Genomic DNA, 72,089 nt, shown 5'->3' on the forward strand with positions numbered 1-72,089 from the left:
TTGGTCTGATGATGTAATTTTGTGTAATATTGGATGACTGCTATGCAAAATCTGTTTATCTGGTTATTACCCATTGGGAAAAAAAGTTTTAATAACCCTAATCTCTTTGTCGTAGTCTACCTGTCAAGAGGCACTTCCTCCTGTGCCCTTTCTGCAAGAAGACCCACTTCAGTCTCCCTGTCCACCTGAGGAGAGTGTGCATGCAGAAGGCATCGGAGCAGGAGATTTCGGCGGTTGTGGAAGCAGCAAAGATGGAGGCGATGGAGTTGCTGCGACACGGCCGGGTGTGGGAGTACGACTTCCTCAAGGCACTCGTGGGGGACGCTGATCCCATCAGCAGGTATGTGCTTCACTTCATTTTATTCCATTGACTTCACAATTACTTAATTATCATTGATAAAATTTGTTACATTTATTCCAATTAATTAATTCATTTTGTTTCACAGGGTGAATAGGATGGTCCAGGAGCTACAGGCTAGAGGCAATTCTGTGCTGAACATTCCCCCTGCTGTGGCGGCACCTGCTGTTCCCTCAACAGCTGGATCATCTACAGCAAGTGATCCGGAGCCTGTGACCAGTTCTGAGGGAGATCTATACCAGTGGTAAGGGCCTGCTTTTAAATAACAACTGACAATATAAATTGTACAAATTGATGTTTCTGATATGATAGAGGTACATACATATAACTGTATCTAGTGTGTACGAAACAAACTTGCTCATTCTGATCGTCTCTCGCTGCCCTTCAATTCAGCCCCTCTGTGAAGGTGAAGATGTCCACGGTGAGGCGGAACATGGAGAGGAAAGGTCTCTACAAGAAACATTTGTTGGACCATCATCTGCTTAAGTCATTTGCCAATTATTTGGAAAATGATTTGGCAAACGAAAATTTCAAACAGGAGGTGAGGAGAATAATGATGCATTCATTTATATACACATGTGCATTGTGTGAGTTGTTGTTTATTATTTCTCTTGGCTTATAACAATACCATATAACAATTCCAGGTGGAGAACATGGCACGGTTTATGTATTTCATAAACCCATCCAAGCCCAGCTTGGAATTTGAACTGTCTGCAGCGGGCCTGTCGAAGCAGACACATCAGAATTACTTAAAGAGCATCAAAAGGTCAGTGGTGGTTCACAGCAATTGATAAAAAAATATGCATGCATCAAATTTCAACTCACTGAATTTGTTATTCTTTTTAAACAGGTTCCTGAAGTTTCATACGGGAGGGACCGACCTGTGCTTTCAGGACGAGGAGCTGCACAGGCACTGTGTGAATTTCATACAGTTTCTTTCGACAGTGCAAGCTGGCTTTTCCAAACAAGTCAGCAGGGAAACCACAAAGAAGAGGTTAGCACTTTCTTCTCTGCTGCTTATTGTGTCAATGTATCCATGTATATTGTTGAATTATGTCCTAACCTCTTCCGTTCTTTCATCAGATTTGAAATCCTGACCCGGGGCTGTGTGACACCAAGGCAGTGCCTAGCTGTCCTTGTTGCTGCCAAGCCCGACTTCCTCAGGATCATCGGCAAGGTGACAGGACCGGAGGCCATTCCTGGCTGCGATCTCTCCAGACAAGAAAGACAGTTGATGTTGTACTTCTTGGAGGCTGTTTTGGTCCTGAAGCACCAGCAGCATCCTGGGGTGGTGGAGAATATGACCGTAAGTATACTTTCAGCAGAGTCGATTTTAAATTTTATTTTCATGCTTTTATCTCAAACATCTTGTCCCTTATTTGATTCTGTTTTTTGTAGGTGAATGAATGGGTGAGACGGACACATGACGCAGCCTACGGTGGACACGTTGTGGTTGGGATGACCAAGCACAAGACTGCGGCGGTCTTTGCATTGTCGCAGGAGGAGGAGATGGTAAGATAGCAACTGCTTTCAATTTATCCTAAGCTCGGGGAATTTTAAATGTGATTGAAATTGTAATTTTATTTGGTTGTTTGTTTACTTGCTTGCTATTTTATTTACAGTGGTTCGACTTGTATTATACTGAGGTCCGACCTGCCATGTTGATTGGAAGACAGAGTGATCTTAGTAGTGAAGACAAGTTCTTCATCTCTTCCTCTGGCAACAGCATTTACAACTGCTCAAATGACCTGCGTCACCTGCATGAGAAGTAAGGACAGTTTACATACAGCTTTGTTTGCAAAAGTTTTCTTACATTCTTGTGGTGAAAGGTGATATGTCAACATCTGATATGTTTTGTTGCAGGTACAACCTCCCGAACATCACAAGTCAGATGGCCAGACGGGCATTTGAGACTGCCACCAAGGATATGTCAGATATGGCGGACTACCTCTCCCATAGCATGTCCACGGCAGAGAGACATTACCGGATGAGGGAGTCCAGAAATGTGATCCGGGCCCGCATGCTTCTCAGACACATTGCTGGTGAATCTGAGTAAGTAAAGTCCTTTCTTGTAACTTTCTGAACAATCTTGATGGATTAACAATTACTAATTCCGTCTACATACTTACGTTATTAAATTTCTTTTAGTTGTTTTAGTTCTAGTCCGGATGAGCGAGCAGCTCAGACCTCAGGTTCCAGATTTCCAAAGATGGACAAGGTGGCTGCCTATGACCTATTCATGAGGCCATTTCCAGTGACCATCGATGGAACCTGCCCAGGGAAGTCGGCACGCACTGACCCATGAATGTCCGTGCTATGACCACTGGTGCGCTGAGCAGAAGGCGCTTCGGATGCAGCATGTCATAGGTGAGTAAAGTTTCTATAACTTATTGCAAGCATCTAGATGCATCTAGACTAATGCATGTTGACTAATAATTTGGCTTTCTTCACAGAGCACTTCGGTCGACGTCTGCCAAAGGAGAGCAAGGTCCATGCCTGGATGGAGAAGCAGGGGTGGACTGTCAACCACCCAGATGTTCAGCTGCTGCTGAAGCAGTGGAAGCCTCCTGGTTCGGTGGACACGGCGATGGACTGCAGAGTGATCAGGAAGCTTGTCAGAAGTCAGAAGTGGAAGGGACTGACCATTGTGGAGACTGAAGAAAATGGCAGAAGTGTGAAGACAAGAAGGAAGTTTGTCGCTGGTGAGGTAGTCTGTGACTACCATGGCAGGCAAGTCACGCGGCAGGAGGGTCTTCGCATCCTCAGTCACACCACGGAAGGACAGAGTGGACTTGTGTTCTTTTATCAGGACACAAAGGGGCTGGCCAAATGTATCGATGCCCGTGATGAGCGATGTCAGTGCCATCCGGGCAGAGATACATTTGGGAGGCTGATTGGTCACTCGGGTAAGCGGGCAAACCTCCGGTCAAGGCTTTACTCTTTGGACAACCGGGACATCCTGCTCTTCCTGGCATCGAGGGACATTGCCGTGGACGAGGAGCTTCGATTTGACTACGGGGTCAAGAAGAGATCCTTTGCTGGCGAGGGACTGGACCTGGACTGGATATGACAAATGCTATGATGCATGCGCAGAATCACGTAGTACAAGGCACAGGACTTCAGGTGATGTATTTCTAAAATAACATGATATTTAAAATGACTGGAGTATGTGTTCATAGTCTAATCTCTCTCTCTCCCCCTTTTTCTCTCATGCGCCAAATTTGGCTGGATCTTCAAGAACACTATTGCTGCAGCAACTGAACTTAGCGTGGGACTAAAGAAAATTCATAAAGAAAATTCATAGTCCATTAAAATGTAATTATGTAATTCCATGTGAGTGATTTACTTTCTTGTATAAATTTCCATTGTTTTCCCTGTAAATTTTCCTACAATAAAGCAAGTGTACTATGCAAACAAACAAACAAAAAGCTCCCTGTTGCTTTTCTTGCTAGGCTCTGCCCCCTTCCCGGACCAGGGGCCTGGCAGCCGCTGGCCGGATCTGGGACTTTGGGCGAAGCTCCCCTCTGAAATATATATATATATGAGAACCACACAACACACTTTGATTCTTACCAAACTAGCTGTTCCAGTATTGGAGGGATAGGGATGGAGACGTTGTCAGTCAGATCATCAGTGGCAGTGGGATCATGTGGAACGTCGGGTACATTATGCAACGGTGTCCCTGTTTTTATATATATACAAATGACCCACTCCTGACATGGGGAGATGGTGATGAAAAATAAATATAGCTAAGGGAAAATATATAGATCGTATGAACCGAGATCTATATATATATACAAATTACCCACTCCTGACATGGACTTTTTTATACTGTTAATATATATCTATATATAAATATATATCAGTGTTTATATCAGTATAAATGTTGTATATAACATGTATAAATAAAATTTTTGTTTTAATTTCAGAATTAAAGGGCACAGTTAAGAGATGTGTTAATGCTTGTATGGGTCAGGCCAAAGCTACACCTTCTAAAGAGAAACACTAAAACGTCAATTAGTCTGTAAAGATGGCCGAAATCCAAAATGGAGCATGTCAGGCACTCATATTCGTCTCGATAGTGATGAAAAATAGCCATGCAGGACTCTTCCGAGGCCTGTGTTAAATTATGATCTTCCATATTAATCTAGGGATTGAAAATATGATTTCAGCTCATATTCAGTCTCCAGCAGATATCACTGCAAGAACAGAGTTATAGATATTTAGTCATTACACACATCTCAATCTCTTACCCTCAGTTTCAGTGCATTCTTGTCCCCCAACAGACTGTGACGGCACCTATCAGGCAGCTCCAGCAGAAGTGTTAATTGGGCACTCAGTCAAACAATAGAAATGGCCAGCCCTCCCACATAGCCATAGCTGACAGGAATCATGCAGAGAGACAACAGAAAACTGTATGAGACTTGGGGAAGAAATTGGGATGTACAATGACTGCATTTCAGGAGCCATGATGTTTTTAATTGATGAGTGTGTTTTTGTTGTGATTTTGATACATTAAATGGTCGTTCATTGAATGTCTGCCCTATCAACTTTCGATGGTATTATAAGTGCCTACCATGGTGACCACGGGTAACGGGGAATCAGGGTTCGATTCCGGAGAGGGAGCCTGAGAAACGGCTCCCACATCCAAGGAAGGCAGCAGGCGCGCAGATTACCCACTCCTGACACGGGGAGGTAGTGACGAAAAATAACCACACAGGACTCTTTCGAGGCCCTGTAATGTGTGATTATCCGTTTTATGTTTCTGTTTTATGTTAAATAGATGTGCAATAAAATTACAGTTTTCTATTAAAAAGCCGGTATACTCGTTTTTGGATATTGTTTAATGCCTTGTAATATCTTTGAATCCTTTGAATCACTTTGCCTTTCCAATGGTTTGCGGCCCGTGGCGGTAGGAAACGTGCAAAAATATTCCTAGAGACATGGGATCTGAGGGAATAATTAATAAAATAAAGGGAATGATTCTATAAGACTGTAACTAATCAAAACAAGAACTGACTGGCGCGCCGGCAAGGCAAGGCTACCTATTCGGAACAGATAGGGAGGGCGACAGAGAATATCAGCGGCCCCTACTTATCTTTTAGCCTTCCAGAAGGACAACTACGAGCCGGCTGGTGTCACATATGTGGTTGTCACGTAGACGGAAGGTACTGAGAAAGGGGGGGGGTTGATGCCCAAAGGGCTTTAAAAGGGGTACAGCTGATACATATGGCAGAGCCTCCTCCTGTACATGCTGAATGTATGTCAGACGGCCGCTCCCTGATTATAATCAGTCAAGACAATAAACCGGTGATTTGCAACTTCTCCCCGTGTCAGCTGTGAATCTCTTCTCATCCACGGACCCGGTGGAGACGCCGTTGCTCCAACAATTTGGGGGCTCGTCCGGGATCCCCAGGAGATTCGCAAGATTCGGCTAAGGGTTGACGCGGCCTACTTGGACATAGAGAACTGCGAGGCGCCGACTAGAAGAGGTGAGCAGAGCCTGTTGCATCAAAATCTGCACATTGGATATGTCAAATTGAGCAGTTTGAAGTGTCCAGGGGCCCGTCAGTAAATTAAGACGGAGGAGAGGTTGCACGCACTGTGTTTATACAGTATATTGTGTTGTCTATGTATTGTGTATGCATTGTGTCCAGGTATCGTGCGCAGAGAAATAGAATTTTAAGGAGCGGAGGGTATGGGACCCACGCAGGGAAGTAGGACCTTAGGGAGCGGAGGGTACGAGACCCCCGCATTGTCTTTGGTGTGGCAACCCCACTATTTGCTGACGAGCGGTAGAAAAGCTGGGTTAGAGTCCCGGGGAATTCAAGACCCCCGAATGCTAGATTGGCCAGAGGGAATAAGGTCCCCCTCTCTAAAACAGGTTGGAGTCTCGAGACGAGGAGTCTCAAAGCTATTTGTGTGTTGTTGTGCTGAGTTGTGTGTGAGCAGGGTTGTGGGTTCTTCCTGTTCAGGGTGCTCGCCACTCGCTCTCTGTTGGTCGAGCTGCCCGTGGCTCTGCTGTCACTGCTTGCGGTCTTACAGTTTGTCAGAACCGAAGGGGAGTTCTCAGCAATTGGATGCCCAAAAGCGTGCCAGCCCGGCCGCACCCGATGACTCAGTATGGGCAGGGCCGACGGGTACCTTGGGCGTTCATTACAACTGCCGAGCAGGACCTCGCCTAGGGTGAGTTCTAAGAACACCCCTAGCTTGGACTCTCGGGAGGGTGGGTGACGCCTGAAGGCTATTTTGCTGGCCTTGGTCGAGTCAGAACACCGGTAGTGCGGTCGATAAGCTGACTCCCACCTGGGTTGTCTCAGTTGTGCGTACAGAACACCCCCTTCCAAGTTGACATTGCTGGAGATCGGGGGGGTTTCGGCTGGGAGCGGGCCTGTTTGACTGGGATTGAGCTTGTGGGACGTGCCCTGTTCAGGGGGGACACAACAGTAAGCTGCTCTGAATATAGTCTTATTATTTTAGAAGTTGTTGATTTATGTATTGGTGGTGTTTGTTGGTAGGACATTCGACTAGGATAAGGAGGTGTACTAAGTGTGGGTGGCTGAACCCACATCCGGAGGCAGAAGGGCTGTTAGACAAGGGATCAAAACAGTCAGGACTGATTAAAAATGGACCGCGAGTTTAATCGGGAGCTAGATGATGGGGGATGGGCGCCCCCGGAAAATGCAGTGTGGAAGCCACTAGTAAAGCAGATCCAGGTGGTGAAGGAAGCCATAGAAGGGGCAAGCGGTGAAGGAGATAAAGAGAAGGAGGTAGCTGATGCCGGGGAGCGTATGTGTGGGGCGGTTCGAAGCGCCGGGTGTCGAGTAGAGGATAAGCGCTCACTGGGAGAATTACTGTGGAAAAAGGAGAGAGAGCATGCTAGCCAAAGGGACGAAGCAGCAAGGCAGAGGGCGACAGCCAGTATAGTGCAGAAAGGGAAGTGGAAAAAAGAGGAAGAGAGGCATGAGAAGGAAAGGAGAGTGTGGGCGAGATTAGCCATATTTTGGCAAGGGACAGACCACCTCCATAGTGAGGAAAAAGGGGAGGGTAAGTCACTCCCTCCCGTACAAGAAAAACAAGTAAAACATGGGGATCGTCCCTCAGTGTATAAGGGTAGGGAGGCGCTCTCAACAGCGCCCCCGGCCCATATGTGCCCCATGATCAATGTGACAGGAGGAACCCTCCACATTCGAACACAGGATACTCAGGAAGTCTCAGACTGTGTCCGGTCTGGGAAGACAGAGGAGGAGTCAGACAGGGACTCAAACATAGGATCTGAGTGCTCTAGTCAAGTGAAAAGAGACAGGTCAGATGTCCGTGAAAATACAAGGGCACAAGAGCAGCCAGCATTTAGCAACAGAGTATTGAGGGAACAGGCAGAAAACCTAGGGGGAGGTGGATGTGCTAAACCCGTCACACCAGGGAGAGAGCTAGGCCTCAGCGGCCGGACACAGAAGAAAGTAGAGGTGCTGGGCCAGTTGTTAGGGTTACTTGAGGAGGAGGAGACAGAAGTGGCCCTACAGATAGACGGACTCAGCGAGGAATACATAGAGGGACTGCCAGGCCCGTCTGGAAATAGATACGGTCTGCGCTCCACAGGCAAGCAGCTCCCCCTATTGAGGGGAGCAGGCAATGGAAGGGAAAGGTATAAACCTTTCTCTATAGGAGATGTGCAGGCCTTGGCAGATAAAATGCCCCCCCCCCAGCAGAGGGGGGAGGACAGTGGATGGAGAAGTTAGACCAACTCACTCAGGGCATGACGCTTGCACTGGGAGATTTCCGGGCGGTGGCAGCCCGCTGCTTGACTAAACATTCCCTACAGGGCGTAGAAGACAGAGCAGGGACTATTACATATGCAGACAATATGTGTCTGACGATGGTGGTGATGCGCTTGGGTGACGCCATGCGGGAGATGTTCCCCGCCCCTAGTGGAGCAGCCGTCCCAAAGTTTACATGGGACCCTAAGGTTCACCCTAGAGAATATTTGGATAAATGTAAAGAGGATTGGACCCGTCGAACCGGGTGCCACCCGGGGCAGGAAGAGGTGCAGCGGGAGTGGTTTAGGCGGGCAGTAATGGAGGGGGTCCCAGAGGCAGTTAGGTCAGCTATACTGGGCAACCCGGAACTCCCGGGAGCAGACTTCCATGTGTGGGACCAGCATGTAGTACACCATCTGCAGAGGGCACAAGATGAAGCTAAAAGGAAAGAGCAGGGAAAGCAGATGGTGGCGGGGGTGTCCCCAGGGGGACCACCCATATACCCGCCCGGCCCTTGGAACGGGCCACCCACCTCCCAACAGGGAGGATGGGGCCAGCAATGGGGAAGGGGCCGAGGCGGTTGGCGCCGGGGATACAGGGGCCGGGGCTGGGGAAGGGGTGCTCCGCAAAGGGGACCGCCGTCAGGTGTCTGTTACAGGTGCGGGGTGGAAGGACACTGGGCCAGGACTTGCCCAGCAGCGGTCCCAGCCAATGTCCACGGCAGGGGAGGCCCTCTTGGAAATCAGGTGATGGCCCCCAACCCCCAAGCGGCTCCCACAGCAGGACAATATCCAGCAGTGGAGGCAGGGGAGTGGGACTGGTACCCCTCCTCACCATGACGGTTCCCGCGAGCGGCCCGGGACGCAGGGGAGGCAGACCCTATGCTGTCCCTTATGGTCATGGACAAAGAACTGCCATTTCTGGTAGACACGGGAGCCACGTATTCCACTCTTAACGTGGTTCCACAACAACATCATCTGTCTACCTCAACAGTGACCGTTGTGGGCTTCTCGGGGGGCCTACTAGAACCCAGCCTGACTGGCATCCTGGCGGCCTACTCAGCGTGGCGGCCCTGGATCTCGCTCCTAGAGCCCTATGTGCCCCCACCTGTCCATCTGCATTAATTGATTAAACAATTAATTATTGTATCTATGTGACTGATTCACATCAGTATGGGATACAGGTGTTTTGGGTTGCACCTCAACAGATGTTACACTTTGTGCGGATATTACATCAAATATTCATATTACAAACAGCACATCTTATCCATAGATAGGCGTGGCCGTTAGTTTGTGGTAATATCAATATAAGTTGCACATCTGGAAAGAACATATTTTGTTTGGTGTGGCTTATGCCAATTCATCTTCTCCAGAATGGATAAAATACACCTTAATTCAGTTCTTTTAACATAGCATGGTAGAAACAAAGAAACTTGGTGAGGTCCACCAAGATCAGATAAGGACCGCAAAGGAATGTTGGAAGAGAAGGGGGGGTTTTAACACAGAAGACTCTCTAAAAGTTAGGACACATACAAACATAACGTATCTGTATATTGAGACTAGTAGTCGTGAGTAAATCAATATACAGGATATACAAAAGCCAAACTTAAATGAAATTTCCTTTAGGGTGTTTGTCTGTTGGGTGAGTGAAATGTAAGGCAGAATGTATGGGGAGGGGGTTGTGTGCCAAGTCGAGGGACCCCTGTCCGTGAAGTCCACTCTGCTTGTCTGTAGGTCCCTAAAGTTGGAGTGCTAGCCTCCCTGGTTATCTGTGTGTGTGTGTTTGTGTGTGTAACCCCCCTTTGGTGCCTCTCGTACCAGGCTCGGCCTTGTCTCAGGCCACCTGGAATTTAGGCCCTGTGATATGTGCATGTGTGATCCTACATACTCAAGCCGTTAACATCAGCTTCTGACATGAGGGGACAGATACCTGGATTGGGCTTGCCAGCCTAGGGCTATTGTTTCCTTGATTGCTGTTTTGCACTTCTCTGCGATGCACATGCAGGGCTACCCATCCCCCAACAATCTTCCAACGCAGCAATTAGGCTGAGATCACGTAAACATCAGGTCACGTAAACAAACAGAGTGACTCAAATAAATGTATTAAAGAACCAGTAATGCCGAGCAATATACCAAAATATTCGAAACATTATACATTGAGCCTATTCTGCTAATATTAGTAGTCACTGTATGTCATGTCTGTGTCACAACAGTACGGATTAGAACAATATGTGGTACCATCAGTAATGCGATCTGGGCCCTTTAAGGCTGGCTCGCTCCAATTAGTGAGTGGGTTAGAGCAAGACGGCGGCGGGGAGGTGGGGGCCGCAATTTCCGGCAGAAATTTCAGGGTTAAAACGGCGAAATCGAAATTGGATCATACTGCCAATATTGCTCAGAATCGCTGTAGCTGTCCGATGGTATGCGGGGCGTTGCGGTTGCTTACCGTGACCGACACATAAGAAAGCAAACATTCTTTATTATCATCCTATGTATTTTAAATTACGATCTTCCACATTAATCAAGAGAGTGTAAAACGGACAATATTGCAGCTCCAATAGCTTATATTAAAGTCACCCAAGAGTCACAACATGGTTTTGAAATGGCAAAGACAGACAGAAATTAAATGTATATGAGCAAGCAACATAAGGGATCTGTTGTTTGGGTAAATAATATTATAGTATACTATATACACTCACCTAAAGGATTATTAGGAACACCATATAATACGGTGTTTGACCCCCTTTTGCCTTCAGAACTGCCTTAATTCTACGTGGCATTGATTCAACAAGGTGCTAAAAGCATTCTTTAGAAATGTTGGCCCATTTTGATAGGATAGCATCTTGCAGTTGATGGAGATTTGTGGGATGCACATCCAGGGCACGAAGCTCCCGTTCCACCACATCCCAAAGATGCTCTATTGGGTTGAGATCTGGTGACTGTGGGGGCCATTTTAGTACAGTGAACTCATTGTCATGTTCAAGAAACCAATTTGAAATGATTCGAGATTTGTGACATGGTGCATTATCCTGCTGGGAGTAGCCATCAGAGGATGGGTACATGGTGGTCATAAAGGGATGGACATGGTCAGAAACAATGCTCAGGTAGGCCGTGGCATTTAAACGATGCCCAATTGGCACTAAGGGGCCTAAAGTGTGCCAAGAAAACATCCCCCACACCATTACACCACCACCACCAGCCTGCACAGTGGTAACAAGGCATGATGGATCCATGTTCTCATTCTGTTTACGCCAAATTCTGACTCTACCATTTGAATGTCTCAACAGAAATCGAGACTCATCAGACCAGGCAACATTTTTCCAGTCTTCAACTGTCCAATTTTGGTGAGCTTGTGCAAATTGTAGCCTCTTTTTCCTATTTGTAGTGGAGATGAGTGATACCCGGTGGGGTCTTGTGCTGTTGTAGCCCATCCGCCTCAAGGTTGTGCGTGTTGTGGCTTCATACCTCGATTGTAACGAGTGGTTATTTCAGTCAAAGTTGCTCTTCTATCAGCTTGAATCAGTCGGCCCATTCTCCTCTGACCTCTAGCATCAACAAGGCATTTTCGCCCACAGGACTGCCGCATACTGGATGTTTTTCCCTTTGCACACCAGTCTTTGTAAACCCTAGAAATGGTTGTGCGTGAAAATCCCAGTAACTGAGCAGATTGTGAAATTCTCAGACCGGCCCGTCTGGCACCAACAACCATGCCACGCTCAAAATTGCTAAAATCACCTTTCTTTCCCATTCTGACATTCAGTTTGGAGTTCAGGAGATTGTCTTGGCCAGGACCACACCCCTAAATGCATTGAAGCAACTGCCATGTGATTGGTTGATTAGATAATTGCATTAATGAGAAATTGAACAGGTGTTCCTAATAATCCTTTAGGTGAGTGTATATGTCACTTGTATATTTATATTCACCCGGTGCATCTGTATGTGTGTCATTCATCTGTGCAGTTACCCTCGTGCAATTCCCCTACTGACTGTCCACTATGTTCGTACACTGCACAATATCCACTGTATCTATGCAGCTTGTATATTTATATCCACTCAGTGCATTATCTGTATATGTATCTTAAATGCAACTACCCATGTCATGTGTACAATATGAGTAACTGTGTGCTTGAGTTTTTCATTGTTTTTTTTCTTATTTATTTCTATTTCGTTATAGTAGCTTTCGGTTTGTTTTTTTCTATTGCTGTTTTATTTCTTAGGCTGTAGTATCAAGTAAATTTCCCCGGTCTGGGATCAATAAAGTCTTATCTTATCTTATCTTATCTTTTCTTTTCTTTCCAACTATCCTTCTGTCCGTCCATCCACTGAACTGTTCTACCCTCCTTTCACTTTCATGTGTTCTGAAACACACAATACCCCCCCCCCCCCCAATACTACAAAAGAGGAAGTTACAACATCTTTAGCATCTTTTGCAATTTCTCTCTCCAAAGCCAGTATTTCAGGGTTTTGTCTGCCTTCCTCTTCAGTTCTCAAGGTAAGACGGAGAATATTTTAGCAAAATGATATCAGTTACTTTAGTAGAAGTTCACGATTCTTAATTTCAGGACTAGAAGTGTGACATGTTGAAAACCCAAGAAAAACTATTTTGTTAAAAAATATATATTTTAAATCACTATTATCAGCCAAATAAGAATGTCACTATGTCTTTGCGTGGGTGTCTCAGTGATCCTCAGTGAGCTGTTTTGTGCAGTAATTCTTACTTACACAGTACTTTGTTACATTAGTTACTGAATAGACCAATGTGATAATAGTAATAAACATAGGGCTTGTTTTCTGCGTGATCTATGTGTTACACATACTTCCTGCTCCTGGAGAATTTGCTGGGTCTGTCTGACCAGCCTCAGCACAGAGTAGAAAATGGAAACTTACCATTTATTTTAAGAGTGACTGAGCTCTATAATAAAAAAAATAATAATTTAAAATTTAATTTTGCATCATATGTTTATACTGTAATTTCCCTAAAACAACATAGGGCCTCAAAAGTTTCACTTCTCCATTTTTTACACTTAGCCATCTCTCAATCACCTGTGACATAAAAGTGAAGAAAATGTATGGCAGGGGTCCCCAACTCCAGTCCTGGGGGGCCGGAGCCCTGTGTAGCTTAGTTCTTTCCCTGTTCCACCACAAATGATTCAGCTCAAGAGCTGTGTGGTAATTAGCACAAGGAGTTGAATCAGGTGCTTTAAATGAGGGGAAACCCAAAAATGTGCAGGGCTCCGGCCCTCCAGGACTGGAGTTGGGGACCCCTGATGTATGGTTTGGGGGAAAATGATAAAACAGTGAAAATTTACTGTTAAACAGGCTGCATTCATTGTTTTTTTTCTTATTTATTTCTATTTCGTTATAGTAGCTTTCGGTTTGTTTTTTTCTATTGCTGTTTTATTTCTTAGGCTGTAGTATCAAGTAAATTTCCCCGGTCTGGGATCAATAAAGTCTTATCTTATCTTATCTTATCTTATCTTTTCTTTCCAACTATCCTTCTGTCCGTCCATCCACTGAACTGTTCTACCCTCCTTTCACTTTCATGTGTTCTGAAACACACAATACCCCCTCCCCCCAATACTACAAAAGAGGAAGTTACAACATCTTTAGCATCTTTTGCAATTTCTCTCTCCAAAGCCAGTATTTCAGGGTTTTGTCTGCCTTCCTCTTCAGTTCTCAAGGTAAGACGGAGAATATTTTAGCAAAATGATATCAGTTACTTTAGTAGAAGTTCACGATTCTTAATTTCAGGACTAGAAGTGTGACATGTTGAAAACCCAAGAAAAACTATTTTGTTAAAAAATATATATTTTAAATCACTATTATCAGCCAAATAAGAATGTCACTATGTATTTGCGTGGGTGTCTCAGTGATCCTCAGTGAGCTGTTTTGTGCAGGAATTCTTACTTACACAGTACTTTGTTACATTAGTTACTGAATAGACCAATGTGATAATAGTAATAAACATAGGGCTTGTTTTCTGCGTGATCTATGTGTTACACATACTTCCTGCTCCTGGAGAATTTGCTGGGTCTGTCTGACCAGCCTCAGCACAGAGTAGAAAATGGAAACTTACCATTTATTTTAAGAGTGACTGAGCTCTATAATAAAAAAAATAATAATTTAAAATTTAATTTTGCATCATATGTTTATACTGTAATTTCCCTAAAACAACATAGGGCCTCAAAAGTTTCACTTCTCCATTTTTTACACTTTAGCCATCTCTCAATCACCTGTGACATAAAAGTGAAGAAAATGTATGGCAGGGGTCCCCAACTCCAGTCCTGGGGGGCCGGAGCCCTGTGTAGCTTAGTTCTTTCCCTGTTCCACCACAAATGATTCAGCTCAAGAGCTGTGTGGTAATTAGCACAAGGAGTTGAATCAGGTGCTTTAAATGAGGGGAAACCCAAAAATGTGCAGGGCTCCGGCCCTCCAGGACTGGAGTTGGGGACCCCTGATGTATGGTTTGGGGGAAAATGATAAAACAGTGAAAATTTACTGTTAAACAGGCTGCATCTTGCATCTTTTATAATGTACAGCCTGTTACTGTAACCTTATTGATGGCAATAGAAATAACCCTCACTGCCTTTTTAAGGCAATAGCTTATCTAACAGCTAAGGCTGAACCTCTGCTGCCAAGTGATACTGATAGTGAACATTTTATGGACTTCTTTAATAATAAAATTACAAACATATTCAAATGGTTCACAAGTAACTGATGCACACACCCTTAATGTTTTAGAATTAAACAATGAAGAGAAGTTAAAAACGACAATAATCACCAAAACCAAACTGACCACTTGTCCTCTGGACCTAATCCCCACTCCACTTCTTAAAGAATCCCAGGGAGTTCTGGCAAGACCCATAACTGCCACAATGAATGTGTCCCTGTCTTCAGGCGATGTCCCTGACCAATTTAAAGTAGCAGTAATCAGACCACTACTGAAGGAACCAAGTTTGGACCCATAGAAGCTCAGCAATTTCAGATCTGTCTCTAATGTACCATTTCTGTCCAGAGTTCTGAAAAAGATAGTTACTGCTCAGTTACAGCAGTCATACTTTTAGACACACAAAATACTGGATAGATTCCAGACAGGATTCTGTCAGGGACTCAGAACTGAAACTTCCTTAACTATAGTCATATAATTCATAACACTGGCAATTGTTCCTGACAGCGTGACAATCGACCAATTTAATCTATTACATAGAATTGAATTTAATGATGGGATGTGTGGAAAGCCGTTGAATTGGAATAAATTCTCTTTGACTAATTGACATCAGTATGGTCTGGCAAATAACTGTACTCTGTTGTCAAAGTCACCGGTCCAATAAGGAGTACCACAGGGATCAGTCATTGGGCCTTTATTGTTTTCTCCCTACATGCCGTCATTAGGTAACATGATGAGAAAACATACTGTCAAGTGAACAAGAAAGTTTTGCATATAAGGACATAATAATTTTTTAAAAATTACCTGGACCTTACCAGGTTCTAAATGTATTTAAATGACTGACTTCAGGTGTGGGGGGCAGCATGTGGTTCAGTGGGCTAAGCCTCTGTGTCTGTGATCAGAAGGTCACTGGTCTGAGCCCAGTCTTAGCACATCTGCAGGTTCTTCAGCAAGGCCCTTAACTCCCAGCTCCCTGAATGCTGATATGGGTGGCTGCCCTTCATAACCAACTTGATCTCACTTACAGTGAGCAAGTTGGGGGAAGCATGAAGAGAATTTCCCCACACAGATCAATATAAAAAACAAACAACAGTTCAGCATGTTATTATTTATTTATGTTATTTATAACAATAATGAAACCAAACTGAAGAAGCCGTGTGTGAAAAACTAAGTACAATTATTCAATAGCTTGTAGCACCACCTTTAGCAGCAATAACTCTAAGTAATCATTTCCTGTATGACTTTATCAGTCACTCATATCATTATGGAGGAGTTTTGACCCACTCTTCTGTACAAAGCAACTTCAGCATTTCAGTCGGCTTGAGGTCTGGATTTTGACTGTGCCATTGCAAAACTTCTTTTCTTTTTTAGCCATTTTGTTGTAGATTTGCTGGTGTGCTTGGGATTATCGTCCTGTTGCTTGACCCAATTTTGGCCAAGCATTATCTGTCAGACGGATGACCTCATATTTAACTCTACAATACTTACAGTTGCAAGAAAAAGTATGTGAACCCTTTGGAATTATATGGATTTCTACACAAATTGGTCATAAAATGTCATCTGATCTTCCTCTAAGTCACAACAATAGACAAACACAATCTGCTTAAACTAATACCACGCAAATAATTATATGTTTTCATGTTTTTATTGAACACACCATGTGAACATTAACAGTGCAGGTGGAAAAAGTATGTGAACCCTTGAAGTTAATAACTGGTTGACCCTCCTTTGGCAGCAATAACCTCAACCAAACGTTTCCTGTAGTTGCAGATCAGACCTGCACAACGGTCAGGAGTAATTCTTGACCATTCCTCTTTACAGAACTGTAAACACCTGCACTGTTAATGTTTACATGGTGTTTACATGGTGTGTTCAAGAAATCATAATCAGATGACATTTTATGACCAATTTGTGCAGAAATCCATATAATTCCAAAGGGTTCACATACTTTTTCTTGCAACTGTATGTATGCAGAGGAGTTCATGCTTGACTCAATGACTGCAAGGTGCCCAGGTCCTGTGACTACAAAACAAGCCCAAATCATCACCCCTCCACCACCATGCTTGACATTTGGTACGAGGTGTTTGTGTTTTTCTCCTGCGTATGAAAACATTTTGTTGTAACTTCTGACCATTTACTCTTAAAAAAATTATGAGATGCTACTTTTATACTAAAACTGTACCATAAATAAACACATAGTTCTGTGACAAAAGGTGACCATACTGCCTCCAAGATTTTTGGTGGTACTGCATCTCGCACATGCATAGCGTTAATTCCGTGTGTAGGTGCACTAAAGACGCATGGAATGAATAAAGAGTACATGTGATGGCCATGATGCATAAGTGAACTCGTTGTGAGTGTTGAGTATAAACCGTTGACAGCCTTTGATGAGCAGCTCCTTGAATCACCCACTCTCCTGTAGACCAGTGATCCTAAGTACTAGGTGCCAGTACTCCCCTTGTTATTCAGTACCAGATTCCAGTACTCCCCTTATGATTCAGTGCCAGGTGCCAGTACTCCCCTTGTTATTCAGAATCAGGTGCCAGTACTCCCCTTGTTATTCAGAATGAGGTGCCAGTGCTTCCCTTGTTATTCAGAATGAGGTGCCAGTGCTTCCCTTGTTATTCAGTGCCAGGTGCCAGTACTCCCCTTGTTATTCAGTGCCAGGTGCCAGTACTCCCCTTGTTATTCAGAATCAGGTGTCAGTACTCCCCTTATTATTCAGTGCCAGGTGCCAGTACTCCCCTTGTTATTCAGTGCCAGGTGCCAATACTCCCCTTGTTATTCAGTGCCAGGTGCCAGTACTCCCCTTGTGATTCAGTGCCAGGTGCCAGTGCTCCCCTTGTTATTCAGTGCCAGGTGCCAGTGCTCCCCTTGTTATTCAGTGCCAGTACTCCCCTTGTTAATCAGTGCCAGGTGCCAGTACTCCCCTTCTTATTCAGTGCCAGGTGCCAGTGCTCTCCTTATTATTCCGTGCCAGGTGCCAGTACTCCCCTTCTTATTCAGGGCCAGGTACCAGTAAACCCCTTGTTATTCAATGCCAAGTGCCAGTACTCCCCTTGTTATTCAGTACCAGGTGCCAGTACTCCCCTTGTTATTCAGTATCAGGTGCCAGTACTCCCCTTATTATTAAGTACCAGGTGCCAATACTCCCCTTATGATTAAGTGCCAGGTGCCAGTGCTACCCTTGTGATTCAGTCCCAGGTGCCAGTACTCCCCTTGTGATTCAGTGCCAGGTGCCAGTGCTACCCTTGTGATTCAGTGCCAAGTGCCAGTACTCCCCTTGTTATTCAGTACCAGGTGCCAGTACTCCTCTTATTATTAAGTACCAGGTGCCAATACTCCCCTTGTGATTCAGTGCCAAGTGCCAGTACTCCCCTTGTTATTCAGTACCAGGTGCCAGTACTCCTCTTATTATTAAGTACCAGGTGCCAATACTCCCCTTGTGATTCAGTGCCAGGTGCCAGTACTCCCCTTGTGATTCAGTGCCAGGTGCCAGTGCTCCCCTTGTTATTCAGTGCCAGCGCTCCCCTTGTAATTCAGTGCCAGTACTCCCTTTGTCGCCATTCAGTTTTCACACAGCCAAACCACAGACAGTCACTGTTCTCCCCAAATTCACTCAATACATGAACTCTGCCACCAGGGGGCAAAACATACTTGACAATGTTTATTGTAATATCTAGCAAGGCTACAGAACTGTGCCTTTACCACATTTAGGCCAGTCAGACCACCTTCTCCTCATACCAGCCTATATCCCCCTCAGGAAGAAAGTAAGACTTGGCCAGGGGGCGCTATTTCCCAGCTACACACAATGAGTGGAGTCTATTTGAATATCAGGATTTAGAGCAGGACACACAAACTCTGCTGTTCTAAATTGCAAACTGTGCTGACAATGTCAGTGTCAACAAACCCGCCCAGGTTTTACAAACCAGAAACCCTGGATGATGAGAGATGTTCAGCCTGCGGAACAGGCAGTTTGCGGGGTGTGAGGAGTCCTTAATTATCTTAGTACCTCTGGACCTGCAGAGTTTATTGTAGGTGTCTCTTCCAGAGAGGGCAGAGGAGATCTGACACAACGCTCGGCTGCCCTGATCACCCTCTGCAGGGCTATGTGCTCCTTTAGAGAACAGTTCCCAAACCATACCGTAATGTTCATGGTCAAGATGCTCTCCACAGCAGCTGAGTAGAAGGTTTTTAGGATCACTAAAAGTGACCCTAAATCTCCTCAGCTGCCTCAGGTGATACAGCCGCTTCCTCGCTCTGGTGACCAGAGTATAAACAGCTTCTATGCTCGCTTTGAGCCACACAGGTCAGACACAGTCACACTGCCCCCCCCCAGCCTCCAGCACTCACACACTCACTCTGCAGAAACACCAAGTGAGATGAGCACTCAGGCAAGTCAACCGGAGGAAAGCAGCTGGTCCTGAGAGGATCAGGCAAAATACTCAAAGCATGTCCTTCCCAGCTCTCTGGCATCCTCACCAAGATCTACAATCGCTCCTTATCCCAACCCACCATCCCTCGCTGCTTGAAGTCATCCACCATCATCCCTGTCCCATAAAAGTCTGATATAACCTGCCTCAGTGGTTACAGGCCAATCGCTCTCACCTCAGTGGTGATGAAGTACTTTGAGGGGCTGGTTGCACATCACATCAAGGCCAGCCTCCCTCCTTATAGTTTAATATCCAAAGTACCCATTGAATAATGAAGGAACATGCAGTGTAATGGCTATACCCTTTTTTGACTAAAACACAGGGTGAAATATGGCCCATAGTTATGAGTCCAAATGATCAGTGGACGTCTCTGCCTGCGACTGCAAACTGCCTGTGTGAGTAAAAACTGACCAGATTGCTTTGGTTGTAAGATATTACAGCTGCTAAACTGACTTTTGAATATAAAGCTCACATTACTTTTGGTTTTCATTACAGAGTCAGACTGATACACAGGACCTGGTTTCCTTACAGCCATAAACATCTAAGCAATGGCTCACCAAGAGGTTTGGCTACAGCATTTCGGCATCTGATGCATTTTGTCCATAAATACCAGACACTGAAAGGCAGGGAAGCTTAAGCTGAGTAACGATTTTCAGCTGAAGGTTGCTGAACATATCAGACAAAAAGCTCCTTCTCCACAGTGCTCTTCCTCAGGCTACTTCTGTACCATACCGCCCTACATGAAATGTTACAGACGGGCTGCAACAGAATAACTTAATCTAAAATATGTATAATTATATTACTTCCGTACCGCCCTACACCAAATGTTACAGACGGGCTGCAACAGAATAACTTAATCTAAAATATGTATAATTATATTACTTCCGTACCGCCCTACACCAAATGGTACAGACGGGCTAGAACAGAATAACTTAATCTAAAATATGTATAATTATATTACTTCCGTACCGCCCTACACCAAATGTTACAGACGGGCTGCAACAGAATAACTTAATCTAAAATATGTATAATTATATTACTTCCGTACCGCCCTACACCAAATGGTACAGACGGGCTAGAACAGAATAACTTAATCTAAAATATGTATAATTATATTACTTCCGTACCGCCCAACACCAAATGGTACAGACGGGCTGCAACAGAATAACTTAATCTAAAATATGTATAATTATATTACTTCCGTACCGCCCTACACCAAATGGTACAGACGGGCTGGAACACAATAACTTAATCTAAAATATGTATAATTATATTACTTCCGTACCGCCCTACACCAAATGGTACAGACGGGCTGGAACAGAATAACTTAATCTAAAATATGTATAATTATATTGGATGCTGCCATGATGTTTGCAGTCTGTTTTGATTTTGACCCTATTGTTTTTATGTGCCCTATTGGGTCTTATCTTTAAACTCTTTATACTGGACAGGTCTCTCTTGTACGATTTTTAAAATCAGTGAGACTAACCTGCTTAAATAAGGTTAAATAATAATGCAGAAATAAACACACGTATGTCTCCTATAGTAATGAAAGAATCACAGCAGGTGTCTTCAGCAGACATATAAGACTGTGAGCAGGAAACCTGCCTTCTGTTAAAAGAAAGTTCAGTGCATGTGTGTGAGTGACCATAAACAGGTCTGTGAGTCTCATGGACTCATCTCTAACATCTCTGACATTCTGCAGACCCAGACCTCGCTCCCCAACCTCTTGCTGGAGTATCTGAAGGAGCTCGATGATGATGAGCTGAAGGAGTTTAAATGGAAACTGAGTCACACAAAGTATAAAGAGTTAAAGCCCCTTCCCAGGGGTCAGGTGAAGGACTTGGATAGAACAGACCTCGCCGACACGATGATAAGTTACTACAAGGAAGTTGGTGCTCTTCAAGTCACACTTGACATCCTGAAGAATATGAACCTGAATGACCTTGCTGCGAGACTATGTAATCATGCTTTTTAACTTTTCTTGTTTTTCATATAAAATGTAATCTTTTTAAGCTCTTAAATGCATATATTATATAGCATTATATGGGAAATGATGAACAGTTTGTTACAGACTGATGTTGAAGATAGAATGAATCTTTCTAATTTCAGATAACCAACTAAGAAGTGGGCTGGGTCACATGTTGAAGGAAAGTAAGATATTTATGGTATTATCTGCATGTATGTGGTGTTTCAGAAATAAATGTGTATGATGTGAAACAAAGTATCATTCATCACAGTGAAAAACGTGTTTGTGTGTGTGTGTGTGTGTGTGTGTGTGTGTTTATATGCTTCTACTCATACTGGTCAGAATCTTCTTGAGAAATTGAGCATTTTCCTCCCATATTTCTTCAAGGGAAACTCATGCTGGACAGAATAAAATTTAACCTGAAGAAGAACTTTGAGTTTGTATCCAAAGGGAAAGCTAAGGAAGGACAGCCAACACTTCTCAAAGAGATTTACACAGAACTCTACATAACTGAAGGTGGGACTGGAGGAGTCAATGATGAACATGAAGTGAGACAGATTGAAACAGCATCCAAGAAAAGGCAAACAGAAGATACTACAGTCAAGAGCAATGATATATTTAAACCCTTATGTGGGCGTGAGACACCTATCAGAACTGTACTCACTAAAGGGGTGGCAGGTATCGGGAAAACAGTCTCTGTGAAGAAATTTATTCTCGACTGGGCAGATGGAACAGCAAACGAGGACATTCACGTTATATTTGCTCTTCCTTTCCGGGACCTGAATTTGATTAAGGATGAATTCAGTCTGATTGAACTTCTTCACCACTTTGACCCAGAACTAAAGTCATTTCAAACTACTGAGCTGTTTAAGTGCAAAGTCTTGTTCATCTTCGATGGTCTGGATGAGTGTCGCCTTCCTCTAGATTTTCAGAACAATGAAAGCTGGTTTGATGTAACAAAGAAAACATCACTGGATGTGCTGTTGACTAACCTCATTAAGGGGAATCTGCTTCAATCCGCTCTCCTCTGGATAACCTCCCGGCCTGCAGCAACCAATCAGATACCTCCTGAATGCATCGACCAGGTGACAGAGATACGAGGGTTCAGTGATGCCCAGAAGGAGGAATATTTCAGGAGGAGATTCAGTGATCAGAGTCTGGCCAGCAGGATTATCACACATGTGAAATCATCAAGGAGCCTCTTCATCATGTGCCACATACCTGTGTTCTGCTCGATTTCAGCCACTGTTCTTGAGAAGCTTTTTAGTGAAAATAACAGGGGGGAAATTCCAAGGACTCTGACTGAAATGTACACACACTTCCTGATCTTTCAGGGGAGTTTAAAAAATGACAAGTATAGGCTCCAGACCTCTGCAATCCAGAATAGGACAGGCTGGTACAGAAAACTTAAGGATGGTTGGATGAAAAACAATGAAACTAATGATATTAGACGCCTCCTTCTAAAACTCGGTAAATTGGCTTTTCATAGCCTTGAGAAAGGCAATCTCATATTTTATAGGAAAGATCTAGAACAGAGTGACCTTGACATCAGAGAAGCTTCAGTTTACTCTGGAGTGTGCACAGAAGTCTTTAAAGAGGAATATGGGTTGTATCAGACAAAGGTGTACTGCTTTGTGCATCTGAGCATCCAGGAGTATCTTGCTGCTTTATATGTGTTTCTATCAAAGTCATCAGCTAACCTACTGAAGACTGCAGTGGATCAGGCATTAAAGAGCAAGAATGGACACTTGGACCTCTACCTCCGCTTCCTCCTGGGCCTCTCAACAGACTCCAGTAAGACTCTGTTAGAAAGGCTACTGGGACAGACAAGATTCAGCTCACATAACATTGGGGAAACAGCCCAATTCATCAAGGAGAAAATAAAGGAGAATTTATCTCCAGAAAGGACCATCAACCTGTTCCACTGTCTGAATGAACTGGGTGACAATTATCTAGTAGAGGAGGTACAAAGATACCTGAATTCAGGAAGCCTTTCAGCAGAAGACCTCTCACCTGCACAGTATTCAGCTCTGGCCTTTGTGTTACTGATGTCAGATGAGGAGCTGGATGTGTTTGATCTGAAGAAATTCTTCAGATCAGATAATGAACACTGGAGGCTGCTGCCTGTGGTCAAGACATCCAAGACAGCTCTGTAAGTGATGTGAGGATGTAAAACATGTCTTTTCTGGCAGTTAAACATTAACATATGAAATATATCAAATGTACAAGTTATCCCTCTTCATGCATTAATAACTTGGCTAGATTTGTTTTTTGATATTCTGAACGCAGATTTTATAATGACTGAAGGCAGTGATGTAGTAAAAAACACAAAAGTGACATTTCCACTAACATGCACTATGCCTTCCGATAACTGGGACAGCATCCTAACCTGCTATAGAAACAAAGAGGCTCTTTATCTGGAGGGTTTATAGGTGAAATGATCCTTTATTTGCACAAGTACAGGTATATTGGTTTGCTTCTCTTCTCACTCTCCATGAGAGACACAGACACATTTAAAGGGAGAACAAGCTTAGGGGTCACAGCACTGGGTCGGCTGGTGTCCAGCACCTCTGGAACTGGAGGTTTAAGGGCTTTGCTCATGGGCCCACAGACATGTGACTATTCTGCCAAATCTCGAACCAGCAGTCTTCCGACCACAGGCCCAGTGGCTTAGCCTGCTGAGCCACATACCAGCTCCACAGAAATGCTATGTGAAACTTATTGTCAGCAGCTGTGTTCATACGATGGACCCCAAAGCTGGGAGCTTCCAGAAGACTGCTGTCTCTGGCTGCTCACTGGCGCCCTCTGCTGGCCTCAGCTGCTCCTGGCTAAGGATGTTACAACACATCTAGTTTTGCAGTAGTAGAGATACACTGTATTAAATATATATTGAAACTGTATAACTATTTAATTTATTTCCGCCTCCTGGATTAATAACCAAGCAGGATTTTTTCGGGATTCAGGTTTTATATTGGCTGAATTTCAAATTGCCCATTTGTTGTGTGTGTGTGTGTGTGTGTGTGCCCTGTGATGCGTTGGTGCCTCGTCCTGGTTTGTTCCCTGTCTTGCACCCATAGCCTCCGGGATCGGCACCAGATCCCCGTGACCCTGAACAGGATTGGGGGTTTCAGAATATGGATGGATGGATGGATTTTGGCTGAAGTTAGTAATCCTTTAGTTAGTGACCATCCTTTGTGTGAAAAACAACCAAGAGCCAGAATTTCACAGAATGTTCCAGTTTGTCTTAATATTGGACAAACCACTCAGAAATTCTTTTTCAGTTCTGGACACTGGAAGAAGAATTTCTGGAAATACTGGGTGTGGAACGTGACTCTTTGGGTTCGGACTCGGTACCCGTGAGTGGATGGCCGTTGGTTCAGATCTCCTGGCCGGCAGAGTGATGTCATCACTGGTCCGCTTGAGCAGGTCCCTTAATGCCAGTCACTGCAGATGCACTGAATACTGGCCAAACCTTTGCTGTTACCCCCAAACTTTCTCTCACCTGTGTATGTGTCTGTGAGTTTCATGGAGAGCAAGATAGGGGAGGTAAAAAGGCAATTTCCTCATGGGGATGAATGAAGTATCAAAATTCATAAAAACAGCTGTAAGGAACATCCAAAATCTTGGGATTGCATCACATATGCAGAAATAGAAGAGCAGGAATGTTGTCTGGTCCGACGGCCTTCTGTGAGATGATTCTGAACAGAGTTCTCCTAATATTACTCATGGTCAGGCGGAGCACCTGGTCTTTGTGGGGAGGGGTGATCTTCTTTGCTGCCATGTCATTCTGTGCTTCAAACCGTGCATAGATGTGATTCGCCACATCTGGAAGAGGGGTCTCACTGTCACAGGCAGGTGGAGATGTCCTGTAGTGGGTGATGCCCAGATGCCCTGCCACATGTGTCGTACATCCCCAGAGTTTTGGAAGTGGCTGTGGATTCTCTGAGCATTTGTACTATTTGCCACTCTAATGGCCCAGGATAGGTTGATCCAGCACCCTTTTCTATGGAATGGGCACCTTTTAGGGCACTACATCACATATCCTCTACTAGAAGGGCACTTCATTATGGCACCCTTTTCCGTTAGAAGGGTACCCATAGCCGCTTATACCATTGTATGGGCACCTTTTAGGGCACTACATCACACATCCTCCACTAGAAGGGCACTTCATTAATACACTTCATCACATCTTCTCGCTCTATAAGGCACCATCTCCTGTGAAGGGGGCACCCTAGATGGTGCTAAATTGTGCGATGGACAGCTAATAGTGGCATTTTCACCATTCCTTAGGGAAATTTAGTGACGTTTTTTCAGCCATGGGGGCACTAGGGCGGCGACTGCCCCCCCATTCCCCCTCGGAGTCCACCAGTGGCCTGTGCTGCTCGCTTGTTTTAATGTTGCTGTCAGTACTATTAACAATGTGTAGGTTATATATGTGTCTGTGTCTTAACATATTTTCTTTTTCCAGGCTGAACAGCTGTAATCTCACAGAGACATGCTGTGACACGTTGGCTTTAACTCTCAGATCAAACTCCTCACCCCTGAGAGAGCTGGACCTGAGTAACAATGAGCTGCAGGATTCAGGAGTGAAGCTGCTCTCTGCTGGACTGGGGGATTCACACTGTAAGCTGGAGATACTGAGGTCAGTCCAGTTTGACGGTACAAACACTAAACTGGTACTTTAATATTATAAAGTGTTTCTGTGGCTGCAAGGCAAGTCACACAAGTGAACCGCTGCACTCACACCATTTCATTCCCACTAAGCAGGTATAAATTTACACTTTGCACTTTCCAGTTCTTTATATTTTTCAGAAAAGAGGACATGATGCACATGTTTTGTTTTAGTATTGTTATACTGATTTAATACTGTTATACTATATACTAGAGTAAATGCATGGGCTGGACTTTTCAGTTTCATAGCAGAGGAACATAAATCACATTTGCTCAGGTGGAATTACACAAAATAAAATACTCTTTTATTTTGGGTAGCTGCTGCATGGACACCTTCCTGTGTCACATCAGCCACCTGTCAGCTATGAGAGAGGAATCACTCCTGTAATCAGCTGTCACTGTACTGTAGAGATCTGTGTGGACCACAAGGTTTAAAATGTTCATGTGCTAAGGTCTCTCAAACAGAATTCCTGAAAGTACTGTTGCATCCTGAATTTGTTTCAGTTAACTTTTAAATTCATAACTTGTACAATTTGAATATAAAACAAGCCTTGCATCAGCCAGGCTGGAACGAGAACTAACACAGCCTGCCTGGCCTGCATTAGCTGCTGGGGATGTTGACATCTCCTCCTGTCAGAGGTACCAGTCAGTCTGGGGCCACCTGGCAGAAAGCAATTTTATTGTCTGAATATGTTATGGGAGGAGTCACATATCATTTTTTCATTGCTTATTAAAATAAAAAATCTGCACTTATTTAAATGTCACCTCCTGTTTATGTAAAGGCTGAAATTAGAATAAAGAATGCCAGCTATTTGCACGGAAAAGAAGGGGATCTATTTAAATAAAAATGCTTGAAAAGCTTTAGGTCAGAGCACAGATACAATAGGGGTGTGTCAGCTTTTGACATCCACTGTACACATATTCACCTGCTGCCAGTGTTTTCACAGCCAGACCATGGGAGGCTCTGTACAGCCCTCTCCTTGGGGGGATCGTCAGTGATTCTCCTCGCCAGTCAGATGGAGGTGTTTCCCAGCTCTGTTCTGATCTGGATGTGAAGGTTAATCTTTCCCAGGTTGGTCTTGTCACCCCCACAGGGGCGGGACGCACCACCACAGGGACTCTCCGCTAATTGCCCCAGACCATTTAAGCAGATCGCACGTAAACCAACGTTGCGAAGTATTGTTGCCATGGTTATGTGCCTTACTGAGCGATATTCTGTCTCTTGTCTCTCCTCGTATCCCTGCCTCCTGCGTCTCGCCTGCTTGTTCTACCCGCCTGCCTGCTCCCGCCTGCCCTGCTTGCCTGCCCGCTCCCGCCTGCCCTGCTTGCCTGCCCGCTCCCGCCTGCCCTGCTTGCCTGCCCGCTCCCGCCTGCCCTGCTTGCCTGCCCACTCCCGCCTGCCCTGCTTGCCTGCCCGCTCCCGCCTGCTCTGCTTGCCTGCCCGCATCCGTCCTCCTGCCTGTGATCCCGACCCGACTCCCCTGCTCGTCCTCCCCTCTTGTGGTCCTGTCCTTTGCCTGCTCGTCGGACTGATCTCCCCGGCTTACGATTTCCCGCTTGCAACCCGACCACGATCTTGGCTTGTGTGCTTAACTTCTGTTATACCTGGCTTTAGAAGTAAACGACCTGTCTCCTGCGCTAAGGGGTCTGTCTCTTGTCTGCTCTCGCAGCGTCACAGGTCTCCTATGTTGGGTAAGGAGGCAGGAGACACAGGGTTGCGGTGGACACCCCAAATGGACAGTGTTTATTTTAGGGGGAAAAGGGGGTACATTTAGAAAGGGCACACGGCTGGGCCTGGCTCCTTGGTGACGGGCTGAGCAGGCGGGAGGCGGCAGTGCTTTCCGTGTGGTCATTCTCCAGGCCGTCTGTCTTCAGAGAGAGAGAGAGAGATGACAAGCGGCCTGCTCACCAGTCACCCCCCCCCTTGCTGTCCAAGGCTGGTTCATACTTCACACAGACGCAGATGCAGCATCACAGTGTAGTAATTTTCATTGTGGGGTTGTCCACGATGCAGGCTTTGAGTCGTGCTGGGGGAGGTGATACTGCCCCCTCTCTAGAGCTCTTATCAGCTGCCAGCCGCCTCCTGTTAGCATTCCTCACTTCCTCACGGCTGTTTCTGCGGCCAACTGTGGAGATCTAGGGGTTTCTGTCCAGTGCTGTGGTGCTGATCGTCACCTTTTGGGGTTAAGCTGACTTTCCTGCACCTGTGACGTCACGCCGTTTGCTCTTGGCGTCACCCCAGGGCCTCATCCTCTCTGCCATCAGTGCTCTTCTTGTGGCAGGAGTCCAGGGAATCCTGTTGTTCATGCAATTGGTCGCTGTCACTGGATGGTTTAATTTTGAACTGAGCTGATCATTTCTGTCTGTTACTACACAGTCAGTGCGGCTAAAAGATGAGCTTCAGTGAACTGTCAGTAGTGGCTGCAGGAACAGAGACACACAGGCAAACTCAGGTGTAGAATATTACCCCCGAATGGCAGCTTTTTATCAGGAATAGGAAGGACAAGGAAAAGGGGGAGGTGCTGATGGGCTGTTTGTCTGGTGGGTCCAGGCCAGTCGCTGGTCGCTTTGTGCACTGGCATTCTGAAGAATCGTTGCCACCCATATTTTGACCAAAATGTTGTAATTTCCTTTCTACAGGCTGTCAGGCTGTAGAGTCACAGAGGGAGGCTGTACTTCCCTGGCTTCTGCTCTGAGGTCAAACCCCTCACATCTAAGAGAGCTGGACCTGAGCTACAATCACCCAGGAGACTCAGGAGTGAAGCTGCTCTCTGCTGTACTGGAGGATCCCAGCTGTAAACTGGAGAAGCTGAAGTGAGTACAGAGTGTGAGTCTGACACGCTACAGATACTTATGCATGTATATGAAGAAGAGGCACCAATAAATAAATGGATACAGCAGCACTATGTCATTCTGCTTCTCCTATAGTGTGGATCACAGTGGAGAGTGCAGGACCACACCAGGCTTACAGAAATGTAAGTGTGTTTGCATGTTTTTTTAATAATACCATTAATACTATGTTATGGGTGTATTCACACGATTTTTGTGATGAGTGCGGCTTTTTGCATTGTGTGTAGATGGATTTCCATGTTTGTGTTTAGGTGAGTTTCTGTTTGTGTCATTTTAGACAACATTCACATGAGAAAAATAAAACATCAAAATCATCACCAAAAACACTATCTATTAATTTAGTTATTATCAATTATTAAAAAAAAAATACTTTTTACAGATACTTTATAGCTGCTCATATTGTCTTTGTGTTTGTGTGGGAGTGTAAGATACCAATACCAATACCCATTTATTTATGAAACACTTAGAAAAACAACCACTTGGCTGACCAAAGTGCTGTACATCATATATCAAATACAAATATAAACACAACCAAAAAAAACACAAAAACAAATAAAAGCAAAAGAATAATCAAACACGAAAGAAAAAAGGAGAGGATGAGTCTCAGTCACCACAACACACTGGACCGAAAGCTAAACACTAAAAATGGGTTTTTAAGCGAGATTTAAAAACAACAAGAGAAGGAGCTTGCCTTACATGCAATGGCAAATCATTCCAGAGTTTTGGTGCAACTACCGCAAAAGCTCCATCACCCCTTAGTTTACGATTTGTCTTTGGTACGGATAGAAGCAGCTGGTCTGCTGATCTAAGTGATCGAGATGGAGCATATGGGTGAAGCAGTTCTGCTAAATAAGGAGGGACACAGCCACTAAGGCACTTAAATACAAATAAAAGAATTTTAAACTGGATTCGAAACTAGACAGGAAGCCAGTGAAGTGAGGCTAAAATTGGAGTAATATGCTCGCACAAACTAGTGCCAGTTCAGTGGCATTCGGCACCCGCTGTAAACGCACAATCGAGGTCTGACTAATTCCTATAAGAAATGAGTTACAAAAATCACATGAAGTCACAAGACATGAAGTCACAAATGCATGTATCACAGTTTCAAGTTTTCTTTTTGACAAAAAGGGCTTGATTTTTGAAAAACTTCTAATTTTAAAGAAACATGATTTTATCACTGTTTTAACATGAACATCCAGTTTTAGGGCAAGATTCATTTTAGGGCAAGAGGCACACGCCTCCACTTTACCGCGACCTGCAGAACTGTCGTAAACGTGGAAATGAACTGCGTTGTGAACCTGTGGTCGATTACTTTTCCTCAATAAGTTGAAACTGAATTTGCGAACTGAATTCAGATTCAACTAATAAACTCAGATTGAGTTTTTTAATGCGACAACTGCAGATTCAAGTATACACAATTCATATTCAGTTTCTAGTAGCACAAATATCAGCCAATAGAGGTAGCCCTCAATGGCCACCACAGGTATCTCGATGGCGGGTCTCCCCACTCTAGTTTGCACCCTTCCCGTGTCAAGTCCAGTTAAGATGGAAAGTTTCTCTACCCTCTGTGAGAGCAAAAGCAAGCTATCAAACGCGTCTATTGCTGATACCCGATTGTTTTTCATGTCATCTGCTAAGGCACAAATATTTGCTACAGGCTCTTCTGTCGCCATTACTCTCTAAACGAACAAATCCATTGAATGTGGTGAGGCCCTAAACAAGGAAGTGACGTCGTTAATGAAGGTCCGCCTTGGTGAGTGGTCTGACAGTTGGGAATTGCAAATTGAGTTTTCCCCCCAACATGCAATTCAATTGCCGGGGACGCCATTGCATTTGAATAAAGAGGCAAAAAACCCATGGCAATACAAAATGCAATTCAGTGCCTATTCTATTTATTATTCAAAATATTTTGAAATGAATTAAGGATTACATAAGCACTTTGCACATTGAATTGCCGATTGCAAAATGTATTTAAAAATTGCATGTTCAGATTAAATATTGAAATAACAAATGCATGCTCTGATTGAATGCTGAATTGCCAATTGCAACATGAATTGCCATTTGAATTTTTGTGCTTATAATCTTCCATATTGCTGTGACTAAAGACCATGTCAGACAATCGCTGTAAATACTGGATCCTCATGGAGCGCAACTCAGGCGCCGGAATCGTCTTTGGAGGCGTTTGTATCGGAATCCAGTTCCAAACTTTGATTAAATATCACTTTAAGTGCACTGTCCAACATTTCCTGAGTTATTTCATAAACTTCAGTTACCGCTTCGTTCGGGGAAGCTGTGCTGTTTTTATATTGTACAGAAACATAAAGTACAGGCTGCCTGATGGTATTAATAATTCTTCCTCCTGCCTACAGACTCCTGCCAGTTGATGCTGGACCCCAACACAGCAAACAGACATCTGTCTCTGTCGGGGGGGAACAGGAAGGTGACACATGTGAGAGGGGGAGAGCAGCAGCCATATCCTGATCATCCAGAGAGATTTGACTATGAGCTTCAAGTTCTGTGCAGAGAGAGTCTGACTGGCCGCTGTTACTGGGAGGCTGAATGGGATGGATCTTTAGCCTGGATAGGAGTGACTTATAAAGGAATCGGGAGGAAAGAATACAGTACTGACTGTGGGCTTGGAAACAATGACAAGTCATGGAGTCTGCGCTGTAAACCTCACAGTTACTTTGTCTGGCACAATAATAAACAGACTCTCATACCCATAAAGCCCTCAGGCTCCCGCAGAGTAGGAGTGTATCTGGACTGGGGGGCTGGTGCTCTGTCCTTCTACAGAGTCTCCTCTGATGGACTGACCCCCCTGTACAGATTCACCTCCTCATTCACTGAACCCCTCTATCCAGGGTTTGTGGTTTATAAAAATTCCTCAGTGTCACTGTGACGTGTTGCTGGTTCTCCTGGCAAAAAGGTAAAATCTGAAATGTATGTTTGACTAAAATAAATGCCTGTGTTCAGTGAGCTGAAAAAACAAAAAACAAGGAAAATATAGTTTTATAGTTTTTCTCTCTGACTAAAATGTAACTAAGTGTAATCCTGATTGGGGGGGGGGGGGCGCTTTCCCACTCCCCTGTATATGTACATTTTATATATTTATGCCTATTTACTGTATTTCCTGCCTGTACAATGACAATAAAGGCTTTCTGTTGTCCTATAAATGTCCTGCTTCAGCGTCACCCAAAGCATAACTGAGTAACATAATGAAACCACAGGCTGGTGGATTAAGTTAAATTCACTTTACTGCTGCAGCTGAACATAACGACACAATGACACTCAATCAGTGTATATAATAATCATTTAACTGGAGACATAACAGGAACAAAAAAAGTAGGAAAATATAATTTTATGGATTAAAGTACATAAAATTATTACTAATTTAATTAGATTAAATAATGAAATTTATTTATTTTATTAAACGATTAGTCCCCCCACCCCACTGTAAGAGGTCTGGTTACGCCCCCATCAGACAGAAGGGGCTGGTGCGCCAATTAGATGGTTGATATTATATTTGTCCTTCAACATAGTGATAAGATATAACACCAATAAAGGTGGATATTCATACATTCAGATCTAACATAAAGTAGCTAACAGAAACTCTTGGGCTAACACGAGGTGTAAATACATACTCAATTGATTGCATTGTGTTGATTACATTATAATTATATTTGTGCCCCCTCAGGTAAAGTGTTACCGATGAGAGAACACTTTGAAAATCAGTAAATAACATTTTCTCTTGCCTTGGTTCCATGTCTAAATCAGACCTAGACATGTTTGAGTAGATAATCATGTTTCCTCTGGTTATTACACTCACCACACACAATATGAAGAAAATGTAAGTGAACTGAAATCTCCATGCAATGAATTAGCATCCTGTGAGTGTGTATCAAGTGCTGCAGCCCATACATTAGCAATGGGCATCAGATCACTGTATTCAACAGAGTGAGGGGTTATTCAGAAAGGACCAGTGTATTATTATAAAACAGATTGGTAAGTCAACTTGTTTAAGCAATTATTACTGTATGTCTTGTCCAATAATCCAACATGCTTTCCCAGCTGGCAACTTTCAAAGAGGATTGACCTCATTCTTCTTGCAAAACTAGACATTTATGAAGGCCTCTATACCTTAACAAGCTTATGATTAAATGCAGCACAGCCCTTGATGTCCTGTCTGGATGTATGGAGGTGATTTTCTGTACTGAGTTAGATCAAATGCATGAATCCATTTCCAAAAGCTGTATATCTGGGTCCCCGCGATGGGGCACCTTGGATATGGTGCCAGTATCTCACAGGCCTTGGACACCTAATCACTCAGGTATTTCTGAGTCACATCTTTATTTAGCCTAATCGTTATTTTTTGTCTAGGAAATTTAACACAAACCAGTGTGTGGCCTGAATGAAAAAATAAGGTTTACCCAGTTATTTACATATATTTCATAGGTTCACAGGGCTGCCAACTTTGCTCAGCTGGCTGGTCTGACATTTCCAATTGGAGACAAGTCTGCACACGCATTTACATGCATGTAACAGTTTTATTACTTTCTAAATAGTCTGTAGGGTTTGCAAGCTACACCAACACTTTTAATGTAGCTAATTATAAGATTATAATATAATAATATAGGTTTCCTGCGTGAGCCTGACAGTCAGGAAGTGTGAGCGTCACACCAGATGCGTGAGAGTCGGTAACCCTGGGTTCGAAGCCGAGTAAATGGGCCTTAAACTGCTTTATTGTTCTTTCATTCCACAAAAACATGAGCATCAGACATTAAATGCTGCTGAAAAAGCCCCCGAGACTCGGACAGATATGTGAGGTGTGTTTTAATGGGTTCAACACACAAATGGGAAATTTCCCCCAAGGCTGATGCTGCCAACATGCCCCCCTACCCGCAGTGTAACCTCCACGATCTGCATAAATAACACAGCACCAGACCACACTTAGAGGTGGCCGTAAATGACGAGGGCTCGGCCTATTAGCCGCAGCGTAACCTCCACAGTCTGTATAAATAACGCAGCACCAGACCACACCTAGAGCCGGCCGTAAATGACGAGGGCTCGGCCTATTAGCCGCAGCGTAACCTCCACAGTCTGCATAAATAACACAGCACCAGACCACACCTAGAGCTGGCCGTAAATGACGAGGGCTCGGCCTATTAGCCGCAGCGTAACCTCCACAGTCTGCATAAATAACGCAGCACCAGACCATACCTAGACGTGGCCGTAAATGACGAGGGCTCGGCCTATTAGCCGCAGCGTAACCTCCACAGTTTGTATAAATAACGCAGCACCAGACCACACCTAGAGCCGGCCGTAAATGACAAGGGCTCGGCCTATTAGCCGCAGCGTAACCTCCACAGTCTGCATAAATAACAGCACCAGACCACACCTAGAGGTGGCCGTAAATGACGAGGGCTCGGCCTGTTAGCTGCAGTGTAACCTCCACTATCTGGGAATTTCCAATGTTTTAAACTTTTGGACAAGATCACAAGTGTCTTTTATGTAACTGGGGTGGCCAATTGAAAGGGGATTCAAATAATAATCTAAAAATCTGGCTGTATAATACGTCTCGCTGCTGCAATCTGACACTATGGGCTCCCTGGGGGGATTTCATAGGGTTTGCTCCATTTCGCCGGGTCCTTATGTTTTTGGGGAGCATGTAAAATATTCTGGCCCTGGGTTCTGTGCTACCTATCAGATAGGACTGTTTTGCATTGATAATTTTTTTGTTATACGTGGACTGGATTATCTGTTTGATCATGGGGATTGTGTGTGAATAGATGGGCTTATGTAATTTTCTGTAGTAGTTTGTGTCATTTAATTGTCTGTATCCCTCCCAAAGGTACTGTGTCCTATCCAGTCTGACACTATGGGCTCCCTGCCCTTGTCTGCCGGTTTAATGACTATATCATTGTTGTTTTTCAGATTTTCTAGAGCTTCCATCTCCTCCAAGGTAAGATTGAATGACTTCAGAATCTGCCTGAACCGTGATATGAAATGTTTCAAGTCTATGGGGCGCCATTTGTAAAGTTACGAAACATTTTTGTACTTGCCACTTTTTCAACATTTAGTGCAATTTTCTGACATTTAGCTAGAAGTCAATGGTGTTGTGGATCATCATATTTTTTGCTGTGTAGATTATTTGCAAAATTGTTCATCATATGTAAATATAAATGGTATGTCTATATATAAATATTAAATGTAAATGTCAAATATAAATGTTAAATGTAAATGTAAATATTAAAGTTACATGTAAATATAAATGTTAAATATAAATGTTAAATGTTAACTTATATCTAAATGTTAAATGTTAAATGTAAAACTTAAATGTAAATGTAAATCTAAATGCTAAATATAAATGTTAAATGTTAACTTATATCTAAATGTTAAATGTAAAAGTTAAATATAAATGTAAATCTAAATGTTAAATGTTAAATATAAATGTTAAATGTAGACTCTAAATGTTGAGAACGTATGCAAATTCGCCACGCCCATCTGCATAGAAATGGGCGGTAACGACGAAAGCGCGCTAAGTGGTTGCGGGTTAGGGGTGATTGAGGACAATATGGCGAATTCGGCTCACCTGGATGCTATTGAACGTGCCGTTTTGGCAGATGTTCGCACTGCATTAAATGGCGTTGCTTCCCAGCCGGGAGCAACATCATCTGCAGCTTCCACTGTGACATCGGTAAATTATGATAGTATATTGGGGCGAGAGGGGGATCAGTAGTATCGTATAAATTGGCCTTAAATATTTCCCGCCATGCTTCAGTTGATGGCGGCAGATCGTAATTGATGCTGCTGCTGAACATTTTGTTCGGAAATGTCAAGAAATCGCTTGCAAAACGGCAGGTCCAATCGCGAGGACCGTAATCCATTGAGATTATCGGTCACTGCTACACGTCGCTCGTTCGTATGTCGGCAAATACTGACGCGCGAATGTGCGATATGTTTCATATGATGTGTTTAATGATGTTCATCTGGCAAACAGAAAACTGAAGTAAGCAGCAAGAAAATGTGCCACTATTACAGAGCATGTACTGTACGGTTTCAGACTTTGTAGATGGATTAAGCAGTCGTTCATTTCCATTTATGCCGTTTAGCTAACTCCCTAGCTTATCCACAGTGACTTGTGATGTGCTTCAGATGAGCCACACCATTTCTCAGGTAAATACCAGGAACAGGTGTGGCTCATCAGAAGTCAGGTAGGATAGAAAACCTTCTGGACAGAAGCTCTCCAGAACCGGACTTGGAGACCCCTGGTCTACAGAGTATTTTTGTAAAATGGAATGAATATATATATATTGCCTATATTATATTTGTTTATTTGTGAGTATGATAGCTTCTTGTTTTCAGGACAACATACTTTTTCATTTGCACATGAAGACTGTTGTATTAATGTTTCCCCTTCATTCTATTATTAGGCAACTCTGCTATCCTTTCCTCGACTTTTTGGGGCTCGGTCACAGCATTTCAAACGAAGATATTGCAAAACCTATATAAAAGACATTATATGTTTTCCTTTCTCACCTAAGGCAACAACATTAGTTATACCCAGAGGAGACAGTCGAGTCAAATTGGCTCAGAATGGTCTTGTTGGAAAAATTTCATTTTCCAGTGAGTGGCCTGAAGACCAACTGAGAAATGAAATTTCCTCCATCTTCAAATCCACATTTGGATTGTTAGATAACAAACATTGCCCTTTGAGTATTTGAGCACTATCAAAGGATGCAAAAAACGAATGAAACCAAACGTCACTTCCAATTTCCCATGGGGTGGTAAGGAAGTGGCCTCCATCTGCTGTAACTCATGTCTCTACATAATGGCATTAATGCACATTCCAGCACAGGTAAGCATTGTAACATTGTGCTGGTGTTAAATAAATGTAATTTGAGTGTTATCCCATCACAACTACATATTTGTCCTTTCAGGTTTGATTTGGAATTAACATTTAAATCATTTTTTGCAGAATGTGAGTGTAGAACTGTCTGATGACAGTGATTTTGAGAGTCCAGCACTACAGAGGAGGAGAGGTGAGTAAACTGCTACTGGTTATATATGTATAAATATGTCATGGATGTTCTGTCATTATTATACAGAAATGTTGAGCTGAATATGTCTGTTTAGTGATTCAGCAAGAAGCCCCACAATCTACATCACAGAGGGAAGCCCCTGAGAGGCACGAGGGTGTAGCAGCAAATACTCCAGCAGATGAGGGCTTGAATTTGCTGCAAGCAAATGTTCACTTTGCAGATTTTATGTAAGATATTATGTGGAATACCTTCAGTAGCAAAAATGTGTGTTTTTATAGCTTTTTAGGCCATTGAAAACTGAATGTCTCCAAACAACTGCATTTTCATTACATTTCAGATTGTATTATATGCTTATCTGCATAATTGGTCAGCAGAAATGTAGTTTTCAGCTCATTACCATTTACCTTAATTGTAGCCCTGTTAATCTCGAAGAAGTTGAAGCTGTTGAAGAGGCCATAATACTCAGTCTTTTAGAAGAGGCAGTGCAGCCCTTACATGACTCAAGGTATGATTCATATTTGCTTGTTACATAAGATTGTAATAGTGTGTTAATGTATATTCTACCTGCATGAAACATTATCTGTTAATTGTTACTGTATGTTTAACTATTTTGCCTTACACGTGTATACTGTTTGGTAATAATTGTAATGTTAACTTTGTACAGTATGTTTTGTTTTGCCAGAATAACCTTAAGCAGAGAAGAAATTACAGGAATTGTGAAAGCACACAGTGAGAGAGTTGTCACATCAGCATTCCGACCAATCCATATCAGCCGAGGATACTTGTGGACAACTGCCCTCCGGCAGTTCAGTAGACGCAAATTTGCAGAGAGCACCGACATGCTTTATGTCACATTTGCCAGCGATGAAGACACTGCTGAGGATGCTGATGACCTAGGAGGACCAAGGCGAGAATTCTTTCGTCTGCTTGTAAAAGCCATCTACACAGAAAGTGGAGTCTTTGAAGGTAATTGTTCTAATTAGGCTAAATTCACTAACATTTCAGATTAATCCTGAAAGTTTATATTAATGTCTGCATGTGATTGTTTCTTTTCCAGACAGTTGTTCTGAATGAACCAGTTGTTTTAGTTGTTCATAAATTGTTTTCTCTCCTAGAGGCTCCAAATGGATTTATTCCAAGAATGAACATTTCTCATGTACAGCATGGAGTATATTGTACTATTGGCCAGATGATGTCTACCATAATAGTCTAGGGTGGTGAACCTCCAGCATTACTTTCTCCTCATGTAGTGGACTACATTGTGACAGGAGATATTCTTCAGGTGCATGTCAGCCCAGATGATGTAGCTGACACTGAACTCAGAGAAAACCTGAAAAAGGTTGTTTTTTGTTATTTAAAAACAAAATACATGATGTAGCATAGCCCAAAGCTAGAAATGTAAATGCCAGTTTTTAATTTAATTTTCACCTTTTTCTTTATCTTTTTGTTTCCATTTTACAATGTTTAGGTTGATAAAGCAGCAACCCAAGATGAGTTGAATGTAGCAGTGGAATGTTGTGACTCATGGAGATTTGAGGTTGAAGGTCTTCCAAACCCAGTGAACATGGAGACCAAGGATGCATTTGTGAAGAAAGCAATACACTTCCACAATCTCATTCAAAAACAGATCTGCTATGACCAGTTTGTTCAGGGTTTGAAGCACTATGAGGTTAGTTTTTTGATCATCCTCAAGCCGTACTTTACCATGAGTATATATAAAGAAACAGCTATTTTCAGTACTGTTATACATGATAGTAGATCTCATGTGTGATCCAGAATAAACTCTATATATGTGAATTACACAGATTTTTAACTTTTTTTTTCTTGTTTAAAAGGTCCTACCACTATTGAAAGAAAATCCTTGTATGAGGGTTTTCTTTGATATGCCCAAAGAAGCCAGTGAAGTCACTGCACATGTTGTGGCTGGCCTTCTGAAGCCAAATTACTCAGTGCTTGGTAGTAATAGAAGACCAAAAGAGGAGCTAATGGTGGTAAAATTCCGAGAGTTCCTTTACTCTGTACAAGGTCAGTGGAATATAGGATATTACTGCACATCTGATAAGGTATCTTGATCTTTTGACATTTTTGTACCCTTTTCAACTCTTCAGAGAATGATCTTGGGGAACGTCTCAACACAAGGAACCTCACTGAGGCAGAGAAGGCGTTCATCCTGACCTTGAGTCCTGGACATGTACTTGCATTTGCAACAGGGAGCAGCAAAGTCCCTGCAGTTGGATTCAGTCCTAGTCCCAAGCTCACCTTTGTTCACAATGAAATTAAACACTTTCCACTTGCTCACACATGCTCAAACGAGCTTCTGATTTTTGTAAATACAAAGAATTTAGCAGATGACACTGCATTTGATTATCATTTTATTGTGGCTCTCATGAACAGTGGCATTTTCAGTACTGTGTAGACTAGTGAAAAGTATATGGCATTCCACACATACAGCTCATTTACACATGCACACACAAACACACAGCTCATTTACACATCTACACATGCACACACAAAGCTCATTTACACACACAGCTCATTGGTCATTTATAATTTTGTTAAACACAAACTCCTGCACTCTCAAGAATAATGTCTTTCCATTGTTATGATCGTTGTCAAGAGGGTTCACTGTATCAGACAATTCTTGTAAGTCCTGTTCATTCAAAGGGGAAAATGAATAGTTCATATGAAAAGGTGTTGATGTTGGGTTCATGGTGGATGTGGAGTTTACTGTTCTTTCTTCACTAGCAACATCTGGATTGTTAAGAAACAAAAGATGTCTATCCACTGTGTAAAGCTGAACTGGTGTTCTGTTCCCTTCAGAGGAGATTTAATGATTGTTAAATGCATCTTTAAACTCATCCAGTGTACAATTTAACCTTGGAATATATACAAAATGCAGAGAAAATAAATCAGTTTAATTTTCTACATTCAAAGCCTCCATTGACTCCAGCTCATAAAAAATGGGAGCGTAAACATGACTGCAGTTCCTGTTTAAATCCCGATTGAACATGGAGAGGCCTGCCAAATTCACCGACAGCTGTACTGAAAAGGTCCTTGACAGTTTCAGATCTATTGTTGTTAGAACACCTAAGAAACATCAACATCCAACTGTCTCCATCCATTCCGCCATGTACAACCAGTTTCCACCTAATCAATTTATGGTTTCCATCCACATGCCAGATATAATTTGGACAGGGTACAGTATAAACACGTCGATGAACTGCTGTTCTTCTCCTGAATTCGAGACCGGCACCGTCAACCCTTTTCACGGACTCTCTTAGACGCCTTCTCTGCACAATGATGCCTCTGGAACGTAGATGTCCATTCAGCATTACCTCTCCTACATGTGGATGTTCTGACTTTTATTTGGAATGTTGTACTCTTGCATACTGGTCTGGAAATCCCCAGGATTGATGCTACCTCTGTTAATGTCAAACTTAGTGACAGCAAATTCTCAGTGTCCTCTTTGGAAATCTGGTTTAGGCTGCCATCCTACAATAATAGAATAAAATTAGGAAACAGTGTAATTATACAATAAGAGACAAAAAGTCAAATAGTATTCTACCTTAAATTTTAGTATTCTACTGTGTACACTATACTATTACATTGCATGTAGTAGTATAGCTTGTTGGTGTTACGTCTGGTAACGGCGGCGAGCAGGGAAGCAGGCGAATCAGCCAAGACGTCAGGTAACGAGGATTTATTCGGGCAGACAGGACTAAGGCACCAACAAACATCAACGAACATTAATGACAGATCTGGGGAAGACTGACTCAGACGCGGACTAAATACAGAAGACAAGCCGACATAACAAGGAACAGCTGGGCACGATCGGGAAAGCACACGTGGATAATGAGGGGGCGTGGCACACATCGGGAGCGGACGGAGCGGATCATGACAGTTGGGTTATTAACTGAACGGGTAGAACAAAAAACTGTATATTTCCTTGCTGCTTACTTCAGTTTTCTGTTTGCCAGATGAACATCATTAAACACACCATATAAAACATATCGCACGTTCGCGCGTCAGTATTTGCCGACATACGAACGAGCGACATCTCAATGGATTACGGTCCTGCCGTTTTGCAAGCGATTTCTTGCCATTTCCGAACAAAATGTTCAGCAGCAGCATCAATTACGATCTGCCGCCATCAACTGAAGCATGGCGGGAAATATTTAAGGCCAATTTATACGATACTACTGATCCCCCTCTCGCCCCAATATACAATCATAATTTACTGATGTCACAGTGGAAGATGTGATTTACTTAGATTTCCAGAAAGCCTTTGATGTTGTCCCCCACAAACGGCTCTTGTTAAAGCTTAAAGCTGCAGGAATTTTAGGAACTGTGGCAGCTTGGATCAAAAACTGGCTAACTGATAGGAAGCAGCGAGTAGTTATTAGAGGCACTATGTCACAGTGGGCCTCCGTTTATAGTGGGGTACCGCAGGGTTCAATTTTAGGACCTCTATTGTTCCTAATTTACATTAATGATATTGACACGAATACATACAGTAAACTGGTTAAATTTGCAGACGACACTAAGGTGGGCGGGGTAGCAGATACTAATCTAGCAGCAGAGAGGCTTCAACGGGATCTGGATTTAATTAGCGAATGGGCTGATACTTGGCAGATGAAATTTAACACAGATAAATGTAAGGTAATCCATGCAGGGAGCAGAAATATACAGTACAGATATTTTATGGGTTCCACTGAAATAAAGGTAGCTGATTACGAGAAAGATCTCGGTATGTATGTTGATGCTTCCATGTCCCACTCTCGCCAATGTGGGGAAGCAATAAAAAAGGCGAACAGAATGTTGGGTTATATCTCTAGATGTGTGGAGTTTAAGTCAAGGGAGGTGATGTTACACTTATATAATTCCTTGGTAAGACCCCACCTAGAATACTGTGTGCAGGTTTGGTCACCATACCTCAAGAAGGACATTGCTGCCTTAGAAAAGGTGCAACGAAGAGCTACGAGAATGATTCCTGGTCTTAGAGGAATGTCTTACGAGGAGAGGTTAGCGGAACTGAATCTGTTCAGCCTTGAGCAAAGGAGACTAAGGGGGGATATGATTCAGGTCTATAAGATTCTAACGGGTCTGGATGCTGTTCAGCCAAATGACTATTTCAATATTAGTCTAAATACTAGAACTCGTGGCCATAAGTGGAAATTAGCGGGAGAACATTTTAAAACAAATTTGAGGAAGCACTTCTTTACACAGCGTGTAGTCAGAGTATGGAATAGTCTTCCTGCTATTGTAGTGGAAGCTAAAACCATGGGTTCCTTTAAATCAGAGCTAGATAAGATTTTAACAACTCTGAGCTATTAGCTAAGTTCTCCCCAAACGAGCTTGATGGGCCGAATGGCCTCCTCTCGTTTGTAAATTTCTTATGTTCTTATGCAGATGATGTTGCTCCCGGCTGGGAAGCAACGCCATTTAACCCCCTGGGGCCTGAGGCCTTTTTTCCACTTTCGAAGTAGTCTGACATGCCTTGACATTTTAAAATATTTCACCTATCTAAAAAACACTTATCCCAAAGTGATACATTTGCTTTTATTCAGCACAAACTCAGCACCAATAATCTGAGACCTCTTAGAATGTTATTATTCTATTTTTTGTTAAAATCAACTTTAAACATATACTTTTCAAAAACCTATTTTCAGACATGCTGAGAAATTGTAAAAAATCACATTATAGACATTTCTAGGTAAGACTTTTGAGCTCTGAAGCTTATAGACACAGGGGTTGGCTACACATAGGTGAAAGTGACATTCAGAAATTTTATATGGTTTGATTACTAAAGTGTTAGAACTTTGGAGTGACACTCTTTTTCTCAAAGTCAGTGGTCTTCACAATGAATATTGATGAGATAGGTGTTCTCACACCTGTAGTAGTTTGCATACTGTCAATGGCCCATCAGTCTGGAATGTCACTGCACCCCACACCCATCACTTTGGAAAGGCAGTTTGAAACGCAAGAAAAGTAGCAACAATAAAATCCCTTTCACAGTTTATTGATGGAATGAAAAATGAAAAACTGTGACTATATAAATATAGAAAGCGATAAATATGATGCAGTGACTATAATTGACGCTCTGGGGACGAGGGCATCATCGACCGCGTATCTTTCTCGTGTATTTCAGTTTATATCTCGCTGAAATCATTATGTAGAATCATGAAAAAAACACTGACTAAATCCGTTATCTGTCTTCTTTTCAAAACTTCCATTGTCAGAAGTATTAAGGTTTTTAAAATTAGGTTAAATAGGCAAAAAAGCAAATCGTGTCACCTTTCTTTGTTTTACTTGCGTCGGGAGCGTGTAGGACCGCTCTCAGCGGAAGATCGCTATTCACGTTCTAAATACGCTGCGTTTGAATCGGCGACCACGTGATTGCAGGCACACAGGCTTAGCCCACTGAGCCATGAACGCAGGTATGAGCTTCGCTGCTGAAAGTGGCAACACTGGCGCAAAGCTTCAGCGGCAGAGACGTATCCGTGTGCTATATTGTAGCCGATCAGTGTAAACACTACCCAGACATGTGCTCTTGTTTATTTCGGTCACAATGGGCGTATTCACATATTTCTTCACCCAATACTAACTGTCGGATTATCATGTTATTATCATGCGAATAGCGCGATTTGCAAGTGGGTGGGTGATCAGAGCCGCTTCGAGACGCAGACGCTTAAGTCAGTCACTCTTGTTCTTTCTATTCGTATCACGAAGCTGTAAAAATATATTTAGTTTCTACCTATATATATTTGAAAAGTAGACCGTCCAAAGTTTCTGAGAGTATTTTTAAAATGTGTATATGACAAAAACTCGCGGAGTTATTTAAACGGTCTCGCGAGAATTCTGTCAGATCCCGCCGGCGGGATCGCCGGTCCCAGGGGGTTAATGCAGTGCGAACACCTGCCAAAACGGCACGTTCGATAGCATCCAGGTGAACCGAATTCGCCATATTGTCCTCAATCACCCCTAACCCGCAACCACTTAGCGTGCTTTCGTCGTTACCGCCCATTTCTATGCAGATGGGAGTGGCGAATTTGCATACGTTCTCAACATTTAGAGTCTACATTTAACATTTATATTTAACATTTAACATTTACATTTAACATTTAGATTTACATTTACATTTAACTTTTACATTTAACATTTAGATATAAGTTAACATTTAACATTTATATTTAGCATTTAGATTTACATTTACATTTAAGTTTTACATTTAACATTTAGATATAAGTTAACATTTAAGATTTATATTTAACATTTATATTTACATTTAACTTTTATATTTACATTTACATTTAACATTTATATTTGACATTTACATTTAATATTTATATATAGACATACCATTTACATGTGATGAACAATTTTGCAAATAATCTACACCGCAAAAAATATGATGATCCACAACACCATTGACTTCTAGCTAAATGTCAGAAAATTGCACTAAATGTTGAAAAAGTGGCAAGTACAAAAATGTTTCGTAACTTTACAAACGGCACCCATACAAGTCACCTTCATTCAATGTGATAATTTCCCTGGGTAATTTGTCCGCAGGTGGGATCCAATCCGACTTGGGTGTGAAGGGAAGGGGATTTGACCCCTCATTGTTCTGGAAGTAAGCCTCCAATTTAAGTCGCCTATGATACTGTTGCAGGTCCCAGCCTGCCTGCATCAACTGGCACTTCGCCCCCATCTTTGGTACTGGGATGAACGTCAGTCCCTTATTAAGGAAGGTGAGTTTTGGCTGGGTTATGTGGAAGTTTTTGGCTAAGATGATGACATTCCTGGTCCCCTCCTGCAAAGGCAGGCTTCTGGGGGGGGATCTAATTTAAATATTGCAGCCAGTGATGGAGCATATTCCTCACTGTGTCCTTCATCCAGTGTATATTATCATTCTCCGTATGGAAAGTGGCCCTAGGAAGAGCTGGAATGTTTTTCAGATTGGCGAGAATATAATTATTTAAGATGTTTAATTGTGTTTGCTCCTTTACTGGGAGCATTTCCGAATAGTTGACTTCTGGGACCCATATTTGTGCCAAGGGAAACGTTTGTTTGGCTGCTCTCAAGGCAGCTTGTAATTGTTTAATAGCAGAGTCTCCTTGGAGTTCTGTGTCCGGCTGTTAATGCCCAGGGACAATACTACGTGTTTAACCTCTGTGCAGGCAATGGTTTTACTAATGATAGCCTCTATGTGCCTGAACGATAGCTCTCGATTTGGAGGTAAGCGACCCAGCACTCAAGCAGGACTGTGTGGCTGACCTGAGGCTTGTGATCTTTTCAGGCCTCAAGGTCCCTCTCTGTGTGCTAGCAGGGGCGGACTGGTCATCGCTCGCCTGCTCCTCATTCAGGGTGAGGTCACATTCTGAGACCACACAGTGATTGGCCCGTTCACCATGCGGTAAGTGTTGTGGGGTCCGTTATACCTGAGGTGGGTCAATTTGAATTTGCTTGCTAGGTGAGGAGAAGGTGGGGGGGTCCTGAAGAATATGCAAGGGGTCATCTGCCGCAACCTCCCTCATGGGGGACCAATCAGACACAGGCTTCGTCATGGGGGACCAATCAGACACAGGCTCCATCATGTGGGACCAATCAGACACACGCTCCGTCATGTGGGACCAATCAGACACAGGCTCCGTCATGTGGGACCAATCAGACACAGGCTCCATCATGGTGAGAGAGATGAGGCATCCCGCTTTTGTCAAAATGACAGGTTCGGTCAAAGGTCAAAAAGGTCACATAAATCAAGAATGACAGGTCTTTGAAGTGAGCCATGTGACGCAACTAGTGTTAATTAAAGGTAACATAAATCAAAAAATGACAGGCCTGGGCTGTGAGCCAGCAACGACCAGTGACGTTGGGAGAGGTTTTTTTTAAATACAAATGTATTTATTATTTATTTATTATTAATTAATTATTTATTAATATAATATTTATTATTAATTAATTATTATTATTATTATTTATTTATTATTGTATTTGAGGAGAGTGAATTGTGTGCTTATGAGTGGGGTTTGTGGGAATAGCCCCGTGCTACGAGGGTGCCGAGGACGGAGCTGAGGACGGGGGCTGAGTGGGTCGGTTACCTGATGGAGTGTGAGCGTACGGTGCCTGTGGAGCGGTACCTTGGGAAGGTCCCAGTCGGTCCAGCGGAGCGTGTACTTGGGCATAGCGCAAAGGCCTCTGAGAGAGCGATGCTGTGTCTGGTGCGGTACCGTGGTAAGGTCCCGTGGCTTTGGATAATCTGCAAAGGATTCGGAGAGAGCGATGCTGTGTCTGGTGCGGCACCGTCAGGGGCGGACTGGGACAAAAATTCAGCCCTGGCACTGTAGCCACACCAGCCCACATTACCACACTGACACAGCCCCACCCACAGACACGCACATTCACTACTTATATTGGTGTACAGATGGTGAAATAATATAAGCTGTACCATATGTAATAGATATTTAAACATGTATTGTATGTGACTGGAACAAAATAACCCGTTTATAACAAATTTATACATTTATACAGTAAAAACTAAATAAAAAAACAATCTGTGAATCTTGTAGAGTCCGTGTGCTGTCTGTTTATGCCGTTTGTCTGCTATTACTTATGATAGGAGTAACCTGTGAATGTGTATCACACACACACACACCTTTACACACAAATGGACATGAAGCACTAGCAACACTTCAGCATACTTTTATTCACAAATAACTATATATGTCATTCTCTGCAGTGTTGTTCTTTATTGCCACTGTCTATATGTTCGCTTCTCCTTGTTTCTATGTTGACATTGTACACATTGTCTGTCTGATTCTACATCTTCTCATCCATTTTAACTCTGTAACTCTGCAATTTTAATATGTTTGTATGGCTGTCTGTGATTATACTTGTTCCTCACTCTTGCCTGACTGTCATTGTGTATAGCACAAAAAGGAATAGAATATATAGCAAAAAAAATCCTTCATGATATATAGTTATTTGTGAATTAAAGTATGCTGAAGTGTTGCATCTCCATTTGTGTGTAAAGGTGTGTATGTGTGTGTGTGATACACATTCACAGGTTACTCCTATCATAAGGGTTAATTTATCGTTAATTAGAGCCACAGTGTTAAAAAGGCTCACATGAGCTTTTATTTTGAAGTGTTTCTGGCAATCAGCCAGTGATCTCATACTCATGTTGATTGTACATGGAAGTGTTTTAGTATCTTTATTTGTATACGTTTTTCTGATTCCTTAATTTGTTTAATCTAATTTGTTGTAGACCACACATACACACCAACCCACATGGATACCCCGAAGTGATTGTTAGCACTTGCATGCTCAGTACTTGTTGGAAACTTTGTGGAAAGAATAAAGAATCAAAAGAATTCTGGATTGATTGCATCTCATTGTCTCTGATCGGACATCTGTGGTGAACTAGTCCCCCACTGGCAACCCCTAACTGGTTTCTATATCAGTTTTCTATACACAGTATTAAGAAACTCTCAGCATTTGTGTCAGTGTGTGTCTCTCTCATTGCTGTCTTCCTACCTCCATGATACTTGACTCTGCTGCAGCAGCTGAGCTATCTGCACTGGGTCCAGAAACATTCTAGTTTTGAATAGATGAACACACGATTCAGTCAAGGGAGAACATAAGCAAGCCAATGTCTCATTTTACATTGTCTAACTATTGCATAGATATATTACACTATTGCCTGTAATAGAAGTCTATGTTCCACCCTACCTAAGGATTAATTACATACTGTAACCTATGCATGTATTTAATGTTTTACTTTAAAGACTAGCTATGTATTCAGAGTTCACTACAAATGCCTACAGTACTATGGCTATAGCTATAGGTTCTTTTGCATGTTAGACTATATTGCTAGTAGCATACAGCAGTCTGTATACCCTAAATCCCACGTTATCTGCTGATAATGACATTTTAAAATGTACGGGAGTTCTACGCTAAGCTTACAACTGTTAAACACAGTGTAGGTTACTGTCAAAAACTGTCAGAAGTAGCGTGAATGGTGTGAAAATTACTTAGTATATTTTAGTATAATGACTTAGAAGTATATTTTCTGTTTTCTTCTTACCTCCTCTACCGCGCTACTGTCCTCCGATGCAGCAGCCGAATTTAAACCTTTGGAGAATATTTCAGTTAATTTTATGCATTTGGCAGCGTCTGATTTTAGAGCCTTTTTTATGGAGTTAATTTAGTGCCAAAAGTATCAATCAAAATTTTGAAAACCGCAAGCAAATCATTAAGTATCAGAATGAAAATTTGTATTCCAAATATCAAAAAAGTCAAATAAAATAATTTACCCTTCTTCTCTAATTTGTTTTGCTTTTGGAATGTTTTTCTTTGCTTTTGGAATTTTTTTTTTTGCTTTTGGATTTTTTTTTTGCTTTTGGATTTTATTTTTGCTTTTGACTTTTGGCACTGTTTTAACGGGTGGGCGGGCCTTAGCAGCTTACACGTCTATTGGTCAGCTGGAATTTGGAGTGAACACGCCTTTAACCATCTGAGCACGCCCACTCCATGACGCATCAGAACATCGCAACATAGCGGGAAGCTCCGGAGCCAGTTTACAGCATGGAATTGCATCTTTGTAGTTGTATAATAGTGTACTTTTATTAGGAATCGGTGTATGCAACACATATTTCGCGGTCATAAAATGTCACCAACCCATCCAATTCAGTAACTTTCGCTATTCCACCAACGCGCTGACCAGGGAAGTTTCTAGCTATTGAAAAGATGAGAGGCTAAGTCAAGTTTACCTGGGGCACCGCAGTTAAGTTAGCTTCATATTCGATATTCAGTTTTCAGGCTTTAATAACATTTAACGGAAGTAAGGTGGGGCGTTTTTTATGTCAGAATCTTGATGTCCAGTACACAGACAACGATGCACACCGATTATTTTTGCGCTTCAAACCATTTCGTGATTTGTGCAAAATCGTGTTAATAATGTGTGTGATAATAGGCCCTGTCAGCTATAATGACATGGTGGTTTAGCATTTTGGGCTCATGGTGACTGTTGCACACCCCTTTCTTTCCCAGATTGCTTTACATACGATTTTTAATTAATTTTTGAATGTTCGAAGGTACAGTATCCGTATAATGTGCAATGGGATAATACATGAATGGGTTAATAACTTTAAAACTAGATAAGACAGGCACACATCTAGTGAAGTGTGCTTTGATCAGTGGACTACAGGGAACAATGCACACCCCTTGGATTTTCAGATTATTTTTGTCTGTAATAGTTACTAATTATTATATTGCATCCATTTAAAGTGCAATGGAGCAACACACTATAAGGGGTTAACAGCTCTGAAACAATTTTAAAATGGGACAGCCATGTCCTATGAAGTGTGCCTTGATCAGTGGACTCTGGAGGACAATGCACACCTCTTGCATTTTCAGAATAACTTTCTAAGTTATTAATTAGTACGCTATATCCATATTATATATGGTCGATACCCGATATAATCATGGGCGTCGCCGTCATTAAATCTGAAGGGGACGTGTCCCCCTCACATTCCATAATTATTCGTTTGGACCCCCCCCCCCCATTTAACATAAAATATTAGTTTTATGCCAGTGCGTCCCCCTCCCCCCCTCACATTCAAAATGCTTCTGACGCCCATGTATATAATAGAGATAACACATATTAATCAATAAATAAGTTGTAAAGTGTGATTAAGGCAGTGCACCGTGGGACAAAGCAAATGTACCGCAGCTGAATTGCTTGATTATGTGTTTCGTCACATTTAATACATTAGCATTAAGCTTTAGTGTGTTGCCTCAATGACATGTAATATGGATACAGCGCACTAATTAATACCTGTTAGAGAGAAAGTTATTCTGAAAATGTAAGGGGTGTGCATTGTCCCCCAGGTTCCCCTGATCAAGGGAAACTTCAGCTGGAAGCTAGAAGCTTTAGCTAGAAACTTCCCTGGTCAGCGCGTTGGTGGAATAGCGAAAGTTACTGAATTGGATGGGTTGGTGACATTTTATGAACGCGAAATATGTGTTGCATACACCGATTCCTAATAAAAGTACACTATTATACAACTACAAAGACGCAATTCCATGCTGTAAACTGGTTCCGGAGCTTCCCGCTATGTTGCGATGTTCTGATGCGTCATGGAGTGGGCGTGCTCAGATGGTTAAAGGTGTGTTCACTCCAAATTCCAGCTGACCAATAGACGTGTAAGCTGCTAAGGCCCGCCCACCCGTTAAAACAGTGCCAAAAGTCAAAAGCAAAAAAAAAATCCAAAAGCAAAGAAAAATATTCCAAAAGCAAAAAAAAAAAATTCCAAAAGCAAAGAAAAACATTCCAAAAGCAAAACAAATTAAAGAAGAAGAAGGATAAAATTATTTTATTTGACTTTTTTGATATTTGGAATACAAATTTTCATTCTGATACTTAATGATTTGCTTGCGGTTTTCAAAATTTTGATTGATACTTTTGGCACTAAATTAACTCCATACTTTTTTTGCTTTCTCTGAGCTTTTCGGCACCGCCTTTCCTTTTTTTACGGTCCATCTCTGACAATTAGCTTGTGTTGCACTTACTGTTTGACATTCTTGCCAGATTTTGATTACGTCCGCGTAACCTCTGATTGGGTCGGATTGGGTCAGCCCATCTCGAAACCAGCCGGCTGTCGCCGATTGGGCCAAATGCTTAACATTTATAATTATTATTACTATTATCATCATCATCATCATAATATTCACATCTTGCAAGAGATATAAGCTGCCTGCATGTAAAAACAATACACATTAAAAAAAAAAAAACTGACCGGCCCACATTTAAAAAATGGTCCGGCCCTTCTGGCATTTGCCAGAATTGCCAGATGGCCAATCCGCCCCTGGGCACCGTGGTAAGGTCCCATGGCTTTGGATAGTCCGCAAAGGACTCGGAGAGAGCGATGCCGGAGAGCTGAGAGTTGTGCTGCGCGAGACTGAAAGAAACCCTGTGAGAATGAACAAGTTGGAGCTAAGAATGAGAGGAGGAGGAGGGTCTGACGCTATCCTCCTCCAATGAATGCTTAGCAGCAGTTTGGGGGTGTGTGTTGACACCCCGTGCAGCAGCAGCAACAGCTTGGCCTTGTGTGGTAGCGGTTTTCAAGTTTGTGTTTTTCGTCATGCAGCCGTTGTATTACATCAGCGTAGGTCAAATCCCGGTCAAACTGTAATTTGGCCACACATCAAATTGGACATTTTGTATTTCAGTAAATTTTGTTTGAAGTTTTGGTTTTTCCCATGCACCTGTTATGTACATCCCCGTAGGTCATCCGTAATAATTTGGGCCACACATCAAATTGGACATTTTGTATTTCAGTAAATTTTGTTTGAAGTTTTGGTTTTTCCCATGCACCTGTTATGTACATCCCCGTAGGTCATCCGTAATAATTTGGGCCACACATCAAATTGGACATTTTGTATTTCAGTAAATTTTGTTTGAAGTTTTGTTTTTTCCCTGACTCGCCCGTTATGTACATCGTCTGTGCAGTTAAAAGAAAAAAACGTACATCGAAATAGACTTAGGAAAATCAGATAAAACTTGACAGGCCGTATATTTCTCCTTAAAGAATCCTAAGAAGTAACCAACCGCAGGAAATTTTTATTACACCGAGCAGGGTTTCCCTACTTTGGTAAAGAAAAACAAGTACCCCCCTAGTATCATTAAGGCCTTACCCCCACTGGAAAGAGAAAACTACACGGGACATGCATAGTTTACCTCCTTTGGTAAAGAAGCACAAGTACCCCCCAAGTATCATCATGGCCTTACCATGCGTGCCACACCCCCACCAGCAGGCCTTGGAGAATATAGGGAGCTTTGCGCTGTAGGGCCAGCACTAATTTTTAAGAATACAGACATGTCTGGCACTATGGAAATGAAAGATTCAGCCTCACCACCTAAGACTCAGCAGGAGCAGGAGGAGGCTGTTATGCGGCCTCCGGGGGCTCCCAAGAAGAAGATTCCTACGAGGCGTAGATGGGTACTTTTGATGCAGCCGTCTGGAGACCTGAGAGTTACCTGGGAGTTGCCCAATGGGGATAAAGTGGTCTGCCTCTTTGACAATGTTGCGGAGGAACTACGCATCTTTCAGGTCACCGGAGATGCCGCAGACCCGGGGAAAGATGACCCGCATCTGGCGTGTTTTTCTGAAACGGAATGGGGGAAACTTGAAGACTATCGTTATCCCGATGATGAAGGAGAGCACCGACCCCGACTTTCAGACAGACACCGCTAGAATGGAGATGCACTATAGAGATGCTGCCAGTGGTAAACAACGGAGCACCTTTATGAAGTGGGACGCGACCGGGGAGCTGGACAAGAGAATGCTGAATATATGGCAGCTGCCTAAATGCGACTGTTGTGGAATGAGAATTCCGTTCATGATTTGGATGCGGCTGATTGAAGAAAAGAGCGATTACTTCCAAGTGCTGTTCAAGGACAGTCGGGCACGTAAGGAGATGCAAAAACCTACGCCGTAAGGATCACCCCCCCCCCCCTCCCCTCACCCTCCGCCTGTATATAAGTGGACGCCTTTACAAGCCCTTTCACAAACATCACCATCATCATCATGGCAGCAGCAAATTACAGCAACAAAGTGTTCTCCGACGACGACGAAAGCGGGGAGAATGAGGCCTTTTCACCAGCAGCATCACAGGCCTCTGATGCTGGAGAGCTCCCTCCGACCCCTCCACCGACACCGACCTCTGTTCCTGGAGAGGTCCCTCCGACCCCTGAGATCTGCACGCTTCTCTCCAGACCCGCTTTGTGCAGAGGGATGCTCAACTGCATAAAAGCCATGATAGTGGGCCTTTTAGCCTCAGTCATCAGGAAGCATCAGCAGAAAAACTGCTAAGGCTGCGAGGTGGATCATCCCAGTCAAAGACAGCACCCCTCCCTGTTTCCCGCCGGCAGGAATTACTTTTACATACACTTTGACTCTGTGCTGAGTGACCTCTGGACCGACCGGCTGACACCCGCCTTGATTCACGTTCTGAGGACCCTGGGCATCCAAGCTTCCATCGGCAGGTTGACGGGGACCGTGGAAGCTATCCTGTATGATCTACGCGAGGCCCACGACGGAATGCTGGAAATCAGTCGACTGGAACAGGATCTGTTTGAACAGAACCCCGCGCTTAAGCAGATCCTGGAAGAAGAATTTCTGACTCGTTGGGAGGCCCAAGACTAAAACAAAAAGCAATTTGTAATGGGGAACGGTATCGGCAGCGTTTTACGGCGGTTTATGTTAAATGTTTTTTTAGAAAAAGTTAGTCCACTGTTGTTGCATGCTATCGATAAAAAGAAAAGCGATTGTCGGGATGATTATACTTGTTGCTGCTTTCATAGACTGATATTTGAGATTGCTCAAATCGGAGAACATTATCAGCGGGGAATAGTTTTACTTACTCAGCCGATGGCAGAGAGAGAAGGCCAATAGTCAGAAAGTGTCATACGCGCGTGTCTATCTTGTATTCCCGACGATGAATTTGACTGTAATCACATTTTTGTATTTTATGCTTTAATCGTAGATGTAGTTGCCTTTAAATTTCATAATAAGTAGCCTTTCGATGTTAATCAGATGCTTTCTACTCTGCATACATGCATCACTGAAAAGGCCTCTATACGGACTTTACTGCATGTGACATCGCTAATCTACCTCAACAACTGTCACGGGTGTAACTAATTGTATGCCCTTTTAATAACGTTTTTAAACTATATCTTTCACAAAATATGTGCCCTTGTAATAGCGTTTTTAAACTATATCTTTCACAAAATGTGTGCCCTTGTAATAACGTTTTTAAACTATATCTTTCACAAAATGTATACCAGCATTTTGAAAATGTATCTTTCACTAAATGTATGCCCTTGCAATAAAATTGAGTTGAATAGCATTGCAATAGTCTTTGTATATACATGTTCAGCAGGATGGCGGAGTGGTTAAGGTGTTGGCCTTAAGATCCAATATGTATGTCCGCGTGGGTTCGAACCCCACCCCAGCTAAAACTCTTTTCTAAACTCTACACATATGGGTTAAATGCAGAAAACAACAATTTCATTAATGTGTTCACTCACCCCCCTCCCCAGACAGCTATAAAACGCCGCATCCCTGCTCTCACCCCCCACTCGCTGTGTGAAAAGCATGTCTGTTGCCAAGACTACAGCTCATGTCTTGAGCCGTTCGTACTATGACCCCAGCCAGCCGGGGTCATACAGGGGTGTCAACCAGACTGCAGAGAGCCGTGGAGCAAGATACGGGGAAAAAAGTGGCTTCTGATGACATCAGAGAGTGGCTGTCTATGCAAGACAGTCATACTTTACATAAACCGGCTAAAAAGAATTTCCCCAGGAACAGAGTGTTTGTACCGAGAGCCATGTATCAGTGGCAGGCCGATTTATGCGACATGCAAGGGCTGGCCACGTACAACGACGGGTTAAAATACCTCCTTACGGTGATTGATGTTTTTTCTAAAAAGGCCTATGCGCGTGCAATAAGAAACAAGACGGAGGTGGCCGTAACAGAGGCCTTTGATTCTATTTTAACCGAGGGGGGTGTGCCCCTCAAGTTACAGACGGATGCCGGTAAGGAGTTTTTAAATGGGACTTTTCAGAAACTTTTAAAAAGTCATAAAATCACCCATTTCACCACGGGTAGTGAACTTAAAGCTTCAGTCGTAGAGAGATTTAACCGAACGTTAAAAGAGAGGATGTACAGGTACTTTACGGCTAAAAACACTCGACGATACGTGGATGTGTTGGACGATCTAATAAAGGGGTACAACCAGTCATTTCACAGCGCTATTAAAATGAAACCTTCCGAGGTCATGACCGATAATGCTCATCTAGAATTTGATAATCTATACGGTCCTCTGAAAAAAAAGCAGACGGCCACGTTTTAAGTTTAACATAGGGGACACTGTGAGAGTCTCCAAGCACAGTCAGATATTTGACAAAAAGTACGAGCAGACATTTACTGACGAGTACTTTGTCATATGCGAACGTGTACCCAGATCGCCGGCGGTGTATAAATTGAGGGACGTGCGCGGTGAAATACTCAAGGGGACATTCTATGAAGCTGAGCTGCAGAAAGTCAAAATATCTCTGAAACGTGCGTTCAAGGTCGAGAAGGTTATAGGCTCAAAGACCGACGAAAAGGGGAAAAAGTGGATTTTAGTACGCTGGCAGGGTTGGCCCTCGAGGTTTGATTCGTGGATACCGATTTAATTTTTAAAAGAAAAGAAAAAAAATGGAGGATCGCCCCTCTTTTTACCTCACGCTACCATCAAACTCTTGTCTCTCCATCTTCCCCGATAACCAGAGTTCGGATTACACCGTGATGCTCTCGCGACCTATAGAGCTACGGGAGCCTTACGAAGTAGGACTGGCTGAAATCATGTATTGTTACATGTGGCGAAATATTACATACCCCGAAAATACTTTTGAATTGCGGGATACGGAGGTGGAGGCAAGAAGAGACGCCGATCCTCTAGTGGATTTGCCTTACCTTTTCCCTCGGAAAATTCAAGTCGGATATTATGAATCCGTTTCACAGATTGTGTCAGAAATTAACGCTTCATTAAAAAAATTAGGTACGGATGTTTTCTTCACATACAACGAGATTACGCGAAGGGTTAATATAACCGGACATCAGAAATACAAGATCAAATTTAAACCTACTCTGGCCTACATGCTGGGCTTTGAGCCAGGTGGCTGGTATACTGTAACGTAGGAGGTACCATGCCAACCTCACCCTACCCGGCCGACATTCACGCGGGATTCTATAATATGTACGTCTACTGTAACATTGTGCATCCGCAGCACGTGGGGGAATTTGTAGTGCCGCTCCTGAGAACCGTTAAAATAGACGGTGGGTTCGGCGACGTAGTCACTTTGCCGTTCCACAAGCTGCACTACGTACCGGTGAACAAGCAGAGCCTCCAGAATTTGCATATTGAGATAAAGAACGATCAGAATACTCTGATTAATTTCTCCTACGGAAAAACGATCCGTTCCAGCCCGATTTTAACGCGAGGCAGTCGGTCAGAGAGTTTTACAACCTTTTCCTGGCTACAAACAGGCATTTAAGAGATTCGGCGCTATGCATTAACCGTGAGGATTTTGAAAACGGATACTCGCTATTTGCTCTCAATCTCTCCCGAGACGACGAGCTGGACGGAGGTGCCCTGTCACCCGTCATCAGCGGCACGTGCCGTCTGGATTTAAGGTTCAGAGCCCCACTACCTCGAACAATGAGTCTCATCGTCTACGCCTGCTTCGACACCGTGATTGAAATAAACTCCAAGAGACAGGTTTTGGTGGACTTTTAACCATGAACACTCACCAGCTGGAATGCCTTTTACGACCCCTGCTGGGGGATGCTTTTGGAGGTGTGTGGCCTAGCGATTTATTACCCACCAGCGTAGAGACGAGGCCCACTTTTCTGGTCGCAAACACGCACGACCGCAATAGAGAGGGTGAACACTGGATCGGGATAATTTTGGAGCCCCAAGAGGGGAAAGCCTCCTTCTTTGATTCTTACGGTTATCCCCCCGATTCCCCTTACTACCCTAAAACTTTTATGCGCTTCTTGGGGAGGCACGCTAGCGAAATAAGGTATAATACGCGTCAAGTTCAACATGACTTTTCCTACACGTGCGGGGCCCACGTCTCCTTTTTCCTCTACCAGCGCTTCAAGGGACTTTCATTTCAAGAGACTATGATGCTGTACTCTGATGACTTGAGGAAAAACGACGCTCTAGTATCCAAGTTTATCAAGAAATATTCAAAGTGTATTAGCCGTGTTAATGCCGATAAACTTTCAAAGCCGCAAAATGTATGTTCCTTAAAACTATTTAAAGATTGTTATAGTATATAGATTATTGTCGGGAAAATATAAAAAAAACCGTAACACCTTTTATTCAATAAATTCAACATTTTATTAACCATCTTTTTCGTTGTTACAGGCATTTTTTTCACAAACACTTAATCGCTGTAATCTATCCACGGAGAATAAGGGGTACCCTTTAAAGGCCATAAACGATATTCAGGGGAGGAATCAGGCGGCGTGTGAGTTGTACCCACAAGCAGAGAGTCGTCCGTACTAAATTTTGCACGTCTCTTGCGCTTCTTTTTCACAGGAGGGGAGGAGGGTGGTAGGGGACCCCTCGCCGTGGCATTTCCAGCGCCGTAATCTTTAAGATGGCTTAGGGCTTTCCTAGCTTGAATGTTACCGACGGTCGTGAGGGGGATGTTTAATTCGGATATTACGTTTAAAAAGGGTTCCCAGCTTTTAGGATATCCGACGGCCTGGGATTTCGGCTGGGATAAAGTTTTCATCAAATCCAAAATATGGGAACCTTTAATGGGTCTATCTCTGATGATGAGTTCACCCGACTGGGTCCAACGTACTGCCCCGTCGGAATCGAGCAGTTTCTGCATGATGTACCCCACGTTCTTTCTAGCCCTGGGCGCCACTTGCTGGACAACTTCCTGTACAGATTTGTCCCTAGTCGCGCCGCCGGGCTATCTCTCTTCCTCCTCCTCCCCCGGCACATCTCTCTTTTCCTCATCCGTTTTTTCTTTCCGCTCGGTAAGGATAATTTCTTGCCCCTGATTTTCCTCTTTTCGGACTAAATTCAGATACCTCTGTAGCAATTGGTTGTATCTCTTTACTTTTTCGTGCGAGTTCATACCCGGCTGATTTAATAAACCGTGCATCTGGTTTTCAAGTTCACCCAGGGCCGATTCCCCGATGGTGGTATGCGGGGTCGCCCTCTGGGTCAGCATACGGAGTTGTTGGGAGCTCAACAGGAACATTTTTTTTACCTCGCTCATGCTGGTGGTGGAAAAAACAAAAAAAGCTAGTTAGCCGTCTTACTGGTGAACAGGCTTGTGATAAATGGCAGAGCCACTGACAGCAGCGGTAATAAAAATCCTCCTTTCTGAAGCACGGTGTCACGCCCACGGGGGCGGGACCCGACGGGGGCAGCTCCTCCATCCCCAATCAACCTCCTTTATAAGCTGTGCTGACACAACACTTCCTCGCGAAGTATTGAGCTGATGTATGGAAGCTATACCGAGCGTTATTCTTGTCTTTCGTCTGCCCTTTTTTCCCAGCCCTGTCTGTTCGCCGAGTGTGCCATCCTTACCTTTTTGCCTTCCCTCTTTAGACCCGCTCCCGACCTTAGCCTCCCTGTCCTGCTGAGCCCGGCGTCTCCTGTCTCCCCCTCCTCGTGTGCCTCGTTCCTGTGCCTTCTCGTCGGACTGACTTCCTGGTTAACGAACCCTGCACCCGAACCCCAACCACGAATCCTGCGCGTCCCCTTTTGGTACCTCGTCCTCGGCTCCCCGCCTCCGAGATCGGAGTCGTCTCTACGACTCTGCACCCCGGCAGATAGAACCGGTCTCCTAGGCGACCCGGCGACGCTCTTCCTTGTTTGTTCTCCGCTACCCCAGTAAACGTTCTTTGTCCCTGCATTCCTGGATCTTTGTTTCCTTTCTTACCCGATTGTGACAGAATACTTCGCCTCCAAGATGGATCCAGCAGGGAACTTGGAGCGTCGGATGGCAGCTCTGGAGCAAGTGGTTGCTTCGCAAGCTGCCCAGGTACCCCTCCCGGATTCACCCCCACGTCCTTCTGCCCCAGTGCCTATCGCCATGCCCAAACGTTACGACGGCAATCCAGACCAGTGCCGGGGGTTCCTCATGCAATGTGGGATCTACGTGGAGGAGCACCCGGAGATGTTCGGTAACCCGGGTGCTGAAGTGCGGTTTACCATCTCCTTGTTGACGGGCCGGGCACGTGAATGGGCCACGGCGTTGTGGGCGGATGACAGCCCCCTCCTGCTGTCGGGGAGAGAGTTCCACCGGGCGTTGATGGAAGTGTTCGACCATCCGGCCGTTGGAAGAAGACCTGGATTCCAGCTGTTAGAATGTCGCCAAGGCAATCGGTCGGCTGCTGACTTCTCCCTGGAGTTCCGGATGATCGCCGCCAACCTGCGATGGCCTGACGATTGCCTGCAGACCATCTTCCTGAAAGTGTTGAATCCGGACCTACAGGACGAGCTGTCCCACAAGGGAGAGGCCCCCTCGTTCGATGACCTAGTCCGGCAGGCGGTCCGGCTGGACAATACCGTGAGGGACAGGCGGCGATGACGTGCCCACGCGGAGACCCTTCGGGGAACACCCCACCTAGCGATAGAAGCTCCAGAACCTATGTAAGTCGGCCGCTCGCCCCTTACCTCCGACGAACGAAGAAGACGTCTTCAAGCCGGTCTATGCTTGTATTGCGGAGGACCCGGTCATGCCATCTCATCCTGTCCTGTTCGGCCCGACCACGACAAGGCCCTCCTGCCGGTAGGTGTTTCTTCCTTAAACCCCCTTTCTGTCGCACAACTCACTATACCGGTGTTCCTGGAGTGTGGGGGTAAGCAACGCGCTGTCAGAGCACTTATCGATAGTGGTGCTGCGGGTAATTTCATTGATGACAGCTTAGCTCACCAGATGGGACTACCTTTGCAGACGCTCTAATTGAGCTTCTAACGGACGCTACCTTACCTCGCGGCAGGTTGTACCCTGTTTCCTTGCAGGAGGAGGTATCCCTAGAGACCTACATCCGCGAGGGGCTGAAACAGGGGATTATTCAGCCGTCCACGTCACCCGTGACAGCCGGGTTTTTCTTCATTAAGAAGAAGGACGGAGGATTGCGCCCGGTGGTGGACTATCGGGCTCTAAACGCGATCACCATTAAGAGAAGGGAGCCGCTGCCATTAATCCCTTCCGCCCTGGAACAGCTTAGGGAAGCGGTGATTTTCACTAAGCTGGACCTACATAGCGCCTATAATCTGGTGAGAATCCGAGCGGGAGATGAATGGAAGACGTCTTTTATCACCAGTAGGGGGCAGTACGAGTATCTCGTGATGCCCTACGGGTTGGCAAATAGCCCCTCTATATTCCAAGCCTTTATGAATAAAGTGTTTCACAACATGTTGAACAAGTTCGTTGTGGTCTACATCGATGACATTCTGATTTACTCTCCGTCTAAGCAGGATCACGTCCGTCACGTGCGTCAGGTATTACAGCGGCTCAGGGAGCATCATCTCTTCGTCAAAGGGGAAAAGTGTGAGTTTCACCAAAGCTCAGTAAGGTTCCTTGGATACGTCATTCAACCCGGAGTTATAGCTATGGACGACCAGAAGATTTCTTCCATCCAAGGCTGGCCTCGACCCAAAACCCTCAAAGACCTGCAGCGCTTTCTTGGATTTGCCAATTTCTACAGGAAGTCCGACGGCCCGGGAGAGAGCCTGCTGTCCGTGGCTGACGAGGGACCCTCCTCCCGGATCCGGACCCTCCTAGATTCCCGACGTCGTTGGGGACTACTTCAGTATCTGGTAGACTGGGTGGGGGATGGCCCGGATGAACGAAGTTGGGTGTCTGCCTCTGCGATCACTGACCCTGCTCTACGGACAGCTTTCCACCTGTCCCATCCCGACAAACCGGCCCCCCGTCCTAGGGGTCGGCCCCGCAAACGGAGGCGGCCGTCAGGGGGGGGGTCCTGTCACGTTTCTGCTTCTTAAGCTTGTTAAATTGAGCTACGGATAAAGGTATACGCCCTCTTATAAGATTGAGACAGATTTCGGAGAGAGCCAAAGTTATGTTATTAGATGGGTCCGAAAGAATCTTTTTACGTTTCACCCCCCTCATCCTCTGTAAAACTTTAAGGGTCGCTTCCAGTTTGCCATGTACCCCTCGCCAGCCCTTGGCGGCTTATGATTTTCGGGCAGCACGCCTGTTATGTGGGCACAGTTATGCGGGGCACTTGTCGGGCTTTGTTTGGGCACAGTTATGCAGGGTTAGGGTTAGAAACAAAATGTTTCTTATGACCCATAAGTGGTAATGCATTTAGAAAGAAAGACGCTATCCCAAAACACTGCTAGTTACACTGCGGCCATTTTGGATAGGTTTTGGATAGGTTTGGCACAAGTCGTGTGAATAAAATATAGATTTTCCTACAAATGTGTGGTGATTTTGTGTGACAAAATGTTACTTATGACCCATAAGTGGTAATGCATTTAGAAAGAAAGACGCTACCCCAAAAAACACTGCTAGTTACACTGTGGCCAGTTTGGATAGGTTTTGGATAAGTTTGGCACAAGTCGTGTGAATAAAATATAGATTTTCCTACAAATGTGTGGTGATGATGTGTGACAAATTGTTACTTATGACCTATAAGTGGTAATGCATTTAGAAAGAAAGTTGCTACCCCAAAAAACACTGCTAGTTACGCTATTGCCATTTTGGATAAGTTTCAGATTAGTTTAGGTTAGGTTTTGGATAGGAAAGGCTCCCAGTTGCACCATTTGCTCTTTCCTCCGTAAAACCTGTTGGGCTGCATCAAATGATATGAAATTGGGTACACATGTAGAAAACAAGTTTGTGAACCAGATTTTTAAAATTGGACCTATTCCATCATGTAGTTTTTGAAATATTTACAAAAATCCAAGACACAAAGACAGATTTTGTATTTTTCCAGCTGTTTTTGTTATATTCACATGTCCATAAATTATACACAGGTTATTCATTTCGTTATTGAACTTCCTACAATCAATTGTAAAGGGGTCAACTTTGCTTTTAGGTATCAGGCATGTGTCTGTGACTTTTATATCTGAAGTTATAAGGTAATTATTCCAAAGAGGGAAGAAATGCCCCCCCCCCCCCATGCAAGGGGCCCCTGGTTCACTCCATAGGGTTAATAGGGGGGCCAGGGCCGTTTGGGACGCCATTCCCCGGATCCCCAAGGCCCTTAACTCTCTGGGGTCGAGTATGTCGTCGGCGACATCGCGTACTTTTCGTGTCTATTTCAGTTTATATCTCGCTGAAATCTTAATGTAGAATCATGAAAAAAACGCTGGATAAATCCGTAATCTGTCTTCTTTTCAAAACGTCCATTGTCGGAAGTATTAAAGTTTTTTTAATTAGGTTAAATCGGCAAAAAAGTAAAGCTTGTCATCTTACTTTGTTTTACCTGCATCGGAGGCGTGTATACCGCTCTCACCTGAAGATCGCTATTCACATTCTAAATAGCCGCATTAGCGCGTATTCAAATCGCATTCGCATGGTAATTTGATTAACAGCGCAACGGTGAAACGCGATCCGGATACATCCCCTTCAGCGCCATAAAAGGGGGTTGGGGACGTGGCCAGGTGACAATGGCTCATTCATACACATGAAAGTTGCTACATATTCAATGAAAAGAGCCAGAAATAGTTACATGAGTTAGGTTTTTCTTATTTATTTATCCAAATGAATGTTGCAACTACACCATTTAGTCATCTTCATGTAGCCAAGACTTTGGTGATCAGATATCTGGGATAAAAACAAACTGCCAGCATTGCTTACTATGTACTTTTATAATGTTTCAGCAAATGTTCCAAACTGCATTTTGCAATGTCTATATTTTGATGTCAAATTTCAAACTTAACAAAAATCTGACATATTTACAATATATATTAAAATAAAGATGAGTGTGATGGCAAAACAAATATATAAGAAATAATTTATTTGTCATGAATTAAGTTTATGATATTTGAAGAAATGTGTGATCATGCCCCAGTCAGTGAAAGTGTGTTTCCTACCCCTAGGCTCCAGAGGGTTAAAGGGGCAGCGCCTGCACTCCCGGCGCCAACCCTGGCGCCTGTTATGGACCTGCCTGCTCCGGACGTGCCTATGACAGCGTGCTCTGACCGCGGCACCGCCTGTTGCTGCTGCCGTCGCTCTGCCCGCAGCACCAGCTGCTACTGCCGCCGCTCTGACTGCGGCACCGCCTGCTGCTGCTGCCGCCGCTCTGCCCGCGGCACTGCCTGCTGCTGCTGCCGCCGCTCTGCCCGCGGCACCGCCTGCTGCTGCTGCCGTTCTGCCCGCGGCACCGCCTGCTGCAGCTGCCGCCGCTTTGCCAGCTGCACCGCCTGTCCTGCCTGCGGTCCCTGCAGCTGGCCGCGCGCCTGAGGTGCCCCCTGCTGGCCAAGTGATGGCGGCGCCCGCCGAGGCACCCCCTGCTGGCTGCAAACCCGAGGTGCCCGCAGAGGCGCCCCCTGCTGGCCACGTGTCGGCGGCGCCCACCGAGGCGCCCCCTGCTGGCTGCAAACCTGAGGCGCCCCCTGCTGACTGCACGCCCAAAGCGCCCTCCGAGGCGCCCCCTGCTGGCCACGTGTTGGCGGCGCCCACCGAGGCGCCCCCTGCTGGCCAAGTGATGGCGGCACCCGCCAAGGCGCCCCCTTCTGGCCACACGCTCGCGGCCCTACCTGCGGCCACCGCTCCTGTCCTGCCCGCGGCCCTGCCTGAGGCCGCCGATCCTGTCCTGCCCGCGGCCCTGTCTGAGGCCGCCTCTCTGCCCGCGGCCCTGCCTGAGGCCGCCTCTCTGCCCGTACAGCCCTGCTCGTTGGTCCAGCCGGCTCCGGACCCGCCTGCTCCTGACCCGCCTGTTCCTGTCCTCCAGCTGCACCGCCTGCTGCAGCTCTGCCCAAGGGCGTGGCTTCGCCTCCGCCTGCAACGGAGGAAGCCGCTCAGCCCGTGGCGCCCCCTACTGGCCGCACGGCCGAGGTGCCTGTCTCACCTGTCCTGCCGGCGCCTGATTAGCCCGGCTCGCCTGTCCCGCGGTTCTGGCTGCCCCGCCTGCGGCTACGTCCGCGGCTCTGGCTGCCCCGCCTGCGGCCACGCCGGCTGCCTCTTTAGAGGCCATGACTCCTGGCCGTCCAGTACTGACTCCTTTGCCCTTGCCCCGACAAGGCCGACACCCCCCGGGACCCCGCCTTTCGGTGTCCTGTAAGGGACGGGGACATAGCCGTCGGGCCCGCGTCCCGCCCGCCCTGCCCCCTGGCTCGCCCGTTCGGCCCCTGGCTGTGGCTCGGTGGCTGCCTGCGGGTCCTCCGGCTCCGGGTCGGCGGTCGCCTCCGGATCCCCCCCTGGTTCCTCGGTGCCGGTCCTCGGTCCCGCCTCCGGCTCCTTGTCGGCCGCCTCCGGGCCCCCCTGCTCCGGCTTGGCGTCAGACGGCGCCTTCCCCGGCTCCGGCTGCGCCTCCGCCTGCCGCGGCTTCCCCCTCCTGCCTGCCTGCACCGGTGTTCCCTCCTGCTCCCTCCGTCACTCCCTCGTCCCGTTCCCTTGGCCCCTGGGTGGTCCCCTCCTGCTCCCTCCTCCCTCTCGCCTGCGGCCTCTCCGGCCGCTGCCCGTCGCCCGCCTGGGTTCCTTCGGGCTCCCCTGGTTCCTCCTCCCTTTCCCTCCGTCCCACCTGTTTCTGCTCCTCGTCCCTCTGTGTCTCCTCCGTTCCCTCCTGTCTTTGCTCCTCATCCCTCGGTGTCTCCTGTGTTCACTCCTCGCCCTGTTGTTCCTCTGTTTTCTGTCCCCTCTGTGTCTCCTTTCTCTGTCTGCCTGTCCGCGTTTCCTGTTCATTGTCGTGTCTTGTCCTTCTTCTCGTCCCTGTTTCTGTTTTGTGTCTCGGTCCTGTTTCCCTGGTCTCGTTAACCCCCTGGGCCCTGAGGCCTTTTTTCCACTTTCGAGGTAGTCTGACATGCCTTGACATTTTAAAATATTTCACCTATCTAAAAAACATTTATCCCAAAGTGATACATTTGCTTTTATTCAGCACAAACTCAGCACCAATAATCTGAGACCTCTTAGAATGTTATTATTCTATTTTTTGTTAAAATCAACTTTAAACATATACTTTTCAAAAACCTATTTTCAGACATGCTGAGAAATTGTAAAAAATCACATTATAGACATTTCTAGGTAAGACTTTTGAGCTCTGAAGCTTATAGACACAGGGGTTGGCTACACATAGGTGAAAGTGACATTCAGAAATTTTATATGGTTTGATTACTAAAGTGTTAGAGCTTTGGAGTGACACTCTTTTTCTCAAAGTCAGTGGTCTTCACAATGAATATTGATGAGATAGGTGTCCTCACACCTGTAGTAGTTTGCATACTGTCAATGGCCCATCAGTCTGGAATGTCACTGCACCCCACACCCATCACTTTGGAAAGGCAGTTTGAAACGCAAGAAAAGTAGCAACAATAAAATCCCTTTCACAGTTTATTGATAGATGGAATGAAAAATGAAAAACTGTGACTATATAAATATAGAAAGCGATAAATATGATGCAGTGACTATTATTGACGCTCTGGGGACGAGGGCATCATCGACCGCGTATCTTTCTCGTGTATTTCAGTTTATATCTCGCTGAAATCATTATGTAGAATCATGAAAAAAACACTGACTAAATCCGTTATCTGTCTTCTTTTCAAAACTTCCATTGTCAGAAGTATTAAAGTTTTTAAAATTAGGTTAAATAGGCAAAAAAGCTAATCGTGTCACCTTTCTTGGTTTTACTTGCGTCGGGAGCGTTTAGGACCGCTCTCAGCGGAAGATCGCTATTCACGTTCTAAATACGCTGCGTTTGAATCGCCGACCACGTGATTGCAGGCACACAGGCTTAGCCCACTGAGCTATGAACACAGGTATGAGCTTCGCTGCTGAAAGTGGGAACACTGGCGCAAAGCTTCAGCGGCAGAGACGTATCCGTGTGCTATATTGTAGCCGATCAGTGTAAACACTACCCAGACATGTGCTCTTGTTTATTTCGGTCACAATGGGCGTATTCACATATTTCTTTACCCAATACTAACTGTCGGATTATCATGTTATTATCATGCGAATAGCGCGATTTGCAAGTGGGTGGGCGATCAGAGCCGCTTCGAGACGCAGACGCTTAAGTCAGTCACTCTTGTTCTTTCAATTCGTATCACGAAGCTGTAAAAATATATTTAGTTTCTACCTATATATATTTGAAAAGTAGACCGTCCAAGGTTTCTGAGAGTATTTTTAAAATGTGTATATGACAAAAACTCGCAGAGTTATTTAAACGGTTTTGCGAAATTTCTGTCAGATCCCGCCGCCGGTCCCAAGGGGTTAATGGTTTTGTTCTTGTTTTCCCGGTCCTGTTTCCCCGGTTTCGTCTCCTTCGTCGCCTCCCCTTGGGGCGCGCCCGGAGTGCGCACCTTTTGGGGGGGGGTTATGTCACGATCCGCTCCGTTCGATCCCGATGTGTGCCACGCCCACCTCGTTACCTCGTGTTCAGCCCTGATTGTGATCAGCTGAGTCCTGTTATGTCTAGCTTGTCTTTTGTATTTAGTCCTCGTCTGAGTCAGTCTTCCCCAGATCCGTCATTGTATTGTTACCGTGTTTATGCCTGTCCGTCATCCAGTCCTTAATAAACCCCTTCTGTCCGTGTATACGGCTCCATTCGCCTGCTTGCCGGTTCGCCGGTGCCCGATCGTAACATCTTGCGTAGATTTTCTCTTGACCGGTCTGCAGCGTCTCTCTTGTACATAAAAAACAGAGAATACCTATTATTAGAATAAGTTATTTTTAATGCATAGCATTTATCACATGTATAAAAGAAATAATATACTCACTATATGGAGTTTTCTATCCGCAGCGTCTCCCGTAGAGGAAAAAAAAAACCCAAAAGCTGAATCTCTAAAAATTTTTTTTATAAATGATAGTTATTTTAATGTATAGCGTTTATCATAAAATGTGTATAAAAGAAATAATATACTCACTCTATGCATGTCCCGTGTAGTTTTCTCTTTCCAGTGGGGTACTTGTGTCTCTTTACCAAAGGAGGGAAACCCTGCTCGGCCTACTAAAAATATCTGCGGTTGGTTACTTAGGATTCTTTAAGGAGAAATGTACGGCCTGTCAAGTTTTATCTGATTTTCTTACAGTAAGTCTATTTCGATGTACGTTTTTTCTTTTAACTGCATAGACGATGTACATAACGGGCGAGTCGGGGAAAAAACAAAACTTCAAACAAAACTTACTGAAATACAAAATGTCCAATTTGATGTGTGGCCCAAATTACAGTTTGACCGGGATTTGAACTACGCTGATGTAATACAACGGCTGCATGACGAAAAACACAAACTTGAAAACCGCTACCACACAAGGCCAAGCTGTTGCTGCTGCTGCACGGGGTGTCAACACACACACACACACCCAAACTGCCGCTAAGCGTTCATTGGAGGAGGATAGCGTCAGACCCAGACCCTCCTCCTCCTCTCATTCTTAGCTCCAACTTGTTCATTCTCACAGGGTTTCTTTCAGTCTCGCGCAGCACAACTCTCAGCTCACAGCTCTACAGCATCGCTCCCTCCGAGACCTTTGCGGATTCTCCAAAGCCCGGGACCTTCCCAAGGTACCGCTCCACAGGCACCCCCTCCGAGTCCTTTGCGCTATGCCCAAGTACACGCTCCGCTGGACCGACTGGGACCTTCCCAAGGTACCGCACCAGACCCAGCGTACGCTCACACTCCATCAGGTAACCGACCCACTCAGCCCCTGTCCTCAGCTCCGTCCTCGGCACCCTCGTAGCACGGGGCTATTCCCACAAAAACCCACTCATAAGCACACAATTCATTCTCCTCAAATAATATAATAAATAAATAAATAAATAATAAATATTATAATAATAAATAATAAACAATAAAAAAATTTAATAATTAAACCTCTCCCAACGTCACTGGTCGTTGCTGGCTCACAGCCCAGACCTGCCATTTTTTTTATTTATCTTACCTTTAATTAACACTAGTTGCGTCACATGGCTCACTTCAAAGACCTGTCATTTTTGATTTATGTGACCTTTTTGACCTTTGACCTAACCTGTCATTTTGACAAAAGCGGTATTATCCATCTCTCTCATGACTAATTACAAGACTCAGCGCAACCCTTTTGGACCATGCGCCTGGTGCTGCAACTATTTTTTTATTTTTCTTCCATTAACCTTCCTGTCGTGTTCGGGTAAAATCTGACCGATTTACAACTTAAAACATTCATAAATATTGTGTTTTACATCTGATTGCCTCAAGGCCTTATGATATCCTCCACATTATGCACTTGAACATATAAAAGTGATGATCACCTCTTTCATTGAATTTTGAGTGTTTTAATCAACCTTGTTACACCTGTGGTGTTCCCGGTCAAAGGTGACCGCCGTAGGAAATGAATGGGTATCCAGTCTATATTCATCCATCAGACAGAAAACATCCCCATACACACCACCCCAACTCTCTCTCACTCACTCAATCACTCAATCACACACACATTTCAGACTGAACTATGTCTTTTGCGGGTACACGTCTTTCCCGCGCTTATGTGCCGATCTTCCCATGTGAACCAACTTCCTGATGAAACAATGTATCATATCTTCACACAGACTAGACAGGTGTCTGTTATGTGAACCCATCTCTTTCCCGCGCTTATGTGCCTGTCCTCCACGTGAACCACACCGTCCAGACTAATCTATGCATCATCTTCACACAGACCCCATATATATATAGCTTGATGTTTGCCTTGCACTCCTTTTACTCTGAGCACAATGAGTAGGCGACTGAGCAAGCGGTTATCTGTCGAAGAGGTTCTGGTCCAGGTTTTTGGACATGATGAAGAGGGCACTGAAATTGAAGCAGAGATAGAGGAGGATGTCTCAGAAGTGGAAGACAACACAGATTTTCATCCAGACTTTGAGGAGACTGACCAGTCAACAGATGGAGAGGGAGAGGCACCTGAAGAACAGGCACCTGAGGAGACATTCCAGTCCAAGAGTGGACATTTGCTCTGGTCTTCATCCCCCCAGGACAGAGGAAGTAGAGCGAGAGTGGAAAACATCATAAAGATGACACCAGGGCCAACACGGTATGCGACATCTCGTGTGGATGACATCAAGTCCAGCTTCCAACTCTTTTTACCAGAGTCCATTGAGGGAGTTATACTGGAGATGACAAACCTGGAGGGGAAGCGTGTGTTTGGGGATACCTGGAGAGAAATTGACCTGGTAGACCTCCAAGCCTACATAGGTTTGTTGATTTTAGCAGGAGTATATCGCTCAAACAATGAGGCTACAAAAAGTCTGTGGGATGCAGAGTCTGGCAGGCCTATATTCCGGGCAACTATGTCCTTACAACAGTTTCATGTCCTATCAAGAATTATTCGATTTGATAACAGAGATACACGACCCGTCCGCTGGCGAAATGACAAACTGGCTGCCATCAGGAACATTTGGGACAGATGGGTGGAGCGCCTACCACTTATGTACAATCCAGGCCCTGAGGTGACAGTTGATGAGCGTCTGGTTCCTTTCAGAGGTCGCTGTTCCTTCAAGGTGTACATTCCAAGCAAACCAGGGAAATATGGAATAAAGATCTGGGTAGCATGTGACGCGAGGAGCAGCTATGCCTGGAATATGCAGGTATACATGGGGAAACCTAGTACTGGAAGGGCCGAAAAAAACCAGGGCATGCGTGTTGTGCTGGACATGACAACCGGTCTCCAAGTGCATAATATTACATGTGACAACTTCTTCACATCATATGCTCTTGGTCAGGAGCTGCTGAAAAGAAAGCTCACTATGGTAGGGACAGTGAGGAAGAACAAGCCTGAACTTCCCCCTGCACTGGTATCGACCAGAGGAAGAGAGGCACTCTCATCAAAATTTGCTTTCAATGATACACACACTGTTGTGTCATATGTTCCCAAGAAGAATAGACATGTCATCCTGATGAGCATGCTACACAAAGACGCCGCTGTCAGCCCCACAGAGGACAGGAAGCCCCTTATGATCCAGGACTACAACAAGAACAAAGGAGGCGTTGACTGCCCTGATAAGGTAATGTAAAGTTTCATCCATCATGCATTTTATTTTATTTTTATTTATGTGAATCATAGCATTTTATGTACGAAAGATTCAATATTGTTCCCAATCTCTAATTTATTGTTCCTTTTATTGCAGCTTACTGGTGCATACACCTGCAAGCGAATGACAGCTCGCTGGCCTGTGGCACTGTTCCACAACATCCTTGATGTGTCTGCGTTCAACGCATATGTGGTGTGGACAGCCATCGACCCAACCTGGAATCAGGGGAAGAGTTTCAAGAGGAGACTTTTCCTAGCAGAGCTGGGGAAAGCTTTGGTGACTCCTCTTATTCAACGGCGCCAGCACATTCCCCGCACACCAGCCTCTGCCAGTCTGGTTAGGAGTGTGCAAGCCCCAGCCTCAGCTGCTGCCCTGGCTGCTCTCCCCCAACAAGGACATGGGCAGAAAAGGAAGCGCTGTGAGCTCTGTGCCCCTAGAGACAACAAAACAAGCCTGAGATGCTGCAAATGTGATGCCTATGTTTGCAAGGCCCACTCTGACCTGAGTGTCACATGCCACTCATGTGCATGAATTCACACACAAACACACACACACACACACAAAAACACAAACACACACACACACACACAAACACACACACACAAACACAAACACACACAAACAAACACACACACACAAACAGACACACACACACGACTTTATGTTGAGTTTGGTCTGTGGTTTTCCAATTATTTTTTACATTCCATGTTCATTTTGTAATACATTTTCAGTGCCTATTTGTATTTTCACTGCAGTTATTTTATATCTAATTCTATAAATTCATGTTAAACACTACTTTGAGACATTGTTCACAGCTAAAGAATGTTGAATAAAAATTTGGTGGTGAAAAATGGGTTTTGTGCTAATTTAAGAGCATTTAAAACAGACTGGTCAATATTGACCGGGAACACTAAAGTAAGGGGCGGGATGTGAACAGAACCGGAAGGTTAAACTAGCAATAGTGGGTTGGCCTCCCCCTGAAGAGAACTTGCAGCATGCACTGCAATTTAGATTGTTAAAATGGGGCCCACTGTATTTTATTTGCTTCTTTAGAATTTACAATATTTCTAATATTTACTTATCTAGAATTTGAAAAAAAAATAAATGTTGCATTTCATACTTATTGGGTGTGGGTCATATTTTGCTGTTTACTAGTGGGACTGTAAAACTTCCATAGAGACTGCAAATTTAATTTGAAAACTATATGACTTTTTACATTTAAAAATTTCCATATTTAATAAGGTGAACAGGTAGTTATTAGAATATTGACTATGTATTAACTGTGATGTGATTAATGACTTTCCAGAATCAACTGTGAACATAAAATATTGATCCTGTATTCTAAATTGAGTGCTTTATTCACTTTTTTGACTTCCACAACTATTCAAAAGACACGATATCCCGGAACAGACGGGCTAATCACAATTGCAGGTTATCTACCCTGTGGTCCCAATAGACATTACACAACTAGAAAGTGGTAACTGTCAGAAACTGGTACAGCTGACTGGATGGACAGATCTAGCAAGAGGCCTACAAAAGACAGACTCGGACAATAACCATTTACTGTTGCTCTGGTCAGGATGTACTTGATTCTTAGAATGATCCATTCAGTTTTGATTGTGATGCTTCAGGAGAGTTGATGAGAGTTTTTGTATTTTGTGTTCGTCTTTTAATATTTTCAGTTTTTAGAATGTGAAACTGAACTGGGATGTCATTCCATCACATGAGACACACACTCACACGTGCTTCTGCTGACAGTCACACACAATGGGCGATTCAGAAATGCAAATTAGCCTAACTGGATGTTTTTGATTATGGGAGGAAACCAGAGTTGAGAGGAGATCTGAATATGGGGAGAAGACACAAACTCAACTTCTCAAGCAAACCTTTGAAAAATCTTTGTAGGCATTTCTAATACATTGTTAATCCATACAGTAATTAAAAATGTAAAAGCCATGTTGACTAAGGAAAGCAAAAAAAAAGGAAAAAATAAAAATTAAATTACAAAAATTAATGCAAGTTAATAATGACATTAAGACAGTAATCCAAAAAAAAAAGAAAGAAACATTTCATGGCATGGATAATGGGTATTAAGTAATGATTGATTTTCCTTAACAGTTATTTCTATAATTATCAGACATTTTGTGGCTGGTTTTAATCAAGGCCTTCCCTCACAAATCCAAATGTTTTCGTGCATGGAGCAAGGCAGATCATTCCAGTTCAGCACTGTGCCTGGCAAATTCATGATCTCAACACAGTCCTCTTTTCCATTTTGGTCATTGGGTTCCCCATTCATCCAGTAGCTGTAAAACAAGATATAGTTCAGCAGAATGTGTTATTTTTAACTTCTTTATCTATTATCTGTAAGGACTTGTTCCCGTCGTGTGCCAGTGTGATCGGTAGGTGTCTCTTGTCACCACATCCCTCACTAATGTATTGATTACTTGCACCTGTCATTCATTTAGAACTCATTTGTTGTGTATATGTGTCCACCTTCACCTCACTCCCTAGCTTGGTCATTAAAGTCATTGTCAGTTTTACATGTGCCTTATGTTCATGGTTTTTCTGCCCTCTGTGATGATGCCTTGTG

At 44.1% G+C, this 72,089-nt stretch overlaps 1 protein-coding gene and 2 long non-coding RNA genes across 6 annotated transcripts; all 3 read left to right on the forward strand.

Moving 5' to 3' along the window:
- The first annotated feature begins 1,988 nt into the window (after nt 1-1,988).
- Nucleotides 1,989-2,591, forward strand: LOC140583104 (uncharacterized). The gene is made up of 3 exons (XR_011985895.1): nt 1,989-2,126; nt 2,222-2,410; nt 2,516-2,591. It is a non-coding gene; the product is annotated as an uncharacterized lncRNA (long non-coding RNA).
- Nucleotides 2,592-13,400: 10,809 nt separating this feature from the next.
- LOC111853764 (NLR family CARD domain-containing protein 3-like) lies at nt 13,401-31,877 on the forward strand. Of its 4 annotated transcripts, none has more exons than XM_072707726.1 (10): nt 13,401-13,795; nt 19,537-19,609; nt 19,710-19,777; nt 20,920-21,175; nt 21,327-21,368; nt 21,571-23,335; nt 25,652-25,825; nt 28,495-28,668; nt 28,783-28,829; nt 31,074-31,877. In XM_072707726.1, the coding sequence occupies exons 3-10, from the start codon at nt 19,763-19,765 to the stop codon at nt 31,601-31,603; spliced, it is 3,003 nt and encodes a 1,000-aa protein (XP_072563827.1). In that variant the 5' UTR covers nt 13,401-13,795; nt 19,537-19,609; nt 19,710-19,762; the 3' UTR covers nt 31,604-31,877. The 4 variants fall into 4 exon arrangements, 3 of the variants coding, with proteins under 3 accessions (XP_072563827.1, XP_072563828.1, XP_072563826.1); XR_011985888.1 differs by lacking the exon at nt 13,401-13,795 and adding an exon at nt 30,362-30,457 and having other exon boundaries at nt 18,174-19,609; nt 31,074-31,208; XM_072707727.1 differs by lacking the exon at nt 13,401-13,795 and having other exon boundaries at nt 18,174-19,609; nt 30,362-31,216.
- A 4,159-nt stretch (nt 31,878-36,036) lies between these two features.
- On the forward strand, nt 36,037-39,670 carry LOC140582801 (uncharacterized). The gene is made up of 9 exons (XR_011985580.1): nt 36,037-36,559; nt 36,680-36,743; nt 36,838-36,970; nt 37,159-37,248; nt 37,426-37,709; nt 37,859-38,082; nt 38,212-38,412; nt 38,579-38,768; nt 38,852-39,670. It is a non-coding gene; the product is annotated as an uncharacterized lncRNA (long non-coding RNA).
- The last annotated feature ends 32,419 nt before the right edge of the window (nt 39,671-72,089 follow it).

This window comes from Paramormyrops kingsleyae, chromosome 25 (assembly GCF_048594095.1).
Source record: "Paramormyrops kingsleyae isolate MSU_618 chromosome 25, PKINGS_0.4, whole genome shotgun sequence".
In the NCBI taxonomy this organism is placed as follows: Eukaryota; Metazoa; Chordata; class Actinopteri; order Osteoglossiformes; family Mormyridae; genus Paramormyrops; species Paramormyrops kingsleyae.

Excerpts from the sequence above, each read along its gene's own strand:
- LOC111853764 (XM_072707726.1), top strand. Across the intron at positions 23,336-25,651 it reads AAGACATCCAAGACAGCTCT|GCTGAACAGCTGTAATCTCA; the intron begins GTAAGTGATGTG and ends TTCTTTTTCCAG. Across the intron at positions 28,669-28,782 it reads TGTAAACTGGAGAAGCTGAA|TGTGGATCACAGTGGAGAGT; the intron begins GTGAGTACAGAG and ends CTTCTCCTATAG.